This window comes from Artibeus jamaicensis, unplaced genomic scaffold, assembly GCF_021234435.1.
Source record: "Artibeus jamaicensis isolate MK-2021 breed Jamaican fruit bat unplaced genomic scaffold, CSHL_Jam_final contig_419, whole genome shotgun sequence".
In the NCBI taxonomy this organism is placed as follows: Eukaryota; Metazoa; Chordata; class Mammalia; order Chiroptera; family Phyllostomidae; genus Artibeus; species Artibeus jamaicensis.
Window position 1 is genome coordinate 392,563 of NW_026521824.1, and position 60,948 is coordinate 453,510.

Consider the following 60,948-nt stretch of genomic DNA (forward strand, 5'->3'; position numbering starts at 1 on the left):
CACCCAAGGAAAAAAAAAAGCACAAGTCACTTCCCAGAGCAATGTCGACTACTGCCGATGCCCGGCGAGGCGCTGCGGTCAACCCCTACACCGCGCTGGAAAGCTACTTTTGCAGGGAGCCCAAGGGGACCCTATTGGCTGCCCCCGGTCACGTGTTATCCTGCGGGTTGGGACGCGGCCTGGCAGTCCGCTACGGAACGGTGGGGCCGGGTGCTCCTTGGGGGGCAGTGAGGGGGGTTGGTGGTGGTGAGGCGGGGTCCGGGTGCTTACCGGGCTTTGGTAGGTGTGGGGCCCTCCAAGGGGACTGCCCGGGATAGGTGGGGCCACGCGGCCCTTGCAGACTCAAGTCAAGCCACATATTGCCTGTACTTCGCAGATAACTTTGAGGAACGCTTTTCTGCAGAAACAGTATCAATTTTAAAAATTTTTACTTTTCAGTTACAGGCTCCGTTCACTATTTTGTATTAGTTTCAGGTTTACAGCATAGTAGTTAGACAATTATATACTTCACAGCACAGGCTCCCAACCTCCCGGCCCCCTATTGGTGCTGGTCAGGGCCTGTTAGGCCTCCAGGGGTTGTGCAGCGGGAGGTGAGCTTGACTGTGACGTGCTTGAATCATCCAAAAACCATGCCCCCGCACCTTACAAAAATTGTCTTTCACTCCCTGGTACTAAAAAGGTTGGGGACCACTGCACAGTGTATCCCCTGATATTTCCAGTACCCACCTGGCACGTATGAAGGGGAACCAGTAAAAACATTGGAATTTATTTATAAAAAGTTGTATATTTATTCTTACATCTTTAAACTTCAGTAACCTTCAAAGTACTCTCCATTTGATGCAGTACACCTATAGAGACTTTTCTCCACTGCTCAAAACAGTGAGTTTTTGAACTCACTGATTTTGAGATTTTGATAGCTTTTAGTGCTTCCGTAGGTTTTGTTTGTTTGTTTGTTTCATCTCTTCCGCATGGGTAACACATTTCCTGTGAAGATTTTTTTTTTTCCTTCAGGGAAACAACAAAAAAGTCTCTTGAAGTGAGGTGGGGTGAGTAAGGAGTGTGGAGCACGGGGGTCATGCTGGTTTTTGGTCAAAAACTGCTGAACACCAGCACAGTGTGGGCAGGTGCACTTGTAAATCAGCTATCATGAAATGGGCAAAGGAGTTGAAAGAGTCTTCAAAAAAATTCACTGAAGCTGAATGCAGCCTCTCACAATGACACTAGCTGGTTCACTGATACAGATGGGTTCCTAGAACACTCACTGAACAGGAAAAGCCTGTACTATAAGGGGCCACCACTCCAGAAGATAACTCTGGTTTTTGAAGTGCCCCCCATACAGAATTATTACACTATTACTGATTATATTCCCTGTGCTGTACTTTACATCCTCATGACTATTTTGTTACTACCAATTCGTACTTAATCCCATTACCTTTTTACCCAGCCCCCAAACCCCTCTCCTCTCAGGTAACATCAGTCTGTTCTCTTGTATCTATGAGTCTGTTTTAATTTTGTTTGTTTGTTTATTTTGCTCTTCAGATTCCACGTATAGCTGAAATAATATAGAATTTGTCATTGTCTGTGCAACTTTTTTCACTCAGCATAATTACCCTCTAGGTCAGGGGTGCCAAACTCATTTTCACCAGTGGTCACATCAGCCTCACCGTTGCGTTTAAAGGGCCAAATATAGAGCTCCTTGCCCCTCATTAAAGAGTAGTTACATTTATACAGTCCTAAAATTACATTCAACCCTTTGAAGGCAACCACGAGGCAGATGTGGTCCCCGGTGAAAATGAGTTTGACAACCCTGTTCTAGGTCCATTACTGCAGACAAAATGAAAATGAGGTTTCTAGTGAAGACTGGGAAGCATTCCTTTTGTTGTCCTTTTCTGGGCTTGAAGAACAGGTGCTTCTCCACTCCCTGATCCCCTCACTTGGTGATGCTGCAAATGGGAAGATTTCATTCTTGTTTATCCACTCATCTATTGAGCATTTTGGCTGCTTTTATATCTTGGCTATCATAAATAATGCTGCAATGAATGTAGGGGTGCACAGATTCTTTCACATTGGTGTTTTGGATTTATTCGGATATACCCCCAGACGTGGAATGACTGGATCATGAGGAAGTTCCATTTTTAACTTTGTGAGAAACCTCCATACTGTTTTCCACCGTGGCTGCACCAGTCTGTAAATCCCACCAATGGTGCACAAGGCTTCCCTTTTCTCCACATCCTCATCAACACTTGTTGTTTACATTAATTTTTTCACTGTCGTTTTCACCCTGCTGTGAGGCAAAGAGACTATGTCTTCTCAAAAGAAAATTCCTGAGGACTAGCAGGGCGCAGGTGCTGCCTGAAGCCCTGGGCTGGAGAAGCTCTGCCTTATGAAATGCCCTTGGTGGCCACTCACACCTGCTCCACAAAGGCCCAGCCATTCCATCCTCCCTAATGGCCTTTTTCCAGCCTTTGGGAAGCTTAAGAGGTTGATCTTGGGGAACTGCAAACATTCTTGGGTGGAAAGAAAAATGTCCCCCAGGGAAGGGGGACTGCTGTGGAATCATACTTGAGGCCATTAGTGAAGGAATTCATTTCCTCCCCTGGTGCCCAGCACTCAGACTGATATGGCATCTGTTGGGCAGGCAGGCATAGATTTCCAATAATATGAACAGAGAAGCTTTAAATGGAGCTGGAGCTGCCATGCCAGAGGAGCTGCCTTGCACCACATGAGTTTGTGCAAGGTTTGCCTGAAACCTTGGAAGGTTAAAGCAGAGAAAAATAACCTTGGGACTGGGCCTAAGCAATATGGGGGTCCCAAAGAAGTGTTTGTATGTATAACAAGAAAGTGATAATGATGACTACTGGACTGTTTTAATGTTTTAAAATAATTTAAAACATTATTTAGAATTAACATCACTTGTCTTCCTTCTATTGATGAAATTGTTCCCCTCTCCTTACTCATAAATACCCCTCACCTTTGTCTCCTAATCAGGACATTATTTGGGATTCTGCCTGAATCAGAGCATCCACAGTAGCTATTCTCATTGATTTTGATAAATGCTCCTTGCCCCTCACTTTGCGAGGCCCTTTTATTTTTTAGTTAGCAGAGGTCATTGTTTGTGCTTGAGGACTAGTGAGCCAACGCGTGGCAGGAAGGATGTTCGATCTTGCACATTCCAAGCTGTGCCTCGATGGGCTTGTTCTGTGATTTACTTAGAACTTGGACCATGGCAGGGAGAACTGCTGAGATGATGTGGTCCTTGGGGCCATGTATAAGACCAGAAGGAAACCACCAAGCCAGCGCCCTCCTCGGGGGCCACACTCTCCAAACATGAGCTCAGGTGTGGGAACTTTTCTTTCTGCCATCTGGTTTCTGCCTTGAGTCATTGAAAAAGTTAATTAAAAATTGCAGCCTGGTCCGAGTTGCAGAGCAGAAATGTAGGAAATACTCCAACAGGTCAGTAATGGGATATCTGTGCGTTGGTATTGCAAGAAATGTGTTTTTCTTCTTCATGCTTTTTCTGTCAAATATTTCTGCAAGACCCATGTGTTATTTTTAATATATACTAAATATATAGTATTTTAATATGTTAGTAAAATCCATTAATATAATGAATGATAATTAAATATTTTAATGTAAACAAATACCATGGTTATTTTAAATTCTGCCTGTTCTTTACAACTCAAATCTTGCCTCTTACATGCAGCCTTCCTACATTATCCAAATTGAGATCCTTATGGGACTTGACACTATCTAGTGTCCCAAGGCTCCAGACTCCAGTGGTGTCAGGGGCTGAGTGTTGTAGTGATTTGGAGGGAGCAGAGGGTAACAGCCAATGTTCCCTGATTCTAATCCAGCCCCCTTGTTCCACAGGAGAGGGTTTGACCCTGAGCTGAGCTCCAAGTCAGCCCCTCAGCAGCAAATATGTGTTGAGAAAGGAATAGTCTGATCACAGATGGGGAAGGTCACAGAATCCCCCATTGGATTGTCTCCTACTGCATTACAACCCCTTCTCCCAAACACAGGTAAAACAATGATTTTATGATGCTCAGGGCATAGCAGCAGCAGCCTGCTATAATGGAATCCCATGATGTCTGGGACTCCAGCCAGATTCATCTGCAGACCCCTGCACTTCCATGTCCATGCCTGGGCTGGGAAGACTCTGCGTGGAGCCAGCTGAGATGAGGATACCTGCAGCCTCTGCACCTGGCCTGGGCTTCCTCGCAGCATGGCATACGGACACCAGTACAAGCTGCCTAAGAGCAACCGGGCAGGAGCCTTTATAGTAGAATGTTAGAAGTCGCACTTTGTCACTCTGCCTTACTCTATTGATTGAAGCAGACCACCTAGTTTAAAGGGGAGGAGACACAGACCCCTGCCTCAAAATGGGAAGAATGACAGAGAACACATAGCCATTATTTAAAGCCTCCACACCCCTTCTGAAGTTTATGATGGACAGTGACCATTCACAGAGCCACCTGCAACAACTTTCCAGTTTGTCAGCATGTCTCCTAGGGCAGGGACCCTGGCAGGTATCTCCTCCAATGAGGAGGCTGGAGCAAGTCCAGATGGGACAGGTGTGGAGATGAAAGGTGGGGTCAGGATGTGAAACAGATTCAGGGGCTTTAGTGGCTGGTGGAAGAGGGGTGGAGGCCAAGGGAGGAGTCCAGAGTAATGGGGAGGCTTGCAGCCTCCTCCGAGAATAGCAGGAGGGTGCCAATCACCCAGATGAAACCAGGCAGGGCAGTAAGTGTGGGAATGAAGATGGTGAACACAGTGGAGAACATGCTGAGCTGAAGGGTGTGATGGCCCCATAGTCTTTCCAGGCTAAGTACCAGTACTACATCCCCCAGGCAACCCCTGCTGCAGGCAGAATTACTGTTGCCTTCTCTGGGCTCCTGAAAACCTGTGCTGCCCCCGTCACAGTGGATGGGAGCCCAAAATCCTAGGCCTGGTTCATCTTTGCATCCCCAGTCATCCAGGACAAGAGAAAGCACCTCTGGGCTGCAGGGCCTCCCACAGCAAACTACAAGAACCTCTGGGGTGGAATCCTGGCTCCTCCATTTCCTTGTGTGTAACACCAGTGAGTTTTGGAGTTTCATAACTGCTTTGAGCCTCAGTTTCCCCCTCTGTAAAATTAGGGTTTGAATGGTACTTACTTTAAAGAGAGGGTGAGGATTAGAATGTGCCTAGCACATCCCCAGAACTCAACAAGGCTGGGCTGTGAAGAGGCCTCTGGGTCTAGGCCACCTCAGGGGCCTGCTAGGGTCTTGAGCTGGATGTCTGGACTCCCCTGAAAAACAAGCCTCAGCCTGGACCTTCCCTCTGTGGGGTTCAACCAGACCCAAAGACATACAAGGGAAGGGCAGGTAGGAGGCATCTCCCCACAACTCCTGGTGCAGCCACATTTAGAAAAGGGCAGGGCCTCAGAATTATCCAAAACAACATCATGGCGGGGACACCTCAGATGGTGAATCAGAGGTGGCTTTCCAGAGGAGGGGGATATTTCATTTAAAATTCAAAAGGTGACAAGGTAGAGAGCGAAAAGTATCTCACCTCTGTCCCCCTGCCACCTGGGCACCCTCCCAGGACTCAGCCCTTTATGTGTTCTTGCAAGGACAAGGCAATATCTATTCTTTTCTCACTAGCCTGCACATCTCTGGGACTTCACCCCCCACCACACACAGATCCTGTGTCCTTCTGACTCAGTGTATGGAGAGCAGCCTCATTCTTTTTGCATCTCCAAAGTAGCCACCAGATGACTCCCACAATGCACTTCACTGGCCCCCTCGTGGTAGGCCTTCCAGGCTTTTGCATTCACAATGCGTAGCCTCATGCAAACATCACTTCCCACAAGTGCAAATATGTCTGAAGAAGACAGTCCCAGAAGGAGGATGGCTGGGGCAAAGGGCATCTTAATCTGAACAGATCTCACCATGTCACCCTCCACACAGCAAGCCCTGGCAGATGGAGCCAGCATGTTTCCACTGGGAAGACTTTAAAGAATAGGGTGATGCTTGAGTGGGGAGGGGAATCCAAGAAGCAGTCCTATATCATGGATAAGGGTGAAGAGATGAGAAGCCATCATAAATTTGAAGGGGGAAGGGAATGAGGGTTAAATGGGAACATTTAGAGGCTTTGGAGGCTGTTGTGATGGTCGGTCAGTGAGAATGTGCATGTACCATGCCTGGGCACTCCCAGAATGGCAGGCCACACAGGCCAGGGCAGCCATCACAGAATGGACAGAGACCAGGAGTTTGGCCCAGCAGTCAAGCTCTCAGGCTGAGAGGACAGCATACTTGGGTGTAAATCCTGCTCTGCCACTAATTTATTGAATGAGTCACTTGGTTTCTTCAAGCCTCAGTTTCCTCATCTGTAAAGTGGAACATAAAAGCTACTGCCTCAAATGAAATAATTCATGCAGAGCCCTATGCTGGGAGCCTACTAGTCAGTTTGCCTCCACTTGTTTTCTACTCGACCTGGCAATATGTGTAACCTGGGTAAATGTTTGCTGAATGAGGATGAGAGCCAATGACAAAGTCAATGCAAGAAAACCTGTGCCACCCCTTCTGGGCTGTGGAGCTTTGTGCGGCCACATCGCCTCTTCAAGCCTCAGTTGTCTCATCTGACAAATGGGAATCAGACGCTGGGTGTGTGGTGAGGTTGAATGAAGGGACATGTCTGTGCACACCCAGCATCAGGAGCCATGCATGATGTGGGCAAGGAGATGGAGAAGGATGTGACTTTGCCACATGGGCAGGGCAGAGAGGGCAGGGCCATCTCCAAAGCCACCTCTGGGCCCAGCCAAGCAGCTGAGGCCAGCTGGTTGGCTCTGATAAATGACTATTACAATATAAACAACCAACAGAACAGAGATGTCCTGGGCTCCACTGGGGGCTGAGCCTGCCTCAGGAAATTCCAGCACAAGGGACGTGAGTGGTGGGGTTTTGGTACAGAGGAGCCTCTGCTGGCAGGTGCTGAGAGGCATGAAGTCTTTTTCTAGCCATATGACAAAAGAGTCATAAAATAGCAGTAGTAATAAGAATCATAATGACAAGAGTACCCATTTACTACATGTTTACTATGTTATGTAATCCTTAAAACCACCTGGAGAGAAAATATTTGCAAAACACATCTCTGATAAAGAATTTATACCCAGAAAACAAAGAATTCCTCCAACTCAATCATAAGGAAACAACCCAACTTAAAAAATATGCAAAAGACCTTAACAGACATTTTACCACAGAAGAAACCTGGGTGGCAAATAAGCTTGGCATCGCTAGTCATTAGGGGAATGCAGACTAAAACCACAATGAGATTCCACTGCACCTCTACTAGAATGAGCTAAAATTGAAAAGGCTGACAATTCCAAGTGTTGCACAGGGTATGCAAAAACTGGAACTCTCACACATTTCTGGTAGGAATGCAAAATGGCACAATCACTCTGGTAAACACCTTGGTAGCCTCTTATAAAATTAAAAGTACAGCTCAGTACAACCCAGGCCTGCCGCTCCCAAGAGAAATAAAAACCCACACTTCCGCATACCAAAAAAACCCTGTATGGAAATATTTATATGTCTAGTCATTATAATTAAAATAAAGAACTCAAATGTCCATGAATTTGAGAATGAAAAACCAAATTATGGCACATTGATCAATGGAATACTACTCAGAAGCAAAAAAAAAAAAAGAACTCAACTACAGATACAGGCAATAATGTGCATGAGTCTCCAACACATCATGCCAAGACCAAGAAGCCAGACTCGAAAGGCAACATTCAGCATGATCCCATTTGTGTGCCATTCTGGAAGAGGCAAAACTAAAGTGACATGAAGCAGGGCAGTACGTTCTGGGAGCTGGGGGCAGGGATGAACTGCACAGAGGCATGAAGGAAATTTGAGAGTAAAATGAAATGTTCTATATGATTTTTGTGGTGGTCATTAAAAAACATATACATCTGTCAGAAATCATCAAACTTACATTTAAATAGGTGAGTTTTATTGTATATACATCACACCTTATTAAAACTGGAGGCAGAGAAGGGAGGCCTGTTTGATGAACAACAACAAAAAAGACCACAACAGTTGGGGCCATTACTGCCGTGTTACAAATGAGGAAACGGGCTTAGAAGGAGAACGTGCTGGCTCCAGGGCTGCTGGCAAACCCTGACAGGAGGGGACGGACACACAGAGATCTGCAGTGAGGCTTGGGGCGACCAGCAGCCAGTGGGTCTGGGGTTAGGGGCAAAGAAGAGTTGGAGGCAGAGGCTCTGGCCCTGTGGGGCAGCCTGCACTGGCGTAATGCCTGGAAATGCTGAGATTTCAGGGATGGTGCAGGAAGAGGGATATGTGACAGTACAGACTCTGCACAGGGCAGGGGGTCAGGAGCCTTCGCACGCATCACCTCTTTAACTCCTCACACAAAGCTGTGGCTCAGAGAAGTTCGGTGAGTCCCCCAGGTAACAAAGTAGAGCCAATAACAGAGCTGGGCCTGTTGACTCCAAAGCCATGTCAGGGAGGGAAGATGGGAGGCCCTGAGGACCAGCTGTACTGCCCCACTTGATGTGCAACTAAGTCAGTTCATTTCTTCGCTCTGGGCCTCAGTTTCTCCCCTCTCTTGGGGCACTCTAATAGCACTCTGGGAGGAGGGTGGGAAGCCAAGGAGTTGGGCAGTGCTGACTGTGGCCCATCCCCACCAGCCCAAACACTCACTCCCACATCAAGAGAAGTGAATAAATTAGGAAGGTAAATCAGTGGGGGGAAAAAAGACACTCTCTCCTCTAGAGGCTTTGGGCCTCAGTTTCCCAGTTTTGCAGTGGGAATGAACTGAGCTGAATGACAACTGGCAAACTAGCCCCCACATATATCTTCTTTACTCCCATGGTTGCTTTCTCCCCACCCTTTTCACAATTTTGATTAAGAAAAATTTTGAGTGCATGAGAAGTTGAAGCCTGGGATGGCCATTGTGCACATTGGCCTCGTGTTCTCTTTCTCTCTAAGCTTCCCTCTCTCCCCATGTAGGCAGATACTGTTTTCTGAATTATTTAAGGGTAGGTTACTGACATCATAGCCTTTGGCTCCTAACCCTCCAGATGTATTCCCTGAGAACAAGGACATCCTCCTTGTGAGTGTGATATGATTGTCTCACCTAAGAAAAAAGCAGTAATTCCACAGATAGCTCACACATGGTCCATGTTCAAGTACCTCATTAGCTCCCAAATGTCTTATATGTCTAAACTTTTTGAACCAGAATCTAATCAAGATTTAGGTATTCTATTTGGTTTTCTCTCTTTTCCCCTCAATTTTTTATTTTGAAAAAATTTACATCTCTAAAAAAATGGCCAGAATTCTCCATGAGTATGTATATGGACTTCATCTGGATCCACCAACTGTTAAGCGTTTGACAGATCCTCTCTCTTTGCCCTAGCCATCAGAGAGTTGGGGCAGACACACATAAGCATGTTTTTCAATCAGTTACAGATCAGGAGACCTCACTTTATTCTTTGACTTCCAGATCGTATTGAAAAACCCAGAACAGGTCTCCAATATAAAGTCAGCTGGAGCAATCAGCAGCTCCACTTTGCCACATTCCACACTGTGCCACTTTGTCCGACGCCCTGCCTGTCTCTCCCACTCACAGAACCTGCCTGGGACCTGCAAGTCCAACCCCCGATCCACTCTGGATGATCTCCCAAGGCCTCCAGGTCTTCTCAGGAAGAAGCAGTCCCATTCCTTCATAAGGCTCCTGTCAGGTCCATCATGGGAGCTTGTCCTCCACCTAGATGTCAGACTCTGGACTTAGCCTCACTGGTTGGGATCCCACCTCCACTATCCACCACCAAAGAGAAAATTGGACAGTTCCCAGCCTCTTCAAAGCCCAGTCCCCTCATTTGTACAATCCCTGGTTTTAAGTGTGGGTGTGAGAACTCATGAGATCATGCACATTGGAGCACTCTACACAGCCCCTGGCAAATAAGGGGCACGCAGTAGATGCTGCTGTTGGTATAAGTTTTCTCAGAAGATAATCACACAGGTGGACAAAAACATGTATGAACACAATGCCATGCGGTGAAAAGTTGGAAATTGACCTAAATCCTCAACAACAGGAAACTGGTTAGGTAATTAGCATATCCTTAAAATGGAAGAATCAACAGCTGAGCCAAAGAAGCTATATTTAGAAATGACCCAAACAGCCATCGATAAAGGAATGTATCAAAGGAAATGGTTATGATCTAGACTGCTGTTGCAACATCGTGCTGTTCATTCAGTGGAAGACTACGCAGCTGGGAGGAGGCAGGAGTACACTGGCAATTCGCCAACATGGGTAGAGCTCCAGAATATGCTGATAGGAGATATATGTACTTAACTTTTGAGTTATGTGCTTTCTTATGGTTTAAAAATGGGAAGAAAGAATACATATTTGTTCTTACTTGGGTTGGTGTGTACAAAACTCAAGAAGTTCATAAGAAACTAGGAAAAAGGCATTCCTTTGTGTGAAGAGAAGGGGGAAGATGGTAGGTGGGGGTCAGAGGCAGGTTGGTCCCAATTGCCAGTATATTCTGTGCTTCAGTTTTTGAAACATGTGGTTATATTACCTAATCAAAAGTTAAATTTAAAATATCCTTAAAGAATGATTCTGCGGTTTTTTATACAATAACAGTTGACACAGTATATTGTTAAATGGAAAAAAGAAAGACTACGAAACAGTGCATATGCTTATACTTTGTTGGAAAAAACACTCTGTGTGTACAAAGCTCCATGTGAATGGTTTTGTCTGCCTTCTTTACTGCTGTGTTCCCAGAATCTAGACGACATAGTAGTTCCTCAGTAAACATTGAACAAGCAAGCAAATGAGTAAGTACATGAATAAATGAATAGCTACAAGAACAAAGAGATGTCTAGAAAGAGGTAGCCAAACTGTGAAGAATGAAGAACTTCAGAGGTAGATTTATGAAGGACTTTTATCTTCTTGGTCATTTTCTGTTTATGCTGAGAATGTTAACTGAGTGCCCCTCATGCACACACTCAGGAAGGAAAGACAGTGAAGGCACTAAGGACATGCAGAGGCTCTGGCTGTAGGTCCAGATGCATTAAGGAGGTGGGGGCTCACCAAGAAGAATGCTGGGCTTGTGACCAGGGTGGGCATTCCACCCTGCCCCACCCACTCTCACTCCACCCAGACTCAACAGAGCGACAGAGCCAAGGTTGCAGCAAGTGTAGGGCTGGTTCAAAATTCTAAATCTGTCACTTAGCCCTCCTGGGACCTCCTCATGGAACTTTAGTTCCTCTCTTCTGTGGTGGGGTGGTGGTATCAGTGGGTGCACACGGTGGGGTCCCCTGGTGGTGGTGGCAAGTTGAGATTGGCCTTGAGGATTCCCAAGTCAAGCTCGGCTGCTTCCCTGGGGTCAGTGGCCCCTGGCCCCACCAATGTGGGTCAGAACATCTGCAAATGTCCATGGAGTCCCTCGGGGTACCCTACAGAGACTGTCCTACTCTTGGGTCCTGAGCAGAAAGGTGCTGGGTTTGAATTTGACTCTGCCACTTGCCAGCTGTGTGATCTCATCTGTAAAGTGAAGCTAATAACAGCAGCCATCCATATGGCATTTCTGTGAGAACCAAAGAGTTCAGGACAGCAGGCGCTTGGCCATGGTTGTCACTGCATATCTGGACTCATGTAGGAGTCCTCTGTCTCTTGCATTTCTCCTCCATGGTCCATCCACCATGTGGCATGCAGAGGGATCTTCAAAACGGAGGCTGACACACCATTCCATGAAACAAACTGCCAACTGCTCAGCACACTCAGCCAGTCACAGAGGCATCACACCAACTATGGGAAGCAGATATGGTGGGCCAGGTGCTGCATGACTCCATTTATATGACATGTTGGAAAAGGTAAAAAGATATGGACAGAAAATCAGTTGGAGATGCAGTTGGGGATGGTTAAAGGGGCATAGGAACATAGGGGTGATAAAACTGCTTTGTAACTAGGTTGTGGTGGTGGTGTATATATACCCACATGAGGGTATACATTTGTCGCATGAGGTTATACATTCGAAGGGTATACTCCAAAAAGTGTAATTTTTAGTAAATGCTATCTGAATTTTCTTATTAAAAAAACACAAACAAAAACCTCAACCAAGATGCATATGCTGGGCCTCATTTTATTGTTCTATTTACATATATGGTTGAAATCTTTCAATATTAAACAAACAAAAAATCCTAAGACTGTATCTCTGGTCTGCTCAAAACTGTCCCATGGCTCCCTCCTGGCTGAGAGTAAATGCTGAAGGCCTTGCTGTGGCCAGGGAGGGCCCTCAGTCTGCCCTCAGATGCCTTCGCCTCACCTTCTACTTGCTGACTCACTCTGCCCCAGCTACACTGGCCCCAATGTGTTTTTTAAACACACCTCAGGGCCTTTGCATTGACTTCTCTCTGCTTGGACCACTCTTCACCCAACATCTCTTGACTCCTTAAATCTTTCATTAAAAGAGTCCAATCAGTGGAGGTCAGTCCTGGCCACCCTGTCCTCAAACCTCCAAAGGCCCATCCCACATCCCACCCTGCTGAATCTCTTGCTGGAGCACTAGAGATGAACCATAAATCTATTTCCTTCTTTGCTCATTGTTTCTCCTTCCTCTAGAATGTAGCTCCAAAAGGACAAGAAATTTGGTCTGTCTTGTTCACTGTCATGTCCCCCTAGAATAGTGATGGGCACGCAGTAGGTGCTCAATAAATATTTGCCAAATGAATTACTGATTGACTGAATAAATGATATCCTATACACATATGACTGGGTCTCCACATGGCACTGCCAGGCCCTAGCCATGGGGGCTCTCACCACCCAAGGTCCATCTACCCCAAAACTGTTGGGACCCAGCTTTCTTTCTAACTTCAGGAGTCAAATGTTCATTCAGCAACTTCTCCCCAAGATCTTGTCGGTGACCAGCATGTTTTGGGATGGAAAGACAGAGTAAATCCATTCAATTCAGCAAACATTAATCACTCGCTTTATTGACAGATACACTGCCTTGTTCCACAAAGGATTTCTGAAAGTTTCAAAGACCCTAATAAGCTAATAGACATTTATTTTAAAGTAGGAGACAAAGAAGGGAGTCAAAAACAGGGAGGATCCTGGGCTCTCATGCTGGGCTTGGCTTGCACTGTGTCCTGCCAGGGACCAGAAGAGGGGGAATGTCCTCTGGACCCAGGCTGACTGAGGAGCATCAGTTAGGGCTTCCCAAAGGAAGCAATGTTTGGGCAACAGCACCTGTAAAGGCCCAGAGAGGAAAACAGCATAGCCTGTTAGTGGAATTTCCAGACCCTTGTTTTGGCTTCCCCACCCCATTCAAGTTCTTTGGAGACAAAGAAGTCACCTGACACACATACGAGATCACATCGTACTTGCTCAAGACTACAGCCGGCCCTGACTCAGCTGAGGGCAAGACTCCCCCCACCCACCATCACCACCACTCTGACCCCAGCAATCTTTCTGTTTCCTTGTATAGAATGACTCACTCACTGGCCTTGTTTTGTTTCCCAACTCTGTGATACAACACACACTTGTTTAAAAAAAAAAGATTTGCTACCATTTTCTCAATAAATATGCATATATCTGACAAAGGACACACAGCCAAGCTATAGAAAGAACTCCTATAAATCGAAAAGAAAAATTGAATAGAAAAATACTTAAATAAGCACTTCACAAAAGTAGATTTCCTGATGCTCAAGGAGCACACAAAGAAAGTCTCCACACCATTAGCCACTAGCAAATGCAAATTAAAGCCAGTGAGAAGCGACTTCACACTCCCCAGAATAGCTAAAATAGAGACCGAAAACACTTACAATACCAAATTCTCAAAATTGTCAGTAGGAGTGTAAAATTGTACACTCCTGGCAATTTCTCATGAAACTCAAGATGTAACCCGACAGCCCATTCCTGGCAGCCACCCATGAGGAACACTACAATAAGAACACAAAGAAGATGTGGTGAAGAATGTCCATGGCAGGTTATTCGTAACAGTCAAAAATCAAAAACAGGCCCAATGTACATCGCAGGTGGATAAATTGTGGCAAATGCCCATACTTGAAAACTGTTCGGTGATGAAAAAAGATACCCTCTCCAACATGAATGAATTTCACAGATAAAATGAACAAAAGAAATTACGCACTAAACAGGACATACGCTGATTTCACTTACATGAAATTCTGGGAAAAGCAAATTAGTCATGTTAGAAGTCAAGGTAGGAGTTATTTCAGGGGATGGGTCACTGATTGGAAGGAGGCAATGGAAACACTGGTGTTATGTGTCTTGATTGGGTCATGGTCACGTGGTGAACATCATGCTGACACTTTCATTAGCAAACTAGTAAAAAGTAACCTATAGTCATGTGATTCGGTGTTGCAGCTATGGGTGGAGGGTAACTTCAGATGTAAACAAGTTTGGGGGCAAGGACCTGATCAAGTTCCCTTTCATTTTTTAAAAATTATTTATTGATTTCAGAGACAGATAGGAAGGGGGCAGAGACAGAGAACCATCTATTTGTTGTTCCACCTATTTGTGCATTCATTAGCTGCTTCTTTTAAGTGTCCTGACCGGGAGTTGAATCCACAACCTACTGAGCTACGGGCCAGGGCCTTCAAGTTCCCTTTCACACACAAGAAATCTGGACCCCTAAAAGTCTGGTTTGTCTTCAAGCAAGTCCCTCGTCCTCTTGGGACTCAGTTTCCCCATCTTTGAATTGTATCCAGGACTCTCCGCGACCTCTTACTGCAATTTGGCCTCTTTTAAGGAGAGGTAGCTTTTTGCCCCCATCTCAAACAGGGCTTCTAACATGGGTGGAACCCACAGCACCCATCCTCCCAAGGCCCCAGCTATGCGTGACCTCACAAAGGTCTTTCACTGCCCTCAGCTTCTACTTCCTCATGGGTAAAATAGTCAAGCATGTCTCTTTCTCAGGTTTGTGATGAGAATGCTCACTGAGCTCAGTGAGACCCTACTAAGCGCTTCCTTTTGCTGTGCACAGGACGTGAACACAGCAAGTACTTAATAAATGGTGGCTGCGAGGTGATAATTGGAATTTCCCTACATGTTATTATATCTTTTTTAGAAGGGGTCTGTGTGGGGACCCCAAAGTTGCATGTGGGTCAAACACAAAAAGGAAAAGTGGCCCCCGGAGGATACTGTGCGCTTTTTGTTTGGAGCTACAAGTGCAACACCAGCGGCAGGCCTGCGGCCCCTTTAAGAATCAAATGGAATGTATCAAAACAAAAAGGCCTCGCGCCCACTGGCTGCACGCCGCACGTGACCTCACAGCTGATTTCCTGCCCCCCCCCTTTTTTTTTTGTTGTTGTTGCAGCCGCCAACGAGTGTCAGTTTCAGCGCTGCCGCCTGCGGTCTCTCCGGTGAGGGTTCCCGGCCTCCCAGTGCCAAGGCCGCCCCGCGCCCCCTGCTCTGCGCGCTCTGGCCCCCCGGAGTCGGCCCGGGCCCCAAGTCCTAGAGGCCTCTACCCCGCGCCTAGATGGCGAACTCGCCGGCCGCTGTGCCCCTGGGCTCGCAGGAGCAGAGTTACCCGATCCGCGTGGAGCACGACCGTCGGCGCCGCCAGTTCACTGTCCGGCTCAACGGTAACGCGATGCCTTGCCCGCCCCCGCCTTTTGTCTGAGAGCTACCGGGAAGCGCTGAAGCCGCCCCCTATTGGGGCGCGCGCTCCCCGGGTCCACAGCCCGGGAGGCACGTCGCGAGCGCGCGCCGTAGGGTGGCGTCTGGGGCAGTGGTCCGGTCCCGCGCGCCGGGAGCGGGCCCGGGACTGCGACTCTTGGACTAGGTGGGAGCGCAGCCGACTCGCGGGTGGGGGAGGGGCGGGCTGCTGGGGGAGGCGCGCCCACGCCGGACAGCTCGGCAACGCAGGCAGCGAGCCCCCAGGGAAGGTGGAAGCTGGAGCGGGCTGCCTGCCCCCAGCCCCTGCCTCAGCCTCTGGGAACGCGCACCTGCTGAAGGCCGGGCTGTTTTCCGGTGTTTGCTGAGGGCTGCTGTTTAAGATCCTGGAGTCAGCCTTGACCAGGAAGTCCCCCTTTCCCTCCCTGGGTGTTAGATAGGTTGTTGCTGTCCCTGGGAACCTTAGCTTTTCTGCACCAAGGAGTTTGGAAGAATCCTGTGGGCAGACTTAGGGCTGAGGAAGAGCTGGGCTTCTGCCCCAGAGCGGGTGGGAAGGGACAGCTGCTCTGAGACGGGACAAGTTGCCTCCTCTCTGCGTGCCCCAGTTTCTCCTTCCCTACTATGGGAATAACACCAGTGCGTACCTTCTGGCTAGTTATAAGGATGAAGCGCTATAATAACAGTAAAGACTTAGAACAGTGCCTGTGGCGTAAGTGTTAATAAACATGAACTGGTCATTATTTTCAAAACCAGATGTCAAAGTCAAGCCTTCGTTTCCTGTAAAGAAAGGTTCTTTTACTTACTATCTCACACTCCTAAGAGGTCTCTGGGAGAGAAAATGGAGTTATAAAATGAAGGACCATAAACTCCCTGCTTCCCACCCTCCTGCTTTAATAACTTTTTTCTTCCCAGTTTGGCCCCTGTGGCAATGTCCAAGCTGAAAGGGCCTTTTCAGGCCACTGTGCCCTGGCAGAGGCTCAAAAAGAGAGAAGCATGTGTGAGGTTGGGCAGTGAATTAGGGCAGAACAGAAATAGGGTCCTGCCTACCCTGGCTCCTGGAACTGGGCTCCTCCAACCTGCTCTTAGGATGAATCAGGAAGGGCTGGGAGCTGGGGCCTGGACATTTCTCAGATACTCCCAACTGCCTTGGACTGGGCCGTACCTTGAACCAGGTCCCAGCACATACTTGTGATGTGAGCATCACCATCCCACATTACAGATGAGTAAACAGAGGCTCAAGCCACAGGGCAGAAGTGATTTGCCCAGCATTACAAAGTGCCAGAGCCAGAAATCAAAATACTTTATCCTTTCCACTTGAAAGCAAGTCCTTCCAGTACTCTGACTCAACTGGCTGTGGTGCCCAGGACCGCAGCTTACTCTTGTGCTCTGGTAGGGACAGGTTACCAACATCAAGGGGTTCGCTCTTTGGGGTGTTCCATTCTCACAAGGTAGTTTTGTTTACTTGACACAAGTAAAGGAGAAGGGATCTATATCCCAAGGTCTGCCTCCCCTAAGGGAGGCTTAACCATCTCTTCTGCAGACTATTTGGTGAATTACACATTGATTTCTTCCTTGTAGTTGGCTACTTTTATGTTTATGAGGTTGAGTTCCTGTTAAGCTTATCCTGTTTACAGCTGGTTTGCAAAATATTGTGCGGACATTTTAACATTTAGCAAGAATAGCACTTAGTAAGAATGGCCCAGACCTCAAGACCCTTGTCCTGTATAAGAGAGTGAAAGAGAGTGATCTCTGGCTTTTCAAATCCTCTTTTTTTGAGGTTCCAAAGAGGGCTCTGTGTCCCTTGAGGGCTCAGGCAGTCCTGTATACTCAGAGGCAGAAGAAAAAGGATGTTCAGCATTTTCTCCTTCTTTTTCTTTCAAATGAATTCAGCCAAAGGACAATTCTACAACCCCACCCCCACCCCCTGCAAAGAGGTGGCTGTGGTCAGGGCTGAACGTGTCCAGCCATATTTCTAAGCTTTCCCACTTGTGGAACCTACTTGCCAGATGGCCGGATAGGAAGTGTTCTGGGGATCTGCCAGCCAAGCCCAGGGAGCAGTGTAAGGCTGCCTGTCCCTCCTCAGCCTGTATCCCAGGGCTCTGCAGCCCAACCTGGTCCAGTCTGGCAGTGGCTGCCCGGTGGGGGCAGTGGGAGGCCCCCCCTGCAGAGTGGGATTGTCTCTCGGCCCCACCCTACCTCAGCTGGAGAGAGAGCAGCTTGTCCTAGTGTCTGTACTGCAGGGCCACCCTTGGTGGCCAGGTTATCATGCCCATTGAGAGCTGTGAACACTAAGGCTTCGAGGCCAAGTGGCCCTAGGGCTCCCAGTACCTGATCATCCTCATGGCAAAGCTGGGCTGATGAGCTTCCAGCAAGCTCTGCTTGTTAATGAGGGAAGAAGTTTTAGTAGCTGTATTCTTTAAATTGTCATGTTCCATGCAGGCCTCATGCACATGCTAGCCTCATAGCACTGGGGGTGAGGGGAAACTGCTCTTCCATTTTACAGGTGAGACAGAGGCAGAAAAGTGACTCACCCAGGAGTACCTTGGAGGTAGAAGAGCTAGGATTTAGTCCCTCTTGAGTGACTGATGTGTACCAGATACTATTCTGGGTGTCAGGAACTCATGGGACTGACAGTCTGGAGGGTGTTGTGCAATAAATCAAGTGTAAGGGGTCCTAAGAAACAGGGTCTTCTGAGCTGGGCAGGGGGAGGGTGTGTTTGGGAAGTGCCGTTGTTTAGAATCAAGTGTCCAGGAAGACCTCCCTAGGAAGGCCACGTTGAAGTAAAGACCTAGCAGAAGCAAGGAAGGGAGCTGCAGTGAGAAGAGCATTCCAAGTGGAAGGAACCAAAAGCGTAGAAGCCCTGTCGTGCCTGATGGGCGTTAGGAGCAACCGGGGTGGGAGAACAGAGAGAGGAGGGTCATAGCAGGTTGTGAAGATTTGACTTTGACTCTGAATGAGGTGAGCGCATGGAGGATCTTGAGCACAGAATGGAAGGGATGTCCCAGGTTCCCTCTGGCTGCGCTAAAGGAAACAGGGTGGAGCAGGACAGAGTGCGGGGGTGGGGGGTGGCTACTAGTTCAGGCAGTATAAGCAGAGGTGAGAAGAAATGCCAGCTCTGGACAGATGGAAATGAACCTTGGCCAGATCTTGCTGGCATGGGGTGTGAGAAATGCTGGAGTTCAGACTTGTCTGACTACCAGATCCAGGTTCTGAAATGCTAGCTTGTATGTCACCATTTCATAGGTGGGGAAAACGGAACAGAGCCATTCAGCAAGTGGCAGCATAGCCAGAATTGTGCCCCAGCCTTGGGTGGCCATTTCTTTGGCCTTCCCTTATCCCTTTCAGCTAGGGCCAAGTGTCCACTTGCTTCAAGAAGAACGGTCTTAGCCCTGGCTGGTATAGCTCAGTGGATTGAGCAGGGGCCTGCGAACCAAAAGATCACGGTTCGATTCCCCATCAGGGTACATGCCTGGGTTGCAGGCCAGTTCCCAGCAGGGGCCAGTTCCCAGCAGGGGATGTAGCAGAAGTATACATTGATATTTCTCTCCTCTCCTTCCCTTACCTTCTAAAAAGATAAATAAATAAAATTAAAAAAAAAAAAAAGAAGAAGAACAGTCTTACGCTGGCATCCCCAGAGTCTGTGGCAGGTGGCAGTGACCTAACCCAGTGCTGAATGGGATGCCCAGTGGTCTGGGGTATTACCATGGGCTTCAACCCTGAAGTGGCACCTGCTGAAGCCACCACCCACAGACAAGCAGATGGAGACTTGGCCCTTCCTTGAGGCAGTATCCCACCTGGCACCCTTCTTTTATTGCCTTGGGTCCCCAGTGTTTGCTCTCATCAAAGTGGACATAGTGGCAACATGATGAAAATCAAAGCTGTGTCTGTCACTGACCCAGCCCAGTTCTGAGCCCTGCAGAACACCCTGGAGACAGAGAAGGAAATGTGTGGAGCAGAGTGATCCAAAGTGGGGGGCCACACTGGCGCCAATGTGGCTGAAAAGAGACCTCCATTTCATCCAGGTCTTCCTCCAGAGCATCTGTGATGGGGAGCGGGACAAAAATTGCTTAACCTCATCTGTGTCAGCACCACTAAGGCCAAGGAGGTGGCCCTCGAGAAGCACCAGGGCCTGGCCATGCAGAGGATCTTCCAGGCGATGATGCCCTGTGAGCCCAACCTCCTGGATGCGCTCCCCAGCGGCCAGCACGTGAGGAGGAGTAGTGCCTGGAAAAGGGCCATCTCTTCCTGGTCACTACACGGCCACTGTGGACGTCATCTACAAGCTGTACACCAAGACGAATGTGAGCTCAAGTGCACAGTGTAGGGTATCCAGCAGCACCACCCTGCACGTAGCCACTTGCAGAAACAGACAACCCCAAATCGCTGGGAATCAAGCAGGGCTGCCCCTAGCCTGTGTTCCCCACAGCAGCCCAAAGTCTGGCCAGGGTCTGCAGGAGATGGTCTTGGTTTTTTAAAAGTCATTTTTGGGGTCTATCTTGGTGGAGCATTACATAACCGTCCTACTTCTCAATCACCTTTGAATTTCACAAGAGCACAAACTGACTACTCTTTCATGTCAGTGTGGTAAAAATCAATGTTGCTAGTAAGTCAAGTCCTAGGGGTTTTGGGGATTTTTCCCCCATGCAGAGCATAACTCTGAGGAGCCCTGTCACACAGCTCACTTTAAAAACAAGCACAGTCCTTCTAACAGTGTGCGGGTATTTTAAAGACCACCAGAGGCTTGATTTGAAATTGTATGAGACCCCTAGTGTGGATTTTTTTAAGCAAACTGGTGAGTGTTGACCTGTAGCTGCACAGCATGGCCTGGCAGCACCATCCCCAGACCCTGCCCCTCCTTACTGTCTCCCCCCAGACAGGGTTTTACAGCTGAAAGCAGCCAGTGGGCCTTTGCTGACCATGAACAAGGGGACTTTATTTTAAAGCTGTCAGGCACAAGTAATCAGAGGTGACTGAATCTGCATACTTCTGCATAATTACCGTCTTCAGGACAGCTTTTCCACCTAAGAAACGACCTACCATTTAGTCTCATGGGGGAGACCCAGGAACAGCCTCACTGCCTTAACTGTCCTTCCTGACATTGAAAAGAGATGTATGTTTTAAAGCATTAAGGTGTATATAGGAACCTCCAAACAGTTGATGTGTGTTAAAAACCCAGTGAGGAACAAGTGGTGATTTTTATGCAAAAACTAAATAATTCTTAATAAATGAATCTCTATTTTGGAATAAAAAAAAAAAAGAAGGGTCATTTGTGGGTCCTAGAATCCTGGTGCTTTCCATATGCTGCCCAACCCCCATTTTCTAGATTGGAAGTCTGAGGTCCTGGAGAGTCTGCAGCTGCCTCTGGCCTCTGCCAGCGCCCCCAGAGGCATCCCAGTGCATGTGCAGCCACAGGGCTGGTAGCCTTCAGATCCTTCAACATGAGGCCCTTGCAGAAGCGTGTGTGGCTGCTCCCATGATAGCCACCTAGAGCTGTGTCCTTGAGCCGAGTATGCAGGAGGGATGCCTGGTGTGGCAAGGGGATGAGCTGGGTCTGTGGGTGGACTTTCCTGGGTAACTCCTGTGGTCTGCCCTCAACATGCTTCCTGGCAATGTTAGCTGGTCCCCTTTAGCTTTCCCAGGCTTCAACCCCCTCTGCCCAACCTACTTCTGAGGCACAAGTTTGTGGCCCCATCCCAAACTAGGCTCTGCCTGTGGAAATGCCCAAAATGCAGTCAGGTGCTTCTGGGGCCTATTCCCTGCTTCTGTACCCACTTGTCCCTGGTCAGGTTCTGCAGCTCCCAGAGGGAACAGGGTTCCCGGCCCCACTCTCCTCATCAGTACAGTGGGCATTCTGACTCTATGGCCCACCACTCAGAGTCGGTGCTGGCAGAGCAGAGATGATGGCGGTCATTGCCCTCTGCATAGGACCCACATCCCCACCTAGAGCCCCTGCTCCTCCTTCCTACCTGCTGGGGAAGACGATTTCTAAGTGACCACCACCCCTGATAACTTCCTGGGGCCTTTGGTCTTGGGGTTGGGGCCAGGGGAGGGTACTGGGGAAGAGACCCTTGAGTAGGATCTCATTACTCAAGTAGCTTTAACTTTTCTCAAAACTGCTTTAGTCTGTGGTCTCACTGTAATTATCAGATTCAGGAAGGAGGTAGCAGGTATCATAGGACAGGTGAAATCCTGGGCATGAGGTGTTGGGACCAGTCTGAAGTCACCTGGCAGAGCTGGGACTGGAACCCAGGGCCCTGCCCTGCCTTGGGCTTATTCCTGTGGCCTCCAAGAGTGGCAAGTACTGAGCCCCTGTACTAGTCAAGAGTCTTGGTGTAGCCTGCACAACTCACCCCTGAGAAAGTCCTGAGCCCATCCAGGCCATACCCTGGGCTCTGCCCACAGCACTGGGAGCAGAGATAGTGGTATCTAGGGCTCAGCTGCCCAGATGCTCATGCCAGATGGGTGTGGTGCCCAGGGTAAAAGGGTGACGACATAGCACTGCACTTACCTTCTGTTGATGGTCAGGAGAGGTCTCTGGGGAGGTGATATTTGGGCTCACCTTGAATAATGAAGAGGAACCAGCACTGGGAGGCTCCTGTGGGAGGGATGCCGGGCAGAGGGAACAGCCTGACGGGTTGGGAGTTGGGAGCCAGGTGTCTGTGGAGTAGCAAGGAGACCAGTATGGTGACCAGGGCCCTGAGCAGAGGACAGGCACAAACATGTGACCAGTGGCCAGATTCTAAGCATATTTTGAAAGCTGTGCCCATGGACCTGTCTCAGGATCAGCTCAGAGTCTGAGAGAAAGACAAGGCAAGGAGGACCCCAAGGTTTGGTCTGAGCCACAGGAGTTGGCCATTTTCTAGGGCTCCCCAGGCAGGTTTAGGGGAGGGATGGGGCATCTGGGCTGTGTCTCATGTGGGTAGTTGGGACTGGGTGGCCTTTAAAGGCCCTCTGAGGCCAAGGTGCCAGGTCACAGGCCAGGTACTCTGGACTGCCCACTAAGGATCTGGTTTCTCCCCAACCAGTATGGGGTGGGCCGGCCCATGGGGGCGTGTGGAAGGGGGGGCATCATTAACGTACTCTTTCCCTCCAACCTAGCCCGCGTCCTTTCCTGCACATGGAGCCAGGTCCACCTTGGCAGTTCCTATGCCCTTCTGTTCTTTGTTCAGCTGGAAGAACCACCTTGTGAGCTCAGCCTGTCTCCAGCCAGCTCCATACACCTAGCTGTGTGTGACTGCCTCACAGAGCCTCAGTTTTCCCATGTGTAAACAGGGCTCTAAGAATCCTATCCATTTTGTAAGATTTTCATGAGGATTAGTATTTAGAGAGAACTGAAGACAGGCCTGCTCCATGCCAGGGCCTCCCAAGTGTGAGCTGCAGCCGTTGCCATCTGTTTGTTCCTCGAAAGTGAAAGCATGGGGTCAGGTCTTGAGAAGGCCAGAGTGCTAGGTGTGTTGGTAGCCCACAAGTCAGCCTCAAACCCATAGTGTGTGTGGCAGAAAGAGAACAACAGTTGTTTGTAGGACAAATATCTCTTTGAGAGTCTTCCCTGGGCTGGGCACTGGGAATGCAGTGGCAACCCATGTGGCTATCAGGAGCTGAGGGACAAGGGTCAGGGTGGGGACAAGCCTAGGCCATTTTGGGATCTAGTCTATCCATGGCCCAAGTGGCCGCTTTCAGAATTGTTGCTTTCCAAATGAACAGAGGAAAACTAGCAGGCTTTCAAGGACTTGCAACCCTGCCACCTCCCTCTCTTTAGGGATGGAATGGCTCAAAGCTGAGGTCTCTTTAGTGGCCTGCAAGACCCCACATGATTTGGCCCCAGAACCTCCAATGTGGCTTACCACCAGTGTCTGCACTCATTCTAGCCCAGCCCTCCTGACCACCTCACTGTGTCTTGAACATTCTACCCCAGGGCCTTTGCACATGCTGTACTCACCACCTGGACTGTTCATCCCCCACATCTCCTCTTGGATTCCTCATTCCCTTCAGGTCTTCAGTCAAGAGAGGCCTGCCCTGTGCACCCTTTTTAAAATGGCAGCCCTGCCCCCCACCCTTTCTCTGCTGTGTTCTCTAGTCTACCATCTTCGAACCATCTTATATTGTTTAAAATGCTATTGCTTATTGTGTGTCTCCCTTCAAGGAGGGAGTGTTTGGTCAGTTTTCTTTATTGCTGTGCACCCAGCACCTGAAACCCTACCTGATATGTAATAGGCCCTTGATGAGTTTGGGGTAACAAAGTGGCCAGGGCAGGTAGGCACCTCCTTCAGTGACTGCTGACTGCATCAGTCCCAAAGTAGCCTCTGGGTCTCTGCTATCCTGTTCTGGGTGAGTTGGGTTAACCCCAGTAGATGTGGGAGCCGAGAACTGAGTCCCGTGCTACACAGCCAGGGCAGTAGCACTGGGGACCAGAGCAGCAGCCTGGCAATGAGGAAGAGGTGCTGGGGCCCCTGGAGCCTGCATAGGAGGTGGGGCAATGGGCCACCTTCAGCAGGTCCTGATTAGGGCAGAGGGTAATCCAGGCAGAAGAGACCATCTAAGCAAAGGCCTGGAGGCAGGAGACAGCATGTGTTGAGGTGGATCAGAAAAACACAACTGGGCTCAGGGTCTGCAGCCCTGGGTTTCAGCTTTACCTCTGACCTGCTGTGGAATGTGGATCTCTGGGTCTTAGTCTCCCCATCTGCAAATGGGGAGCTGGATTCTATCCTCACTCCTGGAGCTTCGAGGAAAATGAGAAAGCCTCCTACCTGGTGTGGGACACTGTTCTGGTGCCAAATTTGCTGTGAGACCCTGGGCTGGATGTTTGCATCGCTCAGCCTTTCACTCTCCCACCACAAGCCCCATGTTCAGGCAGCATTTATTAAATTCTTGATGGTGCTTCAAAGTGAAAAACAAGAAATAGAATTTGCTTTTGAATATCCAGGAAACACAGTTGGAATTGTCATGTTTTCTTTTAGGGACAGTAACTTGTGTATTCTAACCTCAGGGCCTTTGTACCAACTGTGCCCTCTCCCTGTCCTTCCCTAACTGCCTCTGGCTAAATGGCCCTGACTGTCCCCTAGTCCAGCTTGCTTCCTTCATATGCTCACAGCTCCCTGAAGGGACACACCCTGGAGCTGTGCTTGCCACCCCCCCCCACCACCACATTTGAGCTGTCAGCACACTCTGCCAGCTACACTATCAAAGCCCCACCAGAGTCTGACCCCTCCTTCCACACCTGATCCCTCCCTCTGTCGGCACCCGACATGCTTACCTGGCCTAGTACAGCAGCCACCTCACTGTCTGTGTAGCAGCCAGAGGAATCTTGTGGCATTGTGATCACATCCTGTCCCTCCTCTGCCAAGGACCCTGCTCTGGCTCCCTGCCCTCTTTTCCACCCTCTCTCTTGCCCACTGCTGCCTTAGAGCCTTTGTCCTGGCTGTTCTCTCTGCTGGAACACTGCTCCCTGACACCACGTACCCCACTCCCTCCTTTCCTGTCTCATATCTGCCCAGCAGCTTCCCTTCTCTACTCCCTGCCCACTTCTTGGTTCAGTCCCCTCTTCTAATGATTTCTGCGGGAGCAGGGCTTTTGTCAGGCTCATTCATTGCTGTATTTCCCAGGACCTGAAACAGTGTCTGGGGCTCAATAAACATTTGTTAAATAAGACTGGCGGGCAGATTGTGGACAAGTGGGTAGATGGGATGGCTTGGAGGGTAGATGGGCAGGGAGATGGGGGAGGTGAATGGGTGGGTAGGTGGATGTGGTTGGACAGATGGATGGACAGAGACAGATGGGAAACTAAAGACTTTGGTTGGAGGAACCCCAGCAGGACTTTGGGTTGGACTGGTGCCCTCCAGTCTGAGTGGGCCTAAGAGGGCACAAAGGCCAGTTTGTTCCTGTTTACTTGCTCAGTGTCACTTTCCCTGGACACTGGTGCCATATCTCCCCACCTTCCAGGGTCCGGCAAATAGTCCTGGAGCATCTCTGGGCCTGCTGACTTGTCCCTTCAGATTCTGGGCTAGCCGAGGGCTTGCCCAGTCCTGCTCAGCTCCAGGCCTGGGGCTCCATGCCCTCCAGAGGGAGCTCGGGTGGGGACAGGGAGCTGGGCTGTAGGGGCCCTGAGGGTCACGGGATGCTGAGGCTGAGAATAACAGCAGTCTCATGGTAGCCTGGAGTGTTCTGGGCTCTCTTCCGAGCATTTTATGAAGATGATCTCATTTAATTCTCCAGACAATCTTATGAGGAATGTTTAATTATATCCCTATTTTATGGATGAGGAAACCGAGGCATTGAGAGATTATTTAGGATCCAGCTTCAGCAGCTTGGCTCCAAATGCCTGTCCTTCCACCCGAGCTTCGTGCCTGAGTCAGGCCTCTGGAGTCTCCATGGCCTCACGTGTCCACCACCTCCTTCTGCAGGGTGCCACGACCGGGCTGTCCTGCTCTACGAGTACGTGGGCAAGCGGATCGTGGATCTGCAGCACACCGAGGTCCCTGACGCTTACCGTGGGCGTGGCATTGCCAAGCACCTTGCCAAGGTAGGGAGGTGAGGTAGAGCCATGCGCCCTACCACTGATACACCATGGCCCTGGGGGCCACCCTTGGCCTGTTTCTTGGCCAGAGTGCAGACCGGTGCCCACCTTGCCACCAGGTTGCAGCCAGGGGCTGGTGATGGCCAGGCAGCGTGTTTTGCCTACTCCTGGCTCTTGGGCTGGTGGTTGTGGTTCTGGGCCTAGGCCCCAGGTTCTGCATGGCTAAGCCTCCAGGGCCGCTGACACCTGCTGTGTGTCTGGAGTTTGTTATCTGGGATCCCAGCATGTTATAGGTGCTCAGTAAACTTTATTGGAACAAGTGGATGATGGATGTTCGTCATTCGGCTACTGCCCCATTCCTTGCCCTCACCAGCTTCATCCTCAAAGCACCTCAAACTCTAGGCTGCTTGGAGAGCAGGTTTGGACGCAGTTAGGAAACTGGAGCTGAGAGTGGCCTTAAGGTTGCCTGAGGGCTGCTCCTGGGGCCCAGACTCTCCCTCAGGCTGCTCTTCCTGCCCAGCCCCTCCAGGCCTCTTCTTCCTCCCCCACCCTCCATGTGACCAATGAGGAAACTGAGATTTGTGGACCTGGGTAAAAGGGAGTTGGGCCCCACCCTCACCCTGGAGAGTGCTGCCCTGTCAGGGCACAAGGGCTCACACCATGTGGCAGTTACTTTGGCACTTTCTTGGGCTCTCAGTTTCTTTGCAAAATGGGAGATTAGACTGAACTCTTGTCACAAGAGACTCTTAGGTTATAAACTCCAGAATTGGATATGGACTGGATGGTGAGGCACACCAAGGCCATCTCGAGGTGTTGGAAGGTCAAATGGACCAACCGTGTAAGTGCCAGGCACCTCGTAGGTGCTCAGTAAATGCTGCTCCTTTTCATCAGAACTGCCAACCCCACCCAGACTGCTCTTCTCTTTGTCTCAGCAAACATTTCTTAAACACCAGCTGTGTGCAAGGCACTGGTGGGCAGGGAGGTGCATCATTCACAGCCTTGCTCTCCGTCTGCTGAGCTCACTGGAGACGATGACAGCAGCCACAGACCAAGACTATACACCAGCCGCCCTTCAGTGCTTCCCCCACTGTTGTCTCTGGGAGCCCTGTAATAACTAAGTGTGACCTTTCCTGGGTGCAGGAAGCCCTGAGGGATGTGAGAGCCCTGATGTAACCTGACTCAGCTTCCAGGGGCAGGTTCCAAAAGGAGGCCTCGCGTGAGCTGTCATGTGAAGAATAAGTGAAGACAGGAGTTTAGGCAGGCCCCCAGGGAATGCATAGGCCCTGAGATTGGAAAGGGCAGGCTGTGGAGACAAGCCTGTGGGACAGACAAGCTGCAACGGGGTGGGATTCTCCAGGTTCAACCCTGCCCACTCTGCCATTTGGCTGTGTGCAGAGGCTGTTTCCTGCACAGTTTTGGGCAGGAGCTCAGGATCCAATCCTGTTTCATTCTCTCCCGTGACATGTGCTTCAGGCAATTTATCAACACTTTCTGCCTTAGTTTCCCCAACTGAAATATGGAGGTGGTGACAGCACCCCTTACCTCCATTGTAGAGTGGATAAAATGGGTGTTCCTGGGCAGCCAGCTCCCGTCCTCAGAGGGAACAGCCTGGGAGGTGTAGGGGCCAGGCTACTGTGAGCCCCGGGTGTGGGCACTGACCACTCTCTCTCTGGCTCTCAGGCTGCTCTGGACTTTGTGGTGGAGGAGGACCTGAAGGCCCATCTCACATGCTGGTACATCCAGAAGTATGTGAAGGAGAACCCGCTGCCCCAGTACCTGGAGCGCCTACAGCCATGACCCTGGCTTGCAGGGCAGGAGTGTTCCTGCCAGATCTTTCCTCACAGCCATCGCCCTGGCTCTCTTCATGCTCTCAGGAAACCTGGATCCCATGGGGGACTACTCAGAGTTATTTTTCTAAGCATGCTCATCTGTGGCCCCTGGAGGTAGCTGGCCAAGGATGGGCAGTAGTCCAGCAACTGTGGCCAAGGGGAGGCCAGGTAACTGCAGTCTGGCAACTCCTGCTCTGCAGACACTGGCTGGCTCTCAGAAGACCACACAGCCTATTGTGGGCAGGCCTTTGAGGGCCTGTGGCTAGGACTGGGATGTGAACAGGGCATCCCTGTGGCCATTCTGGGTCCCATCTGTGTTCCCTGCTTTGTGATTGGCAGATGGGCTATCTTGGCACCCCCCACCACCGCCGCCGCCTCTCAGTCTGTGACCTTTTTGCAAATGAGGAGTGTGTTCCTCAAGCTGAGAAGAGCAATAAGAAACTACGTGCCAACTTCTGAGAGGCGCAGCACCAGGCTGTGGCTGCCGTTGATGCTGCCCCTTGTCTTCCTCCAGCTGTGTGCCCTGGCATGAGGTGGCAAGGGGCAGCCCTCCCTGATGTATGAGGCCAGGAATGGGTGACCGGAGCACTGGCTCAGGCCCCATGGTGCACACATGAGCCCACGCACACACATGGAACTCTGAGTGCCAACCTGTGTGTCAGTGGAGAGGCCAATAGTGGGAGCACTGGCTTCTCCCTCCTTGGTGCCCATTCCCTTAACTCCTTCTTTGTCTGTCAGCTCTGTGGGAAACCAAGGTCCCTGTCCCCTGTGGCTACCCTGCCCTCCCTGTGTGCTTGTCTGCCAGGGGCCAGCTCCAGGTCCGGCTAAGCATCGCAGGAATTCCCACTACTTGCTGGCCTCCTGGCTACCCTGTGGGTGAGCTTTCTCAAGAAAGGACCCTTTGGAGCTGAGGTAGAAAGGAGGCACACTCCTCAAAAACCATCCTCACCACCCCAAAAGAAACATTTCTGTGGAGGGATTTCCTTTACAGCTATAAGATACCATGGTGATATCTGACGATACCATGGTGAGCTTATGGCCCAGCGTGGTCTGTGACCTGCCTGGGGTCACAGGGTCCCTCCTAGACCAGCCTTCCTGGTAGTGTCCTGGAAGACACACCCCAGCACCCTCTGCTCAGCGCTAGCATTTTTGTGGACTCCCTTTCAGGGGTTACGTAGGAATCAGGGTCCTGACTCCAGTGCCCTGTTCCCCCACAGGCCAGATCTCTGCACCTGCTCCTCTGTGGGGCAGGAGGGGATGGACCCTAGGAGCTGGAGTCCCTTTGGGGCTGACACACAAGTTAACAGTGAATCCCTAAGAGTGATGTTTTCCCTGCAGGCCTCTGGCTTGGGGTTGGGGACCCCAGGGGATGAGGGTGCTGGTTACCGTGGCAACCTGTCCATGGATCTCTCTGTTCCCAGGCTTAGGGACAAGCCCCCACCACCATCACTGCAGCAGCTGGGTTGCCCTGTACACAGAGACCTTCCTGCCAAGGGTCAGGAACATCTTGATCTGCACATGCACATTCTGGCCTCCAGGAAAGAGCTCTTGGGAAAGAGCTTTAAGACAGCATCCCCTTCCCACTGTATTCCCCAGCTGTCTGCAACATGCTACTGGGAGGGTGAGGGTAGTCTTTGGGCCCCCACTGTGCTGGGGATTAACCCAGAAACTGCTGGCAAGAGGTGGGCTCAGCTCCTGGATCCCTTCCAAGGCTGGGGCTGTCTATTCATAGCACATTCAAGAAAAGGGTGGGCTGTAGGCCTCAGAGTAGACAGGCCAGCCCAAAGTCTAGGTCCCTCCCTTCCTAGGACCATCTTCCCCATTCATCTCTCACCAAGTGTAAGCACAGATTCTGTACTGAAAACTCCAGTGGCTCAGTGAGCTGGTGCCATCTCCCTCACAGCCTGTGGGACATAGTGACCCCGTTACAGGGGGGTGCCCTCTACATAGGATCCCAGGGCAAGTAGGGCACTAAGGGGTAGGTGGCACCAGAGGGACTTGTTCCTGTCCCCATTGTGTCCCAACCCAAACCTGTGTTCTAACAGCAGGCAGCTCACCATGCCCAGGCCAACCTGCAAACAAAACTTAAACCAAGAGCTGCTCAGGGTCCAGGGGGCGGGGAGGAAGGCCATGTAGCCTTTGGCCCAGGAACAGTGTGTCCCCAGCTCCTTCACGTATGACTTGGCCTCCATGCTGCCTTACAGTGCTGCTGCCGCTCAGGGGTCTAATGCTGTTCCCAGCCCTTGGGCTCCAGCAGAGCCTCGAGGCAGCAGCAGCAGCATGACGCCTCTGGCAGGCTGGGGGTGCAGCAGACCCTGGCCTGGAGCCCTCGGCCAACAGCCAGTTGTGCCATGGCTGGCCAGCTTCTGGTGCTGCCCCAGATATCTGACATCCCAGCCTCTGTTGCCCCTGTACTGTTGCCCTGGGAGCCCTTGATCTGGAGGAGAGAACCTCTCCACCCCCTTTCAGCAGGTTGCTCTCCTGTCACCTCGCTTTGTGAGTTTCTCTTACTTGCCTCATCTCCACAGGTAGTAACTCATGTGCCTTTCCTACTCAGGACCCATTCTAGGGGATGTCTGGGTCAAGGCTCCAGACCTCCCTTTGGTATTTGTCAAACTCCTGAACAGACTGCCTGAAGTACATTTCAATAAAAGCTGGCCTAGTATGTGGCTTTAGGGCAGCCTCTAGAGGAGGCCCAGCAGGTGCTCTGTGGCCAGGGGCTGCTATGCCCTATCTTGCTGGCAATCTGAATCCTGGCCACTTTTACAATGAACAGACTGAAGCACAGCCAGCTTTGGGGGCTCACAGGGTGTGAGGGCAGGCTAGGCAGGAGGTCAGTGCCCTAGTCCTGCATCTGTTCCTATGTGATTAACAGCATGGTCCTCGTTCTCAAACGGAGAGTAAGGCTCTGACAAGCACAGGGGTTTGGCTGAGGCCTCACAGAAAGATGGCAGTGGCATCAGCAGGGGTTCTGGCACCATGCTTTCTGTGTCCTTTGTCAACAGCTGCCTACTCCAGAGGGGAAGGCCCCTCAGAGGCCCTGGTAACACTTAACCTGCAGAGCAGCTGGGAGCCAGTTACCTGGAAGAGACTGTCATGTTGCTTCACACAGCCTCAACTGTTAGACATGTTTCTCTCTGCCTAGAAAGCCTCCTCTTGGGGCTTCTGGTCCAGCAGAGAGAGGTTGGGTACCCGTGCAAGCTTGTCGAGTCAAGTCACAATGGCCTTAGAACAGGGTTGAGAGAGTCTTGTACCTGGTCCAGGGCCCTGTCTTGTCCCTCTGCTCCCTCGCCCAAGGAGGCAGGGATTTTTTCCTAAGTGGCATGTTTTTCCCCTAATTCCCACCCCAGGGGTCACAGTGCCACCCCCAGCCATTTGAAGAAGAGGAGTGACCCGCAAGTGCCATGGGCTCCCCCAATCTGCTCTCACTGGAGTCTCCCAGCAGCCCTGTGAGATACCAGTCATCACGCCCATCTCGTGGATGAGGAAACAGCTCGGTGGGGTGAGCATTAGGTTGTTGCCCATGTTGTTGGGAGATTGGGGACAGGATATATGCCACCTTTGTAAAGTGATGTGCCCTTGTATGCCATGAAACCTTATGTCCACTTAGGTGACAGATGGCCTTGGAGGGCAACACACATAACATTTCTCGGAGTTTCCCTGGGCATTTGGAAGGCTGAGGTGGGTTCTGTCTTGAGCTACAAAGTGCAAGGCTAATTAAGGATGCCTGGCTATTGAAAAGATGACATTGCACATAGATCTGGGTTGTGACAAGAATATTGATGGAGTGTGCAACCATACAGTTGTCCCTTAGTTCAGGAGTCTCAGATGTGAAGGCCACCCAAATGTTCCCTCTACTGTTCTCAGGGTCCCACTTCTTCCAAAGCAACACCCTAAATTTTATATGAGAGGGCCAGCAAGACTGTGAATTCGACTTGTAACTGCAGCCTGCAGGATCAAATGCAGGGTTGTGTTTTGAGTTGTATCCTCCTTATGGCAATAGGATATTAAACAGATTGTTTTCTGGCTGTCAAAGATGTTCTTTAGTTTTGTGCCTGAACCTTGAGCTGAGTTTACACTTTTCTTTCTGCTGATTATGTGGTCCCAGCAGCCAACCCACACCAGAACTTTGCAGCTTTATTGTCCCCACCACAGTCACTTGGGTGGCAGCCAATCAGTCTCCCAGTTCTGCCTTCAAGAGGCACCTCACCCTATGCTCTTAAAATAGGGTGCGATATTAAGCAGTCATTTTGCCACTGAGTGCTATGAACTTCTAGGGCTCCATTTGCCCTGGGTGGTAAGTAAGGTCATTACTGGGACCCACTGAGTCAGATAACCAACCCCAGCTTTCCAAGCATAAAAGGTGGTTCCTCAGATGCCATTCCTGCTACCAAGAATAGTCTGTGTAGAGTAAGGAAGCAGAAATGACCTCAGGTGCTTCTAATAGGATTTAGTGTAGAGGGACTGGTCACAAAGACTTGCAAGGAGGAGAGGACCAAAGGTGAGAAGGTGAGGTGACTCAGATATTAGTGGGTGTGTGCAACTGCTATTATGCTGAGCTGGAGGAAGAGAAGTGATACCCAAAGCCACGGTCCATGGGCTACTGTTGGTACCTCGCTGCCTGGACAAAACCCAGGAATGCATGCACACTGGTCACTGTTGCTGCCACCACTAAAACCTACCAAGTTCAGACAGTTCTTTACTGCCTCCTGGTCTCCTGCCAGGGCCTCCCATCAGCAGAAATGGACAGCACACTGGGAAGTACAGCTCACAGGCACCTAGGCCCTCTGTGATGGGGAGGAGAGAATCTAGATACCAACCAATAACTAGTTGGGATAAAATAAGGAATTTCATTGCCTGCTAGGGGCAGGGCACCTGACATCATCCTAACCCATCTCCCTGGAAGGCTGAGACAGCATGTCAGAGGTGGAGATAACAGACCACATCGCCCAGCCACTTCAGGATGCTGTGAGGCTGCAAATCACACTTGGTGGCATGTCATCTCCATCAATACCAGGATGCTGTGGGCTGGCACGTTGTGAGTTATGGTTGGGTCAAGGAACACTTGCAGGCCATCAGGGAGACCATCGGGCCATCCTGTGGAGTGAGATCTGGCAATCTCCATCGCAGAGAGGGTGGAGGACAGGTCAGAGGAGGTCCCCCCTTAGAGCTTCCTTCTGAAGGTGGTTTAGATCCAGGAGGCTACTCAGGGATGAAGTCATACATTAAATGTGGAAAGATGCTGAGATAGGGAAGAATAAGCCCTCCACAGTCATTCGGGAATCTAGAAAGAGTTGGGGAGTAATCTGCTGTCTTAAGATGAACAGGCCAACTAAGGGCACAGATGAGGCCATAAAACCAGGCCACTTGTTCAGGTCTTCCAACACGCTGCCAGGGCAGAGCCCTCCTCCTTCTACAGGTGGAGACACTGGTTCAGAAAGCCAATTCTGTCCCCATGTTGGGCACTCCTGTGTGTTCAGTGAGGACACAGGACAACCACAGCTGACAGGAATTCATATTTGGAGAAGGCACACTCGCAGTAAGAAAATTCTGTGACAAGGCCGCCAGTACCCATGAGCAGGGGCCTGCTGCAGCATGGAGGGCCTGGAAATGCTGTCTGGAGGAAGGGGTGTCCAAAAGGTGAGTGCTTTGTGAAGGGACCAGTACACAAGCCTCACACAACCTGATCTCCATGATCTCTGACCTCATCTCCACCACTCTGTAGCCACACAGCTCCCTGCCCTTTCTCACACCCACAAAGCCACTCCCACCCCAGGGCCTTTGCATGCGCTGTTCCATATGCACAGAATGCTCTAGCCTCGGACATCCTCAGGTGTCCCTCCTTCACGTATTCAGTCGGGCTTCCTTTCTCAGGTCATACCCCCTCCCCAATTCCCTTATCCTGCTCTATTTTTTCCAATCATTGCTTTCTTCTTACACTATATAAGTGGTTTATCTTGTTTGTTATTGTTGTCTAAATTTCCCTGCTAGAACATAAGCTCCATGAGCACAGGAGTTTTCTTGTTTTCTGTTTTCTCCATTTCAATATTCCCAGCGTCTAGATCAGTGCCTGGCATGTAGTTAATGCTCAACAGTAATTGTTGGATGGGTGGATGGATGGATGAGTGGATGGACAAATGGATGGATGAATGGAAGGATGAATAGATGGAACGGCAAGGGAAAAGAGAGCTCTGGGTAGTCTAAACATCATGAGCAATGGCCTAGCAGCATATTCGTTTATAGCATGTCTCAAAGGTGCGTGAGGGAGTCAGGAAATGAGCCTGAAGAGGAGGGTGGGTCCTGATGATGGAGAGCCTTGAGATTTGATAGAAGCTGCTACAGCTCCGTCTGTTTCCATGATGAACACACAGCTGCATGTAGCAGCCTCCCTTGTAGCAGGTGAGCTCCTGGGTCTGAGTTCTAGCTGATGGAATGTGCATGGAAATGAGCTCTTCCCAGGTTCTGTGTCTATCCATGGCGGGGTGCTGTCAATGACCAGGCTTCAGGGATGGTGACTCTCCCAGCTGTAAAGAACATGGCTCCATGAGTTGCTGCACAAAGAAAAACCACTTGTCAATAACAAACTCTCCTTTTGGTTTTTTAGTGAGTGAGGAATACATGTCCATAGCATTTTAAGCATTTTACATTTTGAGATCTGTTTGTTATAGCATATACTGTACTAATACCTTGAAGTATGGTGCTGAATATGTAGCATCAACTTGGAGATCAGGCAATAGAAAACAAGGACATAGATATTGCAGGGTGGAAAGTTGGAGACTTGTTACTCAGGGGCAAAATGTTTGTTAAAATCCTAACCTGCAGTTGCCTGAAGGGCAGACCAGGGACCTATACGCCTGTGACTCTGGAGGGAAGTAGTTAGAATGATCTGGGTATCAATGGTGTAGGTTTTTCCTTTCATTTCAAACAAAATAAATTTTATAGCAAGGTGTAAGAAAGAGATCTATGCCAGCAAGATGCAGTTTGCAAACAAAAGAAAGGGGAATGAAAGTATTTGGGGCCTTGTAGTGTTGGAAAAGGTAACTGCTCCAGGACCCCAAGTAACAGGAAATGAAAGTGAAAAATGCTCTAAGCAACAAGGACCATTAAAATGGTCTCAGTTCTACAAAAGCCTCAGCCCCACAGGGAAGATCAGATGAAGCTGTTGACTTGGTCCATTAGCTAGCTCTCTGAGATGCTGTGGAGGTAAATGTTAGTAAACTGAGATAGAGCCAGATGAGGGGACAATGAAGAAAAAAAAAAATGAAGCCACTTGAAAGCCATGTTAGAAAAGAACCATGGGTGCAGTCACATGAAACTTACCAGAAGGAAACCTAGATTTGAGAGACAATTGTATGTGTTACCAAAGAAACCATGAGCTCTGAGGCCTGGTTCATGAAGCTATACCTATGTGGGCAGGAAAGGAACTGGAAAAAGTGTTCAGATCCTACTCAGATGTGGCCATGGAGAAAGATGGGAGAGGTGGTTGGCCCATAGCACAGAGGTGGCTGACCCATGGTGGGGTCCTCACAAAGCCACCCTGTGGAGCCCCGCTGTTGCTGGCCCAGTTCATGAGCTTTGCCTGTATTCATCTTGTCCCAGGTCCCATGTTTCATTCAGGATTAGAACAGGCAGTAACTTGGGTTTTACTTCTAGATCCAGGATGATACTGGTGGAAAAATGTGTCTTCAAGAGATAGGAGCCCTGGAGCAGAAGTGGGGAGCAGGGGTGGAGGTGACCCTTTGGGAGAGGGTGTGAGTGGAGAGAGGAGGAAACCGCCCTTTGGTGACCAGAAGACACACTATTGCAGACACAGTAATTTACCAGAAATCCTCTCCTGTCCTCCCTGGACAGGCTGTTTCCTGGTCTCCGCAGCAGTCAATTGCAAGCAGAAGTGGACCGAAGCTTTCAAAAGGTGGTGCCTTGCTCCACCTGTCCTTCCTCTCTGCTGGATAGACACAAAAGGGGAGAGACGGAGGCGTGGGACAGATGATCTGATCCCCTGGTAAAAGCCGCATGCTCTAGACTACCATGAAGGTAAAACCCAAATTGTACTGTATCTGATCTCTGAAGTATTGTTCAGTCTGTGTGTTAGACTACAATCCCTTGGCTGACACACATTTAGACTTGTTGCTGAGGGTTATGGGAACCATTGAAGGGTTTCACACAGGGATGTGTCACAACCATACCTGTTCTGAAAGAATTACTGTGGCTGGGGTGTGGAGAAGGAGTGGAAAACAGGCTAGGAGGTCATGGCAGACCCTGGTGAGAGAGGGCGGTACTCAGAGTGAAATGGGTGGGTGTGAGGCTTTTCATTGACATGTCCCAGGGTCCCACTGCTGACAAGAGCTCAGTCAAGATCCAAATTGTGGTCTCTCTCTGGGTGGAAAAGGGCTCTGTGTGTGAGGTGCACATGGTGTACACGTGCCTCCCAGACTCCCCTCCATGATGGCCAGCCCAGGCCAGGGCCCATCACCTCATCAGAATTGTGGTCTCTGGATGGTTCTTTTCCCCTTCTGGACAGCTCTCCACACAGGAGCCAGAAAGATCTTTCTAAAATCTCAGGCAAATTGTGTTTCTCTCCTGCTCAAAACTCCCAATGCCCTCCTTCTCTCTGACGATAAAAGCTGAGGCCGTGCTGCAGCCCCAGCTTAGGTTCATCACACGTAGCCTCACAGACTTTCTGTTCTTCAAATGCTTAAGCTTGTTCTTGCCTCTGGGCCTTTTACTTACTGTTCCATCCATCTGAAATGTTATTCCTCATGATAGTATCCATTGCCCTGTCTATCCTGATCCAAAGTTAGTATTCAGAGCTTGTTTCCTGTTTGTTGAGCATCTCCTGCCACTACAATGAAAGCTGCACTGGGACAGGACCACACCTGGACTACACCTGTGGTTCATTGCTGAAACCCCAGCCCTGGCACAGCATCTGGCACAGAGCTGATGCTCAATAAATACCTGTTGAATGAATGAATAGTCCCTTAGCTGGTTTGGTGCTTCACCTTCACGGGCCTGGATATATCCCAGTGTGCCCCCAGGCCTCCATGGGCCCCTCTGTGAGGAATCCAAGCACTCAAATCCATCTGTGGGTTCTGAGCACAGAAACAAGGAGTGCATGTTTTGATCCCTGCACTGGGCTCTGCAAAGTGCTCCTCACTCATAGTGTGAGGCAATATCTCTCCAAAGGTAGGCTGCCCAGCAAGACAGTCTTGGGGTCACAAAGCCAGAGTTCAATGGCAGTCCCAAACCCCCACTGCACAAGCCTCTACCCTCAAGAAAGATGTAGGGTAGTGATGATATCTAACTAGAATGTAATGATCTTTTTTTGTTTTCACTGTATTTATTTTTGTAGCTGACAGCACATAATATAGATGTTACATTTAGAAAGTCATATAGAGTTTCCCTTTGAAATAAACATAGTTCAGTGTTCAAATAAACCCAGTGAAAGAACAATAGTAAGAGTAGACTGAGAATTGAACCCAAATGGCAAACTCAGGTCTCTGCTCACTTCTGCAAGGAGAGAAGAGGGGCAGATCAGGGGAGGCCACCTCGGGGCCACTTCAATCTTCTGAGGTCACTGGGGCCAGAGTCCAGGTCCCTGACTCGCCACCCAGTGCTAGCTCTAAAAGCCAGGGGCAGTATTTCTGACTATGGCACTGAGATACAAGATGCCTGGGCCAGATGGTTTATGCAGCTCATAGCGCTAGCTCACCCTTCCCGTGGAGACGTGTTTTATTGGGGATAGAAATAGCCCTGTGGGGCAGATGTCCTGCTGAGGTTGTGGTCTTTTCCATGGACTGGATGGGTGGCTGGGTTATGGGTGCTGCAACTGGCTCCCAAGTTTGTCCCTGTCAGTGCCCTCAAGTCATGCAAGTGACAAGTGGCAGTACTAATAGCCAGAGCCTGGGAAACAGTCCCCTTCGTGCTTCCTGCAGGGCCACTAGAGGGTTTCCAAGGCCCTGGCCAGCCAGGAAGGGACTGCGCTTGCTCACTGGGCACCACACCCTCTGAAACATGTCTGTCTCACTTGTATAATATATTCCACAAGCAGGTGCTCACAGTATTAGTTGAAAACTATTGAATGAATATATAATGGAGAAAACGGCATATTTTTTTCTTAATTAAAAAAGTTAAATGTACCAGATTAGACCTCTTCTAAATTCATTTTTATCATTGCAGCCTAAAGGCATCAGAGCAAGTTTCAGTTCTAGGTTTCCCACATGTGTACTCCCCCCCACCCTCACACACACCACTGCATCTTCTGGCCCCAGAATGGGTGGAAACCCAGTTTTGGATGACACCTAGGAGAGCATTTCCAGACACCATTCAGAACACTCTGGAACAAGCAAGGAAGAGCATTTAATGGGAGGAGGATACAGCTAACAGAAAGAGACACAGGTGTGGGAGCAGGGTACCAGCCCGAGAGCCTCCCCTGCAACCCTCACACTCCATGCATCCCCAAGTCCACCCTCCAGGCAGAGGTCAGGGAGCCCATGCTGGAATTCCCCCCTTGCTCATCAGCCTGAAAGCCTCTGTGGTGGCCACCCCCTTCCAAGCAGTCCCATCCCTTTGGGTATAGCTGTGATAGCAACAGGATCTTCTCTGCAAAGGATCTATCCCCCCTGTCACTTTGCATCAGGTTGAAGGATATGCCCACGTCTAAACCCCCAGGACCAATGGATGTCACCTCACTTGGAAAAGGCATCTTTGTAGATGCAATGTAATAAAGGGTCTTGAGCTGAGGTGGTGCTCCTGTATTATCCAAGTGGAGAGCAGACACGCCCAGGCCACCTGACCACAGAGGCTGAGGTGGAGTGATGTACATCCACAGGGAAGAGGCAAAGGGGGTCTATCCTAGAGCCCTGGGGTACAGCCCTGCTGACAGTCTTCAGGCTTCTGCACTCATTAGTTAGAAGCCACAGAGGACTGATACGCTGAGAACCATGGGTCCTGGTCCCAGTGTGTGCAGCCCCCAGCACCCCTCCCCTCTTCGGTATGCTCCCTCCCTGAGGTCTCTCTTGCTGGCCCTTTCTCCCCCAGCTCCTTCTCCTCCTCCCTTTCTAGGCAGGATAGACACAGGAGGACAGGGCGATTCGCTCCCTCCTCCCCACCAGCTCCTATTTTGTGTCAGGCATTCTTTTCCATCTTCATCCTAAAACCCAATCAGATGTAACAGTCTCAGGTGCCACTTCTTTCCCCCATTCAGCTGAACAGTCACATTTGTGCCTGGTATGGAAAGCTATGGGGGTCCTGGGGGCAGAGAGGGAACCCCAGCAGGGAGACCAGGATGACCTTGTCATGCCCTCCTACCCAGGCTCTGAGAATCTCACTGCCTGCCTCTAAGCCCCATGGCTTTGGGCATAGAAGCCTGGGCGCCTCTCTGCGCGCACCCCTGGGACACACAGGCTCAGCGGGCATCCAGCACGTGCCAACCCTAGGAAATATGATCTTGACTTTTGTCCCTCCAGCCCCTTCCTTTTCACAGGAGGTAGCAAGGGCCACACCTGCCCTTCATCAGTCCTCCTCTGAGATGAGGCTAGAAGGCTGCAGGAGAGCAGGCACAGCGCATGTCTTCACGGGTGCACCCAAGCCTGGGATACATCTCCTCTCCTGGCATGCACCATCCCGACCCTAGTGAGGGTTGCCCCACCTTTGCCACCTCCTGCCCTCTGCTTGTTGTCAAACACCCCACCACCTCCTGCCCAGCACATGAGGAAGTCACCAAGCCACCTGGGCGTGGAGACCAGAATGCAGCTAGTGTGACCCAGTGGCTGAATTCTCAACTTTATTCTATTTTAACTTATTTAAATGCAGGTGTTAAAACTGACAGGCAATTAACTTATTGGAAACCTTTTTGAGTATGTTGGACACAACTTGGGTATGTGACTCTTCTTTTCAACTGTGAACTTTATGAAATCTAAATACCAACCAACTATTCCTGATGAAAATTCAGTGTCCTGATTAAGACATGTTCTAAGTATGAAATTACCCCCAAATATTGAAGACTTAGTATGGGGAAAAAAGGATATGAAGTATCTTATTTGTAAATTGTGAATTGATTACATATTGACATGTTGGATTTTTGGGATATTTTGGGTTAAATTCTTTTCATCTATAGGGTTAAATAAAATATATTCTCTCTCTCTTTTTTTTTTTTTTTACAAATTCATGGACTTTCTTCTTTTTTAAACTTTTTTATTTTTCAGTGAGGTTGATTCACCTCTCTCTTTTTTAGTTTTTAAAATGTGGCTACTGGGAAACTTACAAGGACATGTGTGGGTCCCAGGATCTTTTTATGGCGCTGGAGCCACTCTCAGAGCCGCTCTCCTCTCAGCTCTCCAGTGTCCTGTGAGCCCTGGCACGGGACTCAGTGAGTGAGAGGGCTGAGCGAGCCCACATGTCATTCTCCATAGTCAGTTTTTCTGGTGGACAGGGCTGGAGAGGGAGAGGGGCCAGGGGCTCCCCTGACCACAGCCCTACGAGATGTCTAGTGATGAATTCCATTCTCATGGTCACTTCTGTAAACAACTGAGGTAGAATTCACACAACATGAAATTAACCATTTTAAGACTACAATACAGTGGCATTTAGTGTATTCACATGCTGTGCCACCATCACTTCTAGTTCCTAAATGTGTTCTTCATCTGAAAAAGAAATCTCGGTCCCATCAGCAGTCTCTCCCCATCTCCCTTCCTCGCCCCAGGCCACCACTAACCTGCTTTCTGTTTCTATGGATTTGCCTATTGTGGACATGTCATGTACAAGAAACCAATCACACACTAGTTTTCTATTTGTGAATGATTCTTTCACTCAGCATAATGTTTTCAAGGTTTATTCACATGGTACCATGTGTCAGTACTGCCTTTTTCTGTACTCCATTAAGTTTATCCATCATCCGGGGATGGCCATTTGGATTCTTGCACCTGTTGGCAACCATGAATTGTGTGCTGAGAACAGGAAACGTTGCAATATGATGGCTCACAGTGGCTTCTGTACCTTCTGCAGTGACCCCACTACCAGGCACTTCTGATGTGCTTCCTGTTGTGACCACCTGTGGCAGACTCCAGCCAGCAGAGTCTGCCTGTTGTGGTTGACGACGAGAATCAATGCACAGGCAACAACAATCCTGTGGAGAAAAAGGGAACAGACACAGCTGCTCTCTCAAAGGGAGAGTGCCTATGGTGCCTCGGCCACTCCCTCAAGAGGGGAGCGCCCCAACCCTTGCCTAGACAAGATTCTATTATTTTCCTTGGGTCTTACATGAGAGAAAAATTTATTACCTATTACATAGAATATTATTGTCTACATTTTAGGTACAATCAAAGAAATGAAAATAGTATGCAGAGAGGAATGGCAATGAGCTGATTAGCTCTGTCTTTGGGAAAGTTTATACAAGCCTTGGATATTACCTTGAAGATAGACAATACATATTTGTTGTTTTAGACCAGGGTGATGGAGTTTTAGCAAAAGCAAGCTGTAACCATCTGTATGCATTTTCTAGGCCTGATTCCCTTGGGAAAACTCAGTTTGAAGGTCTGGCTCCTGCACACCACTTCGCTTATGTAGATTTTCCATACAGAGCTGAGTCACATTTGCCAAACTAAAACAAACCGGTCCCCTACAATTCTCCCCCCTTTTTTTTTCTTTTTTTAAAGACTGTTGTGGTGACACATTCCACAAGATTTGCTACTTGCTGGTCTCTTTTGTGACCCTGGGTAAATAATTTGTAAATGCATCATAATATACAAAACATTATTAAAATCAGTAAACAACCAGTGGCTCCAGTGACCCACAATCTTAAGTTGAGTCCATCAAACCAGTGTTTTGGATTTAATGAGCTGAGATTATCATTAGGTTTTGAAGAATCTCTTGTTAAGTGTTGAATGTCCTGCAACTGCTGGTGTAACTCCAGTTGCAATTTATTGATTTGTCTCTTTAAATTGGTAGAAAAAACTCCTCTTAGATGATGTTGAATATCACTTCAGGAGCATTGGTTGGAGTTTCATTGTAGTGGGGTGACACACAGTTTGGAGAAATCAGGATCACAGGTCAGCTGCTAATGGGTCACTAGCACATACTGGAGTTCACCAATCAAGTTAGCACTGATTTGACTGCAGAATGTCAAGTCGGGATTTCTTGATCAATCTGGGCCTGTTGAAGCATTTCTAAAGTGGAGTTTTTTTAAGAGGACATCAACAGTATGAGCAGTTTGAATTGACCCAATGAGGGCAGCAGTTGCCATGGCCGCAGTAGCCACGACAACTATAGCAGAAACAATAAATGCAATTAAAGTGCCAACAAACTGTTGGACTCATAAGGACAGCACATTGTTAAGTGCTATTAGGCCATGGGGATCTTCCCATTCTCTGCTTATATTAACTGGCATCCATATCTGAGTTTGTCTTCTAACTATATAAACTGTAGTGAGGCTTAACTGAGTAATATTGAGATGAGTAGACAGCTGGCATATATGGAGCCTGCAGGGACAGGCAAAGAATTTTTGTTGATTTATTATAAAAGACTTGAGCTGTCCCTGAAGTTGTCAAAAACAAGTAGGGGTGAGAGGTACAAACTGTGACCCAATCCTGTTTTAGAGGGTCGATTTGATAAAAACATCCTTGGACACGTTTAGGGTCATATACAATTCTTATATACAGATACATTCTAGTTATAAAAGGCAAGCCCATTTTCCAAGAATTGTAATGCTAAGGGCTAGTGTGGTTCGGAGAAACAATTCTGATAATAGGTGCCCCAGTACCGGACCCCTCCCACCACATATTACTATATGGAAACTGAGGCAGAGCTGAAACTATTGGTGTGCCAAGTTTAGCCAGTACTTTCCAAATAGCTCCCCAGCTCTCTACTACAAAAGGACTTTTGGGGAGAAAAGCAATAGTGGCATTCAGTCCTCTGCACAAAGACCAAGAGTCTTTATGGCTCTTGTCTAAAGTACGAAGAGGAATTGTAGGGGGATTTAGAGTATGATAAATCTTCTCCTGGGTATGCAGGCCAATTATAGCTACTATGGAAAGCTGATAGCAATTACTATATTGCTCTTAGCTTGCAGCATAAAGTTGCTCCTTTAAAGGAAAACACAAAGTGTCAATAAGAACAAAAAATAGTAAATATTTAGCAACATAAACCGTATTTTTTGGTACCAGAATTCAGTGCTTGTTTCCTTCTAGTTGGGCAGTGTCTAGGTGACCAGGGCCACCTGGTCTGCTAGCTGATCAGTTTTCATTTCCAGGTATTGGCACTTGATGTCTGTTTTGTTCATGATAAGCCTTCACCCTTTTAGCTGGAAGCCAGACAGGACCTGTAGGAATGGAAACACATGCATACCCTTTTCCCCATGTTAAGAGATTTACAGAACTCTGCCAAGTACTATCTCCCAGCGGGTCTCTGTATAGAACCTGAGGATAAGATGACTTTGGTTCTTTCTTCTGAAAATGTTTCTTAATTGGAGTACAGAGTGATTCATCACAGTTTAGAAAATTATAAGTAAACATAGCTAACATAGTCAAATTTGGGGGGGTCGACTCCTGATTCCCCCTTTTTTCTTTTTTAAGAAGATTTTTAAAGATATGATGCACCCATTCAATAATCACCTGACCAGTTGGATTATAAGATATTCCTGTTTTATGCTGGCTAGTCCAACGCTGAAGGAAGGCTTGAGTAGAATGGGCAAGATATGCTGGGCCATTATCAATTTTAATTTGCTGAGTCTGACCCAAATGACTGAAGGCTTCAAGCCAATGGGCTTGTATATTTTTTTCAGATTCTCCTGTTAAAGCAGATGCAGGTAGGGCACCAGAGTAAGTATCAATAGAAATGTGAATGTATTTGAATTTTCCAAAGGGAGAGTAATGAGTGACATCTGTTTGCCAAATCATTTCAGAACTTAGTCCTCGAGGGTTAACTCCTGTGGCTGGAGATGCCTTAGTAAGGGCTTGGCAATCAGGGCATTCTTTGATAATTTGCTTAGTTTGGGAATGATAAAGAAACAGTCTTTTAACGTTTTCTATTGCTTTTTTTGTGTAGCTTCGGGGGTCTGATTTTCACCCTTCTGGAAGGGCTCCTTTAAGCCCTTAACCTTTGGCTCTCCAGTTTGCAATATGTAAGGAGTAGTTGGCTGAAAAATAGCCTCAGTTTTAAATGTGTCATTTTTTTTCCACTTGGAAAGACAGGCCCTCTGCTGTTTTTGCAAGCTGCAATAAGTTGGAGCAGCAAGTTAACTGTCTTGTTGTTTTTAGGACTTGGTAATTCTTAGGTTTGGAGTTTGCAAGAAAAATGGGAAGTATGAGGGGAGTTCTGCTCAAACAAGTTTCAGACAAGGGCCTTTTGTGACTCGACTGACTAACCGTGCCCTCCAGGAGAATAATAGCCAGTTCTTCCCCAAGGAAATGATTAGTGTTTATAGGTACTGAGTTAAAAAATAGTACTTAGTCTTCCCTGGAGAAGGGCTAGTTCTCCCTGGGCGATAGTATACTTATATTTTATTTTTACAATAAAAGGTCACAGCTCCGGCATAAACAAGGAAGATTCTTAATATTTCTTTAATACGTCACACCTCCTATCCCACTTATAGTATGTTTTAGATTGACAAATTTATTAACACATTCATAACTTTTAGAAACAGTTTTTCTCTACCAGCAAATACATTTACATTTTTTTAAATTCTTGGTGATTACTGCATTCTTGCAATGTGCTCAAAAGTGAGCTATCTGATTATCTAGGGCCTTTGAGAATTTTTAGGGAGGTTGAAGAAGAGGGAGGGAAGATGCTAAGCTCAGCATAGCTTCTTCCCAGGACTGAAGCAGTCCCTGCACCTTTAGAAAGAGGATTCAAAATGGTTAAAAGACACATTTTCTCATTGTTTTCATTCCTGCATTTTTTACTGAGATCTTTTTCTTTTTTAATAATCAATTTAAATTCTTTCTGAGTAGAATCTTTATGATGTAACAATATTAGAGATCTCATTCTATTTACTGAAACATTTTGAGACTGAGATGTTACTTTTAAAACAGAAACAAAAATAAAATTCAAGCAAACCAGTATTTTCAAATTAAATCCTCTAAAAGAGTGAGTGAGACACTAGTCTTTATTTCACACCACTTGGTGCTGTTTTGATTTCTGTCCAACTTTTCCTAAATAACTAAGTCTAAAGATCGCTTATCAGGGAGATATTTAGCAGCTTTAAAAAACTTCTAAATTAGCATAAAACATTGCTCTTGTTCTTTAAAGAGCCCGTTCTTATTGTTAAAGAGTTGCCTTTTTACTTTCTGCCAATTTCTGCCATTTCAGATTCCTCAGCTCAGTTCTAAACCTTAACTAATTAGCTATTGGGGAGTATAGTGTAGTGGGTCAAAAATGTACTGTTGGTGAAAACCGTCAGGGAGGGCTGCCTGGTATCCAGGGTACCCTAACCCTGCTTATGGAGCAGGGTTTTTCCCATGCATCTAAGACTGCGGGGGGGGGGGGGCTCAAAGTGCCAGATGCCTAACTTTTATATTGACTGCACTCCCTGATCGAGCTGAGAGTTAAATTACTGTGATTGAAATTCCCTGTGAGGCCCCTACACACCTTAGGGATTGACCCCAGACACCTCCACAAGGCCCCTACTCACATAGGAACACCTGAGATGTCAAGACAGAGGGAGGAATACCTCTTATCTTTGGTGCTCCTGCAAGAAGCTGAGACACTCATAAACAACCCTTTTAACTAATTCTGAGTTCTCAAAGCAATCTTCAGAGTCTGGTTGAAACCGAAACACTCATTTACTATTTGCTTTTCTGTTCACAGGCAGGCAGCGGGAAAAGGCAGAATCAAAAAGGCTGCAAGAAGCAGCTTTTAAAGAAAGAACGTGTGGAGGGGGCTTGTAAATAAAAAATAAATTGAAAAGAAAGTTCATTGCTCTCTCTCCCAAGCCTACCTCTTTGTGTGACCTGTCATGGGTGGCTTTGTTGTTGTGAGTGTCCCTGTGGCTGTTAAATGCTTGACCTGTGCCCCCAAGGGGCAGTGATTGCCAGAGAGAGAGAGCAAGGCTTCTGCTTACTAAAAATAGTGCAGTTGCAAGAGAGGGTGACCTTGGAAAGATACCCTTTTCCCCTAAAATACAACACACCCTATGCCCTCGGAAAAGCACTCGTGGTCGTCTGCCCTCACCTGGGCTGTTGCATGCGTTCCACGCATATTGGTGTGTTGACCACAATGATGGCTGATAGCCTCTGCATCACTGTTCCTGAGTGCCAGATGTGGCAGACTCCAGCCAGCAGAGTCCATCTGTTGTGGCTGATGACACGAATGAATGCACAGGCAACAACAATCCTGTGGAGAAAAGGGGAACAGGCACGGCTACTATCTCAAGGGGAGAGTGCCTATAGATGCCTCGGCCACTCCCTCAAGAGGAGAGCACCTTGACCCTTGCCTAGACAGGCTTTTATTGTTTTTCTGGGGTCTTACATCAGAGAAAGATTTATTATCTATTACATAGAATATTATTGTCTACATTTTAGGTACAATCAAAGAAATGAAAATAGTATGCAGAGGGGAATGGCAATGAGCTGATTAGCTCTGTCTTTGGAAAAAATCACACAGGCTTTGGAAATTACCTTGAACATAGACAATACATATTTGTTGTTGTAGACGAGGGTGATGAAGTTTTAGCAAGAGCAAGCCATAACAGGCTGTGTACATTTTTTAGGCCTGATTCCCATGGGAAAACTCAGTTTGAAGGTCTGGGTCCTGCCCACCACTTCACTTCTGTAGATTTTCCATACAGAGCTCAGTCACATTTGCCAGACCAAAACAAACCAGTCCCCTCCAACCAGCCTTTCAGTTCTTTCAACCCCTAGGAATCTAATGGCCTAACTTCCTGGTGGGGTCCCCTTATCCCTCAGGTGTCCCCTAGGCAGCACAGTATGTAAAACAATGTTGGACCCTCACCCCCATTCCCTTCTACCCTGTTGGGGATGTAACAAGCTGCAGCAAAGACCCATCCTCTCTCTGTGTCTAGTGCCTCAGTGGGGGCGGGGCAAGCAGTCTCACCCCTTTACACATACTACCTGTTTCCCTCCAGCGGCCCATGGGCCTGTCTAGGAAATCCAGAACAAGTGTCCTTGCCCATGTGTCCTTGTCCCAAGTGTATCTTCCCCCTTGACCTCCCACTTCTTTCAAGCTGGAAGGTGGTGATGGTCGGTCACTCAGGGTGTGAACAACAAAGGGCCTTGCTTCACTGATGGCTGCAGTCCTAACTGGGAAGGATTGTGCCATGGGCTGAACTGTGTCCCCCAAAATTCATACATTGAAGTGCTAACCCCCAGTACCTCATAATGTGACTTTTTTGGAGATAGTTTCTTTAAAGAGGTGCGGCGAAATGAGGTCACGTTGGTGGACCTCATGCAATCTGCCTGTGTCCTCACAAGAAAAGGAAGTTTGCACACAGAGGGAGCACTGCAGTGGCACACGTGAAGCGGGGGACTCAGTGAGTAGGTGGCACCTACAAGCCCAGGAGAGAGACCTCAGGAGACACCAGCCTGCCAATGTCACAATCTTGCACTTCTAGCCTCCAGAATTCTAAGAAAATTTACATTTCTGTTGTTCAAACCCCTGAGTCTGTGGTACTTTGTTCTGGAAGCCCTAGCAAAGGAATATGAATGTATTTTAATGTCCCAAAAATATCCTAAATTTCTCCATTTCAGCTGTTTGTGAAATCAAAATACTAATAGATGTCTCACCTTCCTCACCAGCTTATTGTGAAAGTGCCACAAGTTATAAACTGGGCTCTAAAAAGGCACTAGGCACTATCACTGTCAAACCATCTTGGCCTTGCTTACCACATCCTGGTGTGACCAACATGGTCCAGGACCTTGCACATATTAAAACTGAAATTCTGGAGATTGGAGGAAAATGGCGGCGGAGTAGGATGGAGAGGTTTCCACTCTGCCCCCCCCCCACATGGGAGAAATACCTGGTTGATCTGTGGAGGAACACAGCAAATAGCCAACAGTGCCCCAGCATGTAGGAAGATAGGAGTCCAGAAATTGGAGTGGACACTGAAAGACCAGTTGGTGAGGAGATGGCTGCAGGTCAATAAGGTCCGAGGGACCAGCGTGGATACACAGACCAAGGCTGCCGCCCCCGCTAGGCTGGGTACCAGGGGCCTAGCACCGGGTCTGTTTCAAACTCTTTGGGAGTCGAGGGCTGGCATCAGGGTCTTTGGGAGAGAGCAGGGTCATCAGCTCCCTCCCTACCCAGCCAGTGTGGTTTGAAAAACACCAGGAGAGACCTGTTTGCTTGAAGTGTTAGAGAGAGGAATGGGCACGAGGAGGCAAACACGGGGGCCTTGACCAACCATGAAGTTTGTGGTGGCCAGCTTGGGAGAATTGAGAGTCGCAGTGTCGGGCTCTGACCCACACTGTCGCTGGTCTGGCTGGGGAATTGGGCTGAGTTGTGTGGCAGGATTGAGTGGAAGAAATTTCTTGAAAAGTAAACTGCTTGGGGGATCCTCCTGCAACAGCTGCTTGGCCTACAACCCACCCAGCCTGGCAGAGATCCCGAGGTTGGGCAGAAGGCCTTGAGTCCCCTGTAGCACTGGGAAACGTTCTCGCCCAAGCCTGGAGACCAGGTAAACCTGGCCGGGCATGTGTGCCCACATGCCAGCCCACGCAGTGACTCCCAGAAAAAGAGTACTCTGAAGAGGACCTGGATTCCCTGGGTAAGGTGCTCAGAAGAGGTACTGGTCTGGATCCTGACGAAGTGCTCATGAGACTGGCTGAGTACACCAAAAAAGGAGAAAGGCCACACCAATTGTCCCTCAGCCTTCTACAGCCAGTAAGACCAGAAAAACTGGTTTGGCCAGCTGGAAACCAACAAGAGGTGTTTTTGTTTTTCATTTTCTTTCTTATTTAAGTAATCTGTTATTTCTTTTAACTTTATTATTGTTTTATCTTTCAATACCTTTTCCTCTCTTTCCTTCTTTTTTGTTTTATTCCTTCTTCCTTTCTTTCCAAACTCATTGCATTTTCCTCCTTTCTGCTACCTTCCCACCCCCTCCAAGTGAAACAAAAAACTTGGAACTGCGAAAAGACCAGAGTTGGACCCAAAGAGGGGGCATCTCAACAGTACAGACAGAGAGACAAATTTCACTTTCCTATAGCAGAGAAACTACAAGTTACTGCATTTTCATAGTATTATTTTTTTCATTATTCTTACATCTTTGATTTTAATAGTATCTTGGTATTCCTCCTCTTTCTGTATAGTCTTCTTTGCCTTGGCTGGCTATATTGTATCATTTGACAGGTTGCCCCTCTCCTCTTAGTCATAGTGTATTGCTAATTTCCTGTCCCTCACTTCACCTGTGCTCCATTAGCACACTATTGAAGGTCTGATACTCCCTATTCTTGGTATCTCATAGACTCCGTCATATGATTGTTGCTCTAATATTATTGTAAATAATAGCTATTCCATACTATTGTAAATACTACACAACACCCCTCCCAGATCTTAGCCCACTTCATTGTTTCCTGAACTATATTACTGTAGTGGTTAACTCTATTCTCTCTCACACTACACCTATTTACTGTCCTTTATTCTCATCTTACCTCAGAATCTGACCTCTAACAACCTCACTACTTTCTAGATCTAACTCACAAAACTTCCCTCCCCAAAAGTCTTATCTTTTTTTCCATTCTTTCTTAAAAGTGGCTAGCTGGGTTGAAGATTATGGTTATCACTATACATAGCTAAAGGATCTCCTATCTCTTCTCAACCCGCTGCTACTGTAAATATCATAGAATACTCTCCTGCTGTCATAAACCATTTTGCATTCCCCTCCAAGTGATTACAAAAAAGAGTAGGTGGAAGCGGTGAACACCAGGATACCCACTGGAAGAGGAAACCCAACAACAAAGGAACTACCAACAGATAACAACAGAAGAAGGTGAAGGAAAGAGTGCAAACCACACAAACCTCAATCCAAGACCTATCTGGAAATATAACAAAACAGTGGAGAAACTACACAGTGCAAACAACTGAACAAGAGCAAAAGAGAATCCTCAAAACCTTGCACACACAGAAGAACTAACCTCAACACAACCTGCCCTCACCAGCACAACAAATTAAAATGGGTGGTGGACAGAGGAACCATCAGTTCACCAGCTGGTGGGGAGGACCCACAAAAGAGAGACCCCAAAACAACCAAAACCCAAATACAAACTCAGAGCCAATGTAAAGGACAGCCCAAGACCAGTGAGTTAGGGAGATCAAGGAGACTACACGACTGAATCTCACAGGTATTATACCACAGAAGTTCACAACATAAACCCAGGATGCCAGAACAGATCAATTTAAGAAGCCAAAGCTAAGGAGAAGAGTCTCACAAACAATGGGAAGAAAAAAAAAAAACAATCCCCAAATGAAAGGAAAGGAGGAAGCCTTAGAAAGAATGCTAGATGAGAGGACTTCCACCAAGATGGAGGTGTAGGTGGAAACACTTTACCTTCTCACACAACCAAGTTTAAAAACAACAAAGTTTTAGCAACAAAAATGCAGCCAAATCACAGAAAATCGAACTATATGGAAGTTTGACAACAAAAAACTCTTCAGCCAAACTGGTAAGAGGGACAGAGCCAAGAGTAGAGTGGGGTCAGGCAGGAAAGACCCACCAGACCAACTCGGGCACACGACCCAGGTGCGCCAGCAGCCTTGGGCAGATCCCAGATGTGGAGCAGCAGTGGGCGTACCCACTGAGGGTGCAAGGCAGTGGACCCACTGAGGGCTGATCGCAGTCAGACATTCGTGTGCAGATAAACTAACTGGTGAAGTAGCAAGCAGTAAGGCCCCAGTGGTGGGAAGCAGCAGAGGGGACAGCTATTGTCCCTCTCTGACCACGCCCCCACATACAGCATCACAATTCAGCAACCTGGCGGCCCCACCCTGGTGAACATCTAAGGCTCCGCTCCTCATATGTAACAGTCACAAACAGATCAAAACATGGCTCAAGAACAACTCAGAGCCCCAGAGCCAATGAATCTAAGTGTTGAAGAAACAGCCAAACTTTCAGATGCACAGTTCAAAACACTGGTGATCAGGATGCTCACAGAAGTGGTTGATTTTAGTCACAAATTAGAGGAACATATGAAGGCTAAACTCATTGAAATGACAGGAAATGCACAGGAAACCAATAGTGATGGAAAGGAAACTGGGACTCAAATCAAGGGAGTGGAACAGAAGGAAGAAAGAAACAACCAACAGCAAAGAGTGAGGAAAGAAGAATTCAAAAAAATGAGGAGAGGCTTAGGAACCTCCAGGACATCTTTAAATGCTCCAACATGCGAATTATAGGGGTACTGGAAGGGGGACAGGAACAGCCACAAGTGGAAAACTTATTTGAACAAATAATAGAGGAGAACTTCCCCAATCTGGCAAAGGAAATAGACTTCCAGGAAATCCAGGAAGCTCAGAGAGTTGCAAAGAAGTTGGACCCAAAGAGGAACACACCAAGGCACATCATCATTACATTAGCCAAGATTAAAATGAAGGAGAGAATCCTAGAAGCAGCAAGAGATAAGGGGACAGTCACCTACAAAGGAGTTCCCATCAGACTGTCAACTGATTTCTCAAAAGAGACTTTACAGGCAAGAAGGGGCTAGAAAGAAGTATTCCAAGTCATGAAATCCAAAGATCTACATCTAAGATTGATCTATCCAGCAAAGCTTTCATTTAGAATGGAAGGGCAGATAAAGTGCTTCTCAGATAATATCAAATTCAAGAAGTTCATCATCACCAAGCCCTTATTATATGAAATGTTAAAGGGACTTATCTAAGAAAAAGAAGATAAAAAAATATGAACAGTGAAAGGACAGCAAACTCACAGTTATTAACAACCACACCTAAAACAAAAGCAAACTAAGAGGACAGCTAGATCAGGAGCAGAACCATGGAAATGAAGATCACATGGAGGGTTATCAACAGGGGAGTGGGAGAAGGAGAAGGGGGGAGAAGGTACAGAAAATAAGTAGCATAGACAGTACATAGAAAATAGGGGGAGGGCAAGAAGAGTAAGGGAAATATAGACTTTAAAGAACTTGAGACACGTGGTCATAAAATAAAAGGGGGGAATGGTGGGGGAGGGGTGTGCAGGGTGGAGGGGAATAGAACAACTGTAATGGCATAATCAATAAAATATATTTTAAATTTTATTTTAAAAGAATGCTAGATGAAATAGAGGCAAGTCAACTATCAGATATTGAATTCAAAGCACTAGTTATCAAGAAGTTCAAAGAGCTCACAATGAGCTACCAGAAACTACGGGGGAATTACAATGAACGCACTGCAAACTATATCAACATAAAAAAGGAAATAGAAATTATCAGCAAGGCCCAAGAGGAAATGAAGAATACAATAATCTGAACTGAAGAACACAGCAGAAGGAATCAAAAGCAGGATCAGTGAAGCAGAAGATCAGATCAGTGAGTGGCAGGACAAAGTAGAAAAAAGCACAGAAAGAGCAAGAAAAGGAAAAATCGTCTCAGAAAGAATGAAGAGGGATTAAGAGAAATGCAAGAAAATATGAAACATAATAATATCCAAATAATAAGGATACCAGAAGGAGAAGAAAAGCAAGAGATAGAAAACCTATTTTAAAAAGGAATGATGGAAAACTTCCCTAATTTGATGAGAGAAAAAGTCACACAAATCCAGGAAACACAGAGTCCCAATCAAGAGGAACCCAAAGAGGCCCACTTCAAGACACATCATCATTAAAATGACAAAATTCCAAGACAAAGAGAGAATCTTAAAGACAGCAAGGGAAAAAAGGAAGTAACATACAAGGGAGCCCCAATAAGCTTAGCTGCTGACTTCTCAATGGAAACACTCCAAACAAGAAGAGAATGGCAAGAAATAGTACAAGTAATGAGAACCAGAGGCCTGCAACCAAGGCTGCTTTACCCAGCAAGGCTCTCAATCAAGATAGAAGGCCAAATAAAGAGCTTCCAAGACAAAAGGGGTCTAAAAGAATACACCTCCACCAAACCAGCTCTGCAAGAAATATTAAAAGGACTGCTTTAAGGAAGGAAGGAAAAGAGAGAGACAAAGAGAAACACAGGTATAAAAATAGCAATGAATAAGTACCTAGCAATAATTACCCTAAATGTAAATGGATTAAATGCTCCAGTCAAAAGACATAGAATAGCTGAACGGAAAGCATGACCTACACATATGCTGCCTACAAGAGAGCCACCTCAGGAAAAAAGACCTACACAGACTAAAAGTGAAGGGCTGGAAACAAATTTTCCAAGCAAACGACCAGGGAAAAAAAACCCAGGGTAGCAATACTCATACCAGATAAAATAGACTTCAAAAAAAGGGTCATAGAAGGAGACCCAGAAGGTCACTTCATAATACTCAAGGGAAGGATCCACCAAGAAGACATAAACATTGTAAGTATATATGTACCCAACACAGGAGCACCCAGATATATAAAGAAAATCTTAGAAGACTTCAAGAAAGATATCGACAGCAACACAATTATGGGTAGGGATTTTAACACCCCAGTCAAAAATGGACAGATCTTCCAAACAAAATATCAGCAAAGATATTGTGGCATTGAAGGGCGCCCTAGATGAAATGGACTTAACTGATATATATGGAGCCCTTTATCCCAAAGGAGCTAAATACACTTTCTTTTCAAATGCACCTGGACCATCTTCAAAAATAGACCACATGATAAGACACAAAACAAGTCTCTACAAATTTAAGAAAATTGAAATCATCCCAAGCATTTTCTCCAACCACAAGGGACTGAAACTAGAAACCAACCCCAAGGGAAAATACCCAAAACACTCCAAATCACGAAGATTGGATAGCATGCTATTAAACAATGAATGGGTCAAGAATGAAATTAGGGAAGAAATCAAAAAGTTCCTGGAAACAAATGAAAATGAACTCATGAACACCCAAAACTTATGGGACACAGTGAAGGCAGTCGTGAGAGGGAAGTTCACAGCATACAGGCCTACCTAAAAAACATAGAAACATTTAAAACAAACAACATAACCCTACACCTATAAGAACTCAAGGAACAACAACAAAGACAGCCCAGAGCAAGTAGAAGGAAGGAAATAACCAAGATCAGAGCAGAATTACATGACATAGAGACTAAGGATCAATGAATGGAGGAGCTGGTTTTTTGAAAAGATAAACAAAATTAACAAGCCTTTAAGCAGGCTCATCAAGAAAAAGAAGAGAGAGGACACAAATAAACACAATCAGAAATAAAAGAGGAGAGATTACAACTGACACCACAGAAATACAAAGCACTGCGAGAAAGTACTATGAAGAACTATATGCCAAGAAATTTGAAAACTTAGGTGAAATGGACAAATTTCTAGAAAAATATAATCTTCCAAAACTCAATGAAGAAGAAGCAGAAAGCCTGAATAGACCAATAACAGCAAATGAAATTGAAGCAGTAATCAAAAATCTCCCATCACACAAAACCCCTGGACCACATGGTTCCACAGGAGAATTCTACAAAGCATTTTAGGGGAGAGCTAACCCCTATGCTTCACAGACTATTCCAAAAACTCTAAAATGATGGAAGACTCCCAAACTCCTTTTATGAAGCCAGCATCATCCGATTATGGGATTACCAAAACCAGATAAATACAAAACAAAGAAAGAAAACTTCAGGCTAATATTGCTGATGAACATAGACACTAAAATCCTCAATAAAATACTGGCAAACTGCATCAAACAATACATGAAAAAGATCATACACCATGACCAAGTGGGATTCATCCCAGGGATGCAAGGATGGTTCAATATTCACAAATCAGTAAATGTAAATACATCACATAAACAAAAGCAAAGACAAAAATCACATTATCATATCAATATATGCGGAAAAAGCTTTTGATAAGGTACAACACCCATTCATGGTAAAAACACTCAGCAAAGTGGGAATAGAGGGAGCATTCCTCAATATAGTAAAGGCCATATATGAGAGACCTACAGCCAACATTATACTCAATGGGCAAAGTGTAAAATCTTTTTCACTAAGATCAGAAACAAGATAAGTTTGTCCACTTTCACCACTTCTATTCAACACAGTATTGGATGTTTTAGCCATAGTGATAAGGCAAGAAAAGGAAGTAAAAGGCATCCAAATCGAAAAGGAGGATACAAAACTGTCAGTGTTTGCAGATGACATGATAGTGTACATGGAAAATCCTATAGACTCTACCCAAAAACTGCTCAATCTAATAAATGAATTTGGAAAAACAGCAAAATACAAAGTCAATATATGGAAATCAAAGGCATTTTTGTATACCAGCAATGAAACAGCAGAAGCAGAAATTAAGAAAAAATTCCATTTGATATAGCAAAAAGAAAACAAAATACCTAGGAACAAACCTAAGGAGGTAAAAGACCTGTACTCAGAAAACTACACAGCACTGAAGAAAGAAATCAAGCTCTGGCTAGTGTAGCTCAGTGGATTGAGTGTAGGCCTGCAAACCAGAGGATCGTAGTTTGATTTTCAGTCAGGGCACATGCCTGGGTTGCAGGCTGCTTCCCTGCAGGCCAGTTCCCAGCAGGGGATGCATGAAAGGCAACCGCACATTGATGTTTCTCTCCCTCTCTCCTTCCCCTCTGAAGATAAATAAATAAATAAAATCTTTTTTTTTTAAAAAGAAAGAAATCAAGGGTGACACAAACAAATGGAAACATATACCATGTTCATGGATTGGAAGAATTAACATCAAAATGTCCATACTACCCAAAGCAATTTACAGATTCAATGCAATACCTGTTAAAGTACCAATGACATATTTCACAGACATGGAACAAACACTTCAAAAATTTATATGGAACCATAAACGACCCTGAATAGCAGCTGCAATTTTGACAAAGAAGAACAAAGTAGGAGGGATCACAATACCTGATATCAAACTGTATTACAAGGCCAGTGTAACCAAAACATCCTGGTACTGGCATAAAAACAGGAACATAGACCAATGCAACAGAACAGAGAGCCCAGAAATAAACCCAATTGGTTTATTAATAAACCAAATAATAAACCAATTAATATTTGACAAAGGAGGCAGCAACATAAAATGGAGTAAAAATAGCCTCTTCAGCAAATGGTGTTGGGAGAACTGGACAGCTACATGCACAGAAATGAAACTCGAGAACCAACTTACACCATACACCAAAATAAATTCAAGGTGGATAAGAGACCAAATATAAGCCGTAACACCATTAAAGTCCTAGAGGAGAACATTAGCAGGAAAATCTCAGATATTTCACACAGCAACATTTTCACTGATATGTCCCCTAGAGCAAGGGACATAAAGGAAAGAATAAACAAATGGGATCTCATCAAAATAAAAAGCTTCTGCACGGCTAAAGAAAACAGTATTAAAATAAAAAGAGAACCAACTATATGGTAAAACGTATTTGACAATGATACCTCAGACAAGGGGTTAATCTCCAAAATATACAAAGAACTTACATGACTCCACTCTAAGAAGACAATCAACCCAATTAAAAAGTGGGCAAAGGACTTGAATAGGCATTTCTCCAAGGAGGACATACAAAAGATCCAGAGACACATGAAAAAATGCTCAATATTGCTAGCTATCAGAGAGATGCAAATTAAAACCACAATGAGATACCACTTTACACTGGTCAGAATGGCCATCATAAAGAAAGCAACAAAAAAGTGTTGGAGAGGTTGTGGAGAAAAGGGGACCCTAATCCACTGTTGGGATTGCAAACTGATACAACGACTATGGAAAACAGTATGGAATTTTCTCAGAAAACTAAAAATGGATCTACCTTTTGACCCAGCAATTCCACTGCTAGGATTATATCCTAGGAACCCTAAAACAATAACCCAAAAGAACCTTTGCACCCCAATATTCATAGCAGCACAATTAACAATAGCCAAGAAGCAACCTAGGTGCCCATCAGTAAATGAATGGATCCAAAAACTATGGTACATTTACACAATGGAATTCAATCCAGCAGAAAGAAAGAAGGGGCTCCTACCCTTTGCAACAGCATGGATTGAACTGGAAAGCATTATTCTTAGTGACAGGCCATGAAAGACAAATAGCATGTGATCTCACCTTTAACAGGAAGCTAAACAACAAAACAAACAAGCAAGCAAAACATAACCAAACACATTGAAATGAAGAACAGGTGGAAAGTGACCAGATGGGAGAGGGGAGGGAATTTCAGGGGAAAAGGGAAAGGATTTACAGAAACCAATATACAGGACACCTGGGCAACAACTAAGAGGGGTGGAAGTGGGAGGGAAGTGGGGAGCAATGGGTGGATGGGCTGAGATGGGAGTAAAAGACAGAAAACTATACTTGAACAACAATTAAATAAATTTTAAAAAATTAATTAAAAATAAAATGGAAATTCCCGTGTCACCCTTTGTATCTGTGCCCTGTGTTTGCCCACAGCCCTGAATTAAGGGCTCATTAAGTGGAATGATGGAAGGCAGGGGGCCTTGTTCATTCTCTGTCATGAGAGTAGGTGCTCAGCAAGGGTTGGTGACATACTGTACAGCGAGTAACACTTCCTTTTTGAATCCTGTGACTATGAGTGGGATCACTGCCCTGGCTGACTGCTCTTGGCCGCCAGTAAGGAGGCACAAAGAAGACTCAGGACAGTCTATGCCTTTCTCAGACTCCTGCTGTAAAACTGTGTCCACTACTCACATCTGGATAACAGGTGTGCACCTGACCAACTACCAGGTTGTGCACACGTCTGAGTTGGGATGCTGCTGGGTGGCTTGATGGAGGTCCCCAGGGACATCCTGCAGGGACACTGGCTGGTTGCTACTCAGCTGACAACTAGGCTTTTGCATCACTGAGCACCATTAGGCCAGGTCACAGAGCACCAAGTGGAGAACATCTGCCAACAGGATTTTAGGGCTATTCCGGCTATTTATTGCTGTGTAATAAGCCACCCCAAAACACAGTGGCATAAAACAACAGCCATTGTCCACAGTTCTAGCACAGGACTCTTCTCTTCTGTGGTTGCCCACATGCCTCTGTACCTACCATGGCCACCATTCAGCAACTGCTAGGAAGATGGTGCTTAGTGGAAAGCAAAGGCTTTGATGAGTACATGAAGGAACTGGGTGTGGGAATGGCTCTGTGGAAATAGGGTGCCATGCCCAAACCAGACTGCCTCCTTACTTTTGATGGAAAAAACTCACTGTAAAAACTGAGAGAACATTGAAAATAACACAGTTCTCATGTGACCTGGGACAGAAGTTTGAAGAAACTACAGCTGATGGCAGAAAAATTCAGACTGTCTGCAGCTTTGTAAACAGCACGCTGACTCAACATCAGGAGTGGGAGGGAAAGACAGCACAATCACAAGAAAGCTGGAAGTGGGGCAAATGGTGGTGGAACGCATCATGAACAATGTCACCTGTACTCGGATCTATGAAAAGGTTGAGTAAAAATTCCATCATCCTTCTGGACAGGAATTAGCTGCGAGGATAAATGAACTCAGTGCAATGAGCAAATCTCTCCATGCTTTATTTTCCCCATTACTATTCTGTTATCTTCATCACACACATTTTACATGCAACTATTTCCAAGTGTTAGTTTAATTAGGGCCAACCCTTTGGTTAGTAAATAAATGTGTTTAAGCTTAAAAAACAGCCATTTTATTCTGCTTATGGATTCTGGGGTTCAGGAATTCAGACAAGGCACAGCAGGGAGAACTGGCCTCTGCCACTCAGTGTCTGGGGCTTCAGTGGAGAGGTTATGAAGGCCATGCTGGTGAAGCTGGGGAGAAACAGGCGATGTTGTAGGCTGCTGGTGGGAGTGCAGGGTGGCTCAGCTATATCTATCTAAGTGACAAGTGCATGGGCCCTTTGACGCAGTCAGTAACTGGTCTTCAGGAAATTACTTCAGAGCCATAGGTGCACACAGGCACCAGTTAGTGGTGCAAGCACATCAGCTGAAGCATCTGAAACTGTGGAAGACTGCTGGGGACCATCTGATAAAAATGGCGCCTGTCACCACAAAATGCTGTGTTCTGTACAAACCAATGCCATGTGTGCTGGCAGTGTACTTCTAAGCGACCAAGAGATAGCCAACATATTGGATGCACAGCTCAAAACACTGGTAATAGGATGCTCACAGAACTGGTTAATTTTGGCTGCAAATTAGATTAAAAAATGAAGGCTACACTCAGTGAAATGAAGGAAAATGCACAGGAAACCAATAGTGATGGAAAGAAAACTGGGACTCGAATCAATAGAGTGGACCAGAAGGAAGAAACAAATGATCAAACAGAAAAGAATGAAGAAACAAGAATTCAGAAAAAATCAGAAGAGGCTTAGGAAACTTCCAGATATCTTTAAATGTTCTAACATCTGAATTTTAGGGGTACCAGAAGGGGAAGAGGAAAGCAACAAGTGGAAAACTTATTTGAACAAATAATAGAGGAGAACTTCCACAATCTGGCAAAGGAAATAGACTTCCAGGAAATCCAGGAAGCTCAGAGAGTCCCAAAGAACTTGGACCCAAGGAGGAGCACACCAAGGCACATCATAATTACATTACCCAAGATTAAAATGAAGGAGAGAATCCTAGAAAAAGCAAGAGATAAGGGGACAGTCACCTACAAAGGAGTTCCCATCAGACTGTCAGCTGACTTCTCAAAAGAGTCCTTGCAGGCAAGAAGGGGCTGGAAAGAAGTATTCCAAGTCATGAAAGGCAAGGACCTACATCCAAGACTGCTCTATCCAGCAAAGCTTTCATTTAGAATGAAAGGAAAGATAAAGCACTTCTCAGATAAGGTCAAGTTGAAGCAGTTCATCACCAAGCCCTTATTATATGAAATGTTAAAGGGACTTATCTAAGAAAAAGAAGTTAAAAAACTTGAACAGTGAAAGGACAGCAAATTCACAGCTGGTTATTAACAACCACACCTAAAACAAAAGCAAACTAAGCAGACAGCTAGATCAGGAGCGGAGCCACAGAAATGGAGATAACAAGGAGGGTTAACAACAGGGAGGAGGAGAAGGGGGCAGAAGGTACAGAGAATAAGTAGCATAGACAGTGGGGAGAAAATAGACAGGGGGGAGGGCAAGAATAGTATGGGAAATATAGAATCTAAAGACCTTGAGACACATGGACATGAACTAAAGGGGGGGAATGGGGGGAAGGAGTTTGTAGGGTGGAGGGGAATGAAGGGGGGGAAATGGGATAACTGTAATGGCATAATGAATAAAATATATTTTGAAAAAGAATAAACTTAAAACAGTAGGAGAAAAAAAAGACTAACATTACCTCTTTGATGTACATGGTAGTCCACATGCTGAGTGACCCTGAGGTGGTATAGGGCTTAAAGCTGGGACTAGCAGGTAAGCCTTCTGTTTCCATCAGGTGGCTTCTTGCTCTTCCTCTGCCCTGTCTTGGTTGCTAAAAACCTGAAAGCTACTTCTACCAGTCACTCAGTGAGGGTCTGGGGTCCCAAGGCTAGTTTTTATAATGTTTGTCTGATGTTTGGGGCTGCCTGCTGGATAAAATGTGTCCCCAGAAGAGCTTGGCCCTTAACAAACTTAGAGGCAATGTCTGTATATTTTTGTAAAGCTTTTGTTAATTGTCCCAATAGAGCAGAGCTTTTATTTTTTTAGTAATTTTTTTATTTTGTCATAATTAACAGGCTTAATAGTACATGTTTTTTTCACCCCTTCTATGACACAAGTAACCACGTGGGTCCAGCAGTCCCTTCCCTCTCATCCTTTATCTGTTCCAGTTTGATAGACCCAATTAGGGTCCTGATCTGGAATTGTGTCTCCCCCTGGCTGGTATATGTGATGTTGAGTATAATGACTGATTAATTAATTCACCAGCATTAAGTCGTTGCAGCATCTGTATATGCTACCTTTTATCGACAGTGCAGCAGTTGAAAGGA

At 47.1% G+C, this 60,948-nt stretch overlaps 1 protein-coding gene, 1 long non-coding RNA gene and 1 pseudogene across 3 annotated transcripts; 2 read left to right on the top strand and 1 right to left on the bottom strand.

Annotated features, from left to right (window-relative positions):
- Window positions 1-12,980: 12,980 nt before the first annotated feature.
- Window positions 12,981-15,746, bottom strand: LOC119062236 (uncharacterized). Its single transcript, XR_005084944.2, has 2 exons — window positions 15,566-15,746; window positions 12,981-13,263 (listed from the first exon to the last, which is right to left on the bottom strand). It is a non-coding gene; the product is annotated as an uncharacterized LOC119062236 (long non-coding RNA).
- Window positions 15,341-46,185, top strand: NATD1 (N-acetyltransferase domain containing 1). Of its 2 annotated transcripts, XM_037163144.2 has the most exons (5): window positions 15,341-15,620; window positions 26,052-26,170; window positions 27,845-27,909; window positions 35,845-36,027; window positions 45,793-46,185. In XM_037163144.2, exons 1-4 carry the CDS (start codon window positions 15,515-15,517, stop codon window positions 35,981-35,983), a joined length of 429 nt encoding a protein of 142 aa, XP_037019039.1. In that variant the 5' UTR covers window positions 15,341-15,514; the 3' UTR covers window positions 35,984-36,027; window positions 45,793-46,185. The 2 variants fall into 2 exon arrangements, with proteins under 2 accessions (XP_037019039.1, XP_037019040.1); XM_037163145.2 differs by lacking the exons at window positions 35,845-36,027; window positions 45,793-46,185 and having other exon boundaries at window positions 27,845-32,028.
- An 11,886-nt stretch (window positions 46,186-58,071) lies between these two features.
- Window positions 58,072-58,933, top strand: LOC119062235 (fatty acid-binding protein 5-like; annotated as a pseudogene).
- Window positions 58,934-60,948: the final 2,015 nt, after the last annotated feature.

What these genes read in the sequence shown, in the direction of transcription:
- NATD1 (XM_037163144.2), top strand. Translation starts at nt 15,515, where the DNA reads ATGGCGAACTCGCCGGCCGCTGTGCCCCTGGGCTCGCAGGAGCAGAGT. An exon ending in TTGCCAAGCACCTTGCCAAG is followed by an intron (nt 26,171 to 27,844) that starts GTAGGGAGGTGA and finishes TCTGGCTCTCAG; the next exon opens with GCTGCTCTGGACTTTGTGGT. An exon ending in ACATGCTGGTACATCCAGAA is followed by an intron (nt 27,910 to 35,844) that starts GTATGTGAAGGA and finishes CTCCCTGGACAG; the next exon opens with GCTGTTTCCTGGTCTCCGCA.